The following is a 72,089-nucleotide window of genomic DNA, read 5'->3' on the forward strand; positions in this document are numbered from 1 at the left end:
CAATACTCTTAATTTTTTGTTTGTTTGTTTCGGGTTTGGGTTTGGGTTTTTTTTTTTTTTCTTCCTCTTTTCTTCCCCTGAGAATTTTTTGCCTAAAAGTCACTGTGAGTGGGCTGGAATATTCTTGGGTTTTCCCATCAGTTTTAAAAAGTACTTTTAAGGGTATTACATTTTACAGATTATTGTTTGAACCCTCTCATCACTTCTTTATATTTAGGGATTTTAATGAAATATTTCAAATGTGTTCAAAATTCCTCGTAGGAAAATCTGAAGCAATTGTTTGAAGTTATTTTGAATCTGAGTGTTAACTGTGCTTTTCTAGTCACTAACACCTATCTGAAGCTGATTTAATTTATCTGCAGCTAGTTCTGCACATTACATTTTGTGATGAATTAGAGTTGTTTCTTTGGCTTTGAGTTACAATTCCTGCCCATTTTTGCAGTTCTGCATCAGTTGACATACAAGCATAACAGAAGAACGTTTGCATTTAAAAAAGTAAACCCCAGTACCTGCATGCACAATTTTGGAAATGTGTATATTGTTGTATCTTGGCATTAATTTATTTAGGTTGACTAATTGTTATGCAGAATATTATTTGCTGCTTACATACGGCTTTTCATTTGCTCATTTCATAATTGAAAAAAAGAAGTGGATAACCGGTGGTCTCATTTTACACAGGTAAAAATTACACATATGGCTTGTACAAGGTCAGACAACAAATTACTATTTGAATTAAGTCTCAAAAATTACGGTGTCGGGTCCTGGGTTCTGTACTGCAGTTCCTCATCAAGCAAAATAACATGAAATGATCCAGATGTGTGGATCAGTGAAATTTGTTGAAGTTCCTGCTGCCAGGATGTAAATTTTTCTTTTTGCAGGAAATGCATTTTAGCCCTTTTTTCTGTCCTTACCTTGATCCCGCCTTCCTCATCTGCTTCTTTTTTGTTCTATTTTTATCAATTCTTTCTTGGATCCCCTTTGTAAAATTTCTCCATTAGTTCTTTTGTGTTCTTCCTGAATAACTTTGTAGATAAGCCTGATCAGGTAGTCTTGCACTAAGAAGCTTCTCTGAGCGGTATGCATGTCTTCAGTAGGAGCTTCTCCTGTATGAAAAGAATGAAAAGAAAATTCTTAGAATTTATTTTTCCTGTAAACTTGTACTATTTTCTTTGCTGTTAAAATATAGGCTTTGAAGCTATATTGAATGCTCTCAGATATTCAGAAATTTGTAGATAAGTAATGTGAGAGGCCTAAGTTCAGACTGGTGCAGTGCTGATAATTTGAACCTTTGCAGTTTAGCTGTTTATTGTACCTTGATCTAATTTGTGTAGGTTGGGGGGGGGGGGTGTGTGTTTTTTGTTTGTTTGTTTTTTTGTGAACAGCAACAATGATAATAGATGCCCATGGAATGCTAGATTCCAGCTGGAGAATGATGTTTTGTTTTGAATTTAGAAATAAAGTTTAGGCCTTGATTTAATATTGGGTAATACACTGGAGGTCTTCAGAGTATTGTTATTAATGGGAGAATTTTAGTAAACTTAGTAAGAACTAAGAGCTTTGAACTTGTTTTTAAACACAGTTTTGCATTGATTTGTAATGAGTTGGGCAGTCAGGTTTTTTTCTCTCTCTCTTTTTTTTTTTTTAATAAATTGATTACTCTGCTTTTGTATGCAAAGCATTATCTAGGCTACATAACTCCTTTAGGGGTGGTAGTTGGCCATCATACTAACCAAATCTGAACTGAACAGCAGTTGGGGTAATCCATTCTCATCCTTCATTTAGCTAGTGTGACTAATCATCATACCACTTAAACTGTACTCCGTTTCAGTCAGAGTATCAGTGTTGAAGACACTTCAAGGCATTGTCCTTTACTATCTTGTTACTGTTTGATTGAGCTTATTTCCTGATAGGCAGTCTGAATCTTGTTTTCCTAGTGTTGGCTGGTACTTGCAGAATTTTACCAGGGAGCATTGTATTTACCCTTACTTATAAATAAGATTTCAAGTATGGTTACTTAATTAAGATTACCAGCATTTGTGAAAGCAAGAATATTGGCATGTTAGTAAAGAGGACAGGACACATTAAGTGGCTAGGACCTCAACAGACTTTGGTGAATTGAAATTCTTGGTAAGATGACATTGGTATATTCCGTATCTGGTTTAGTTTCTAAAAAGGATTTTGATTTAAGAGAAGATGTCTTATGCTTGTTTGAGTGAAAAAGATACCTCTTGGTAAATACTGAATAAGAAGTAACAACATTACCTTAAGCTACATCAACATTAGATATTTTTTTACTGCTTCTTGAAGTGAGAATGGTTGAATTGTTATTCTGGTATGTTTTGGGTAGAGCTGTAATTACTGATGTGCTGATAGGTGTTGGAATTGAGATACCATACTAAATATTTTCCAATGCCAAGTTTTGGCTCTCAAAAACTGTGAAGTGAGGGATGATTTGGTATAAAAACTTACTGTCAGCAGTAACCTGAATCCAGAGGTGACACTTCCTTGGAATCATGGTCTTTGATATTTGAAAGTGCTGTGCACTCAAAAGTCATCCTACAAACAATTTCAGTGATATCTAATGTGTTTGAATTTACTTTGTGATCTGCTGTAGAGGTCACAGTAACTTTCTGTTGGTGTATTCATATACTTTGCAAAGCAGACTATACCATGATGACCCCTGTTTTCATGTGTGCTTTTCTTTGCTTGACCAGCTAATTTACAAACACTATCGCAAGACTATAGTAATTGAAACTAACCCTGAAAAATACTGGCCCATTAACTATTGCATCTAGACAACATTACAGAGTGAGTAAAGGACTGTGGGAAAACACTCTTACTTTCCCTGTTGGCATTGTTTGCAGCTGCTTAAATTGTTGTGGTCATGAGCAATTCTGTAGAGTCTTCTAGACAGCATTTCTGCTTCAACCACGTTAGGTCTGCAGATGGCAAACATTTTTAGGTTCAGAAATTTATCTGTAAGTGATTTTCTTGGCTATGGACCCATCTACAAGTTCCTGTGCAGCTTCAATTACTGAATAATGATAGATGATAACTATTTTAGTATTTATTAGTTGCTAGTAATATGGCATTGTATGCTAATGTTTAGAATTCAGCTCAAAAGACTTTGGGAGACATGTATTTGTAAATAGGGCTTTCTCTGGCCTGTTAATGCTTCTAGCTGATTTTGTGGGGGCCTGTCTTTGAGCTTTCTCTTGTGGCAGTATGCACTGCAAAATGGCTGGTGTCCACCTCCCCCAAGCATTCTTGCAGGCAGAGACACTGTTCTCTCAGCCTGTCTGCTCTTCCACATACTCTTCTTCAGAGTCGCATAGTGTGTTTCCTCATGTGCAACCATCTGCTCTGCTCACCTAGCTGTGGACACAGCGGAGTGCCACAGCTAGGAGGTAAGGGCAGGGAGTGTGACTTACCTCCTGTCTTCTCTTTCAAGTGATAGAGTTTAGCTTTGCAGCTAGGCCAGGCTTAGTGCAGGATTGATAGCCTGCTGCCTAATGATTTTGGTGGTGTTTGGTACCACAGGTTGTGTTATTGTGGTATTGGTGTATTGCTTATCCCTGTTGCTGAACCTTTTTTGTCCAAAAGAAAGTTTACTAATGCTTAGACTTTTTCAATTAGCTACACTATTCCCAAAGCAAAGTGGAATTACTAAGAATATACTCGTAAGTGACAAAACAAGAAAAAGTTCTGCCATACCTTCTTGATGTTATGTTTAGCACATACACAGCATGGTGCTGCATCTTGCTTAAAAATGACACCTTTCCTTAGTTAAAAGTGGCTTACATCATAGAATCATAGAGTCATTTAGGTTGGAAAAGACCTTTAAGATCATCAAGTCCAACCGTTAACCTAGCACTGCCAAGTCCACCACTAAACCATGTCCCTAAGCACCACATCTGCACGCCTTTTAAATACCTCCAGGGATGGTGACTGATCCAGTGCAAGTGCCTCAAGTTCCTTTCCTTTTCTGCATCTTAATATATGCATCACTGTCCTGACATTCAAGGTCTGGGTTTTGTGTGGATGCAAACTGAAGAAGTCCGGTGGAAGAGAGTTCCATTTTTGGTTACTTTGTAGCAGCATCCCTGCTATAAAATCAACACTTATTAAGGTTATACTAATAATTTGTATCCTAGTTGAGAATTCACAATCTTCGAATATAATTATGCTTTCAATTTCTGATTTGTCACAGTCTGTGAGACCTTTTAATTTAGAAATGCTGTACCACAGGTAAAAGGGTTTTACTGTAGCCTGTACTTTTTTCTAGTAATAAAATTTAAATGCATGTATTTGGACATACATTCATTTTATATATTTTGTAGTTACTGACTGTACTGACTTCATCTTACAAAACTATGTTCTAGATATTTTAGAATTCCAGATTCTTGTACAAGTGATTAGTGATTTTTATATCTCACATTTTGTGTGTTATCTGAGACACTCTTTTCAGAAGAGGTTTCTGCAGCCTAGGTATTGTTAAAATACCAAGTTGAACTTACGAAATTGCAGTCACTTAAGAATTGTGCCTTCTCTGTCCCTAGTATTAATAGCTGTGCTTACAGGATTTACCTGTAAGTTTAGAGGAAGACCAGCTTGAGCTCTGAGTTCTGTTTGTGGGTTTAAAATGAGGAAGACAATCCTCATGCATAGGTAAAGTGTTGTACCTTTTCTGATTGCTACTTCTGCTTTCATAATTTCGAAATTATTAAAGAATCTTACTTTCTGTTTTCAGATCCCTCAGGGAAGGACTTACTGAAGGACACTGTTTAAATGTGTGACATTACTGCAGGAAGATCACAGCAGGATAATAATCTGGCTTTGCACCTCGTTTTCCTAAGGCTAAGTTTGGGCTTTAGGTCTTCATAAGCTTGTGTTTAAGGTGGGAGGAGGGTGAATAAGTACAAGATGATACACCTTATTTTCTTTATAACTACATTTGGAAATCTAAAAGCCTGTAGAGACAAGGTCCTATGGTGTGACTGTAGAAGGTCAGAGATTCTTCCTGCAGTGATGTCATACACTTTGTGTCTTCTGTAGTTCTTCAGAATTTTTCTGTTTAAACAGAAATGCTCTGTTATTTTCAATTTGAAGACTGAAATTAGTTGGGCAAATCAAACAACCCCTCCTTTGAATCTGTAACAAAGACGAAGGTGGGGGGGCGATGAATTGAGCTGTTTTCAATTTGTTATAACAGAATTAGGCAGATTGAAGTAAGATAATTGAACTAACTTACTGTGAATTTCCAGTGTGTGCATTTTAAAACTACAAAACTATAAAGTACCTTTAAATTAGTGGTATACTGAAAAGAAAAATCTTCCATTTGGGGAGCAATTTAATAATGATTACAGATTAAATGTGAAGCCATTATGATGTCGGGTTTTTACCAGGTTTATTACTAAATTAACATAGATTTCATTCTGTGACTTTGCTTTCTATGATCAGTGCAAAGTAGAAACTGTATAAAAAATGAAAAGAAAACCACGCTGGTTTTAAATATCTTTAGTGATTCAACTCCCACTATGGTGAAAATCTTCCATGTCAGAAATGTTGTGACAGACCGTGTTTGTTTTCACTTTGTCAGTGCCCCATTTCACCTTACTCTTTGTACTTGCTCACTTAAAAATGTATTGATTTGACAAAACATTTATTGCTGGAGGAGGAAGAACCTGTGCTATGTGAGGATGTAGAGTATCTGAAAGTATTGATTGTTTCTTATAAAGTAGTTGCAAATTGACAGCATCTTCCTGATTAAATGAAATAATCACGTGGATGAAGATTTTTGTGTTCTAGTTTAGTCCATGTCAAAACTGTATTGTGCTGTGGTAAACAGAAAACATTTTATAGTGGCAGTGCTGACTGAACTCCTCATTCCAATAGTTTGAATGATGCTACTATGATAAGCTTTGCTTTAGAAAGAAAACACACTGGGTTTATTTGTAGTAATATAAACACTGCTTGTGAAGGCTTTACTTTTGCTAAATATTTTTATTCCCAGAGCCATTTTCTGTTAGCTCTAAATTCTGTGTTTTAAGAATATAAAAAACACTGTGGAAACGGTAAAAAGCAAAATTTAAAATACAGGTTCTTTTTCTGAATGTGTCTTTGAGTAAACTGATTTAAACAAAAAAAGAAAAATAATTCCTAAAATGCAGCATAAAAGTTTCAGTTCTTGCAATATAAAAACTCTCAAGTATAAAAATTACACTGAGTTTACTTTGTTCTTCATTTTGTAATGAAATTGATACTTTGTTATAGAAAAAGATACTTCCCTTGACTATGATTTCTGTAACTGAAAGCTGGTTTTATATATGCAATTTTTATTTTATATTTTGTCAATGAATTTAATTACAAATATTGTTACATAAATACTGTGTTTCTGATCAGAAAGTCAGTTTTCTATTTCTAGGTATTAATAAGTTGGAAAGCTCTGTTGGCCAGGTATTGCTTCTATACAAGACATTAAAGGTTTCAATATTTTTGTCTCCTATTGCAACTTTTAGTGATACAAGTACGTCTTCTACTGCTGCATGTCTTCAAACTCAGATATGTTTTACCAGTCGTGAAGTAGCTTTACAAGTATTAAAGCAGACTTTGAGAGCTTTTTGGGTGACAGATCCTACACTTTTTTTCTTTTTTTAAACTAAAGAAAGGTACTATGGTACCATTCTCAACAAATTGTTGCTAAGAGTGAGAAAATATGTAACAAGTAAAGCTGAAATATTGAGACTGAAATTTCAGTATTGATGCTTGTTATACTTTTTCCTTGTATAAGGGCTATTTACAGGTTTGTTTACATACGTTTATGTTGTTATTTTGTACTCCACAAATGTAAACCCAAATATGTTAAGTACAGTAGTCTGTACCTTTCATTTATAGTGCCATGTGATAGCTTTCTTTTTACCAAGAAAATGAGAAAAGTATTTTTATCAAAATATTTTCACAAAATTACAGAATGGTGTAGGAGGTACCTCTGAACGACCTCTAGAGGGTCATCTTGTCCAGCCTCCCTGCTCAAGCAGGGTCACCTACAGCAGGTTGTCCAGGCGACTTTAGAGTATCTCCAGTGAGGGAGCCTTCACAAGCTCTTGGGCAACCTGTGCCAGTGCTCAGTGGCACCCTCAAAATAAAAAAGTGTTTTCTGCTGTTGATATGGCACCTCCTGTGTTTCAGTCTGTGCCTGTTGCCTCTTGTCCTGTTGCTGAATGCCACTGGAAAGAGTCTGGCTCTGCCTTCTTTCCACCTTTCCTCTAAATATTTGAACACTTTGATGAGATCCCCCCCCGAGCCTTCTCTGCTCCACACTAAACAGTCCCAGCTCTCCCAGTCTGTCCTTATATGAGAGGTGCTTTAGTCCCTTAATCAGCTTAGTGGCCCTTTGCTGGACTCTCTCCAGTAGCTCCGTATCTCTCTTGTACTGTAGAACTGGACACAGTGCATCAGGTATGGCTCACCAGTGCTGCATAGAGGGAAAGGATCACCTACTTCGACCTGCTGGCACGTGCACGTTGCTGGCTCATGTTCAGCTTGCTGTCCATTGGGATCCCCAGGTCCTTTTCTGCAAAGCTGCTTTCCAGCCAGTTGGCTCCCAGCATATACTGGTACACGGGGTTACTCCTCCCTGGATGCAGGACTTTGCAGTGCACGAGGTTCCTGTCAACACACGTCTTCAGCTTGTCAAGGTCTCCCTGAATGGCAGCACAACCCTCGGTGTATCAGCCACTCCTCCCAGTTTTGTCATCAGCAAACTTGCTGAGGGTACATTCTGCCCCATCATCCAAGTCATTCATGAAGATGTTGAACAGTATTGGCCCCAGTATTGGACCCTGGAATACACTGCTAGTTACTGGCCCCCAGCTAGATTGCATGCTGCTGGTCACAACCTGCTGGGCCCAGTCATTCAGCCATTCAATTTTTTATGTTTTCCTCATAATGTAATTGTTTCTAAAACAGTAAATACCTTCCCATTTGCAGTATGTATGTAAGCAAAGTCTTCTGATTAATAACTGAGAGTTAGTGGCAATCATTATACTTGATGACAGTTTCAATAAGGCCACTGGAACCTTGTAATAATTCTGTGGAAGTTCGAGTGTAGATATAGTAGTTTTTATTTACAGTTATTAAAAGCTTTTGTTTTTTCCTAGAGGCAGAAGGAATGATACTTCATTGCAATCTTAAAATCTCAGACACAAGCAGTTTACTTTTAGTATACAAATAAAGGAGTTTACTGCTGCAAATAGGTAGCGGCTGAGCCACATTGCCAACTTCCTGGTTTTACAGCTTCTTATTTTGAAAGTTTCTTTACTGAAAACGAAAGCCAAACCTACAAATGCACACAAAAGTCGTGTTATTCATGTAGGTAATCATGCTGTCTAGTGGAATTATGAGCGTGAATAGAAGTATGTGTATGTGAATATTGGGTTGCATTTAGAGTCTTTGTGTTGTATTTATTGTAGTGGAAAATGCTTTCTAGTGCCTAGTGCCCATAAGCTGTGAAGGAAAAGAATAATTTGGGATTTTGGGTGTGGTTTTTTTTTTTTCCAAGTAGTATACTGATCACCTATCAATAGGTGATGAGGTACTATTAAACTGTGCCTAATACGTGTTTATTTTTAAATTTATAATACAAATAGTATTAACGTGAATGAATTATGAGTTTAAGATCTTATTGAAAGGAGTGGTAAAATTTTCATATACATAGAAAACAATTTTAGGGGGAGCAAGCAAAAGTGCTTTTTAAAATCTCTTCTCTCATGAATATTAGAAAGAAATATCTGCAGTCTTTAATTTTTTTTTTCCTTCTTTGTTTTCTTCAGGAAGATGATGCTCCTCATTCTAATTATCTGAGGTTCTCTCAATGACAAGCTAAAGCAAGAACAACTGAAAGCTATTTCTGGAACCCTGGATATACAACTTAAATTTGTAGGAACCTTTCCAGAATGAAAACCACATACAGTTACCTTGATAATTGCAAAAGGATGAGAGGAAAGTTATGATGGCAAAAAACAAAGAGCCACGTCCCCCATCTTATGCTGTTAGTGTTGTTGGACTGTCTGGAACTGAAAAGGATAAAGGTAACTGTGGAGTTGGAAAGTCGTGTTTGTGCAATAGATTTGTTCGTTCAAAAGCAGATGAATATTATCCTGAGCATACCTCTGTGCTTAGCACAATTGACTTTGGAGGAAGAGTTGTTAACAATGATCACTTTTTGTACTGGGGTGACGTAACACAAAGTGGTGAGGATGGAATTGAGTGCAGAATTCACGTAATTGAACAGACTGAGTTCATTGATGATCAGACTTTCTTGCCTCATCGGAGTACGAATTTACAACCATATATAAAACGTGCAGCTGCCTCCAAACTGCAGTCAGCAGAAAAACTAATGTACATTTGCACAGATCAGCTAGGCTTGGAGCAAGACTTTGAGCAAAAACAAATGCCTGAAGGGAAATTAAGCATAGATGGGTTTTTATTGTGCATTGATGTAAGCCAAGGATGCAATAGGAAGTTTGATGATCAACTTAAATTTGTGAATAATCTCTATATCCAGCTCTCAAAATCTAAAAAACCCATAATAATAGCAGCAACGAAATGTGATGAATGTGTGGATCATTATCTGCGAGAGGTTCAGGCCTTTGCTTCAAATAAGAAGAACCTTGTGGTAGTGGAAACATCAGCAAGATTCAACGTCAATGTTGAAACATGTTTTACTGCACTGGTACAAATGATGGATAAAACTCGTGGTAAACCTAAAATAATCCCCTATCTGGATGCCTATAAAACTCAAAGACAGTTAGTTGTTACAGCAACAGATAAGTTTGAAAAACTTGTCCAAACTGTGAGAGACTATCATGCAACTTGGAAAACAGTTAGTAATAAACTGAAAAACCACCCTGATTATGAAGAGTACATAAACTTGGAAGGAACAAAAAAGGCCAAAAATACGTTTTCAAAACACATAGAGCAGCTTAAACAGGAACATATTAGAAAAAGAAAAGAAGAATACATTAATGCATTGCCAAGAGCCCTTAATAGTCTTCTGTCAAATCTTGATGAGATTGAACACTTGAGCTGGTCAGAAGCCTTGAAGTTAATGGAGAAAAGGCCTGACTTCCAGTCCTGTTTTGTAGTGCTTGAAAAAACACCCTGGGATGAAACTGACCATATAGATAAAGTGAACGACAGAAGGATTCCATTTGACCTTCTCACTACGCTAGAGGCAGAAAAAGTTTATCAAAACCACGTGCAGCATCTTATGTCTGAAAAAAGGAGGGTTGAAATGAAGGAGAAATTCAAAAAAACTCTTGAGAAAATCCAGTTAATTTCACCTGGACAGCCATGGGAAGAAGTTATATGTTTTGTAGTGGAGGATGAAGCGTTCAAATACATCACTGATGCAGACAGTAAGGAAGTGTATGGTAGGCATCAGAGGGAGATTGTTGAAAAAGCCAAAGAGGAGTTTCAGGAAATGCTTTTTGAACATTCAGAGCTGTTTTATGACCTGGATCTTAATGCAACACCAAGTTCAGATAAAATGAGTGAAATTCATGCAGTTCTGAGTGAAGAACCTAGATACAAAGCTTTACAGAAACTTGCACCTGACAGAGAATCTCTTCTGCTTAAACACATAGGATTTGTTTATCACCCAACTAAAGAAACTTGTCTCAGTGGCCAAAATTGCACAGACATTAAAGTAGAGCAGTTACTTGCCAACAGTCTTCTGCAACTAGACCATGGCCGCTCAAATTTATACCATGATAGTGCCAACATTGATAAAGTCAATCTTTTCATTTTGGGCAAAGATGGCCTTGCACAAGAATTGGCAAATGAAATTCGGACACAATCCACTGATGATGAATATGCATTAGATGGAAAAATATATGAACTAGATCTTAGGCCAGTTGATGCAAAATCCCCGTACCTGTTGACTCAATTGTGGACCTCAGCCTTCAAACCACACGGTTGTTTCTGTGTCTTTAACTCTATTGAATCACTGAATTTTATTGGGGAGTGCATTGCAAAAATAAGGGCTGAAGCATCTCAGATAAGGAGAGACAAGTATATGGCTAACCTTCCATTTACGTTAATACTGGCGAACCAGAGGGACAGTGTTAGCAAGAATCTACCTATTCTGAGACATCAGGGACAGCAATTGGCCAACAAGTTACAGTGTCCTTTTGTAGATGTGCCTGCTGGTACATATCCACGCAAATTTAATGAGACCCAGATAAAACAAGCTCTGAGGGGAGTACTGGAAGCAGTTAAACACAATTTTGATGTTGTAAGTCCAGTTCCCACCATTAAAGATCTGCCAGAAGCTGACTTGAGAATCGTCATGTGTGCCATGTGTGGTGATCCGTTTAGTGTGGATCTTATTCTTTCACCCTTCCTTGACTCTCACTCCTGTAGTGCTGCTCAGGCTGGCCAGAATAATTCCTTGATGCTTGATAAAATAATAGGTGAAAAGAGGCGTCGGATACAGATAACTATATTATCATATCATTCTTCAATTGGTGTAAGGAAAGACGAACTTGTTCACGGATATATACTGGTCTATTCTGCGAAGCGGAAGGCATCCATGGGAATGCTTCGGGCATTTCTTTCAGAAGTTCAGGATACAATTCCTGTCCAGTTAGTGGCTGTTACTGATAGCCAGGCAGACTTCTTTGAGAATGAAGCAATCAAGGAACTCATGACAGAAGGAGAACACATAGCAACAGAGATTACTGCTAAGTTTACAGCTTTATATTCATTATCTCAATATCATCGTCAAACTGAGGTTTTCACATTGTTCTTTAGTGATGTATTAGAGAAGAAAAACATGATTGAAAGTTCTTATATGTCAGACAGCACAAGGGAAACAACGCATACAAGTGAAGATGTTTTTCCACGATCTCCTAGAGGAAGTTCCTTTGACTATAATTACCCAGATTCAGAGGATGATACTGAAGGACCACCACCTTACAGTCCAATTGGTGATGATGTAAGGTTGCTCCCAGCACCTAGTGACCGTTCAAAGTACCGATTGGATTTGGAAGGAAATGAGTATCCTATTCACAGTACACCACTCAATTGTCACGACCATGAACGCAACCATAAAGTGCCTCCTCCAATAAAACCGAAACCACTTGTTCCAAGAACAAATGTGAAAAAACTGGATCCTAACCTCCTGAAAACAATTGAGGCAGGTATTGGCAAAAACCCGAGGAAACAACCTTCTCGAGTGCCTGCGGCACCACCGGAAGATATAAACCAATCTGACAACTATGCTGAACCTATTGACACTATTTTCAAACCTAAAGGCTTTGCAGATGATATCTACGCTGTTCCAGATGATAGTCAGAATCGTATTATTAAAGTTCGAAATTCAATTGTTATAAATACCCAAGGTGAGGAAGAAAATGGGTTTTCTGATAGAATATCCAAAAGTCATGGGGAAAGAAGGCCTTCAAAATACAAATATAAGTCTAAGACTCTGTTCAGCAAAGCTAAGTCTTACTATAGGAGAACACATTCGGATGCAAGTGACGATGAGGCTTTCACCACCTCTAAACCTAAAAGAAAAGGAAGACATCGTGGAAGTGAAGAAGACCCACTTCTTTCACCTGTTGAAACATGGAAGGGTGGCATAGATAACCCAGCTATTACATCGGATCAAGAACTGGATGATAAAAAAGGGAAAAAGAAAACCCACAAAGCAAAAGAAGACAAGAAGGTAAGTCAATTGATGTAAATTTTATTTACAACTTCTGGTTCGCTGTAAGAAGGGAAGAGTCAAAATATGCAAGAGTTGCACCCTATTTTGAAACAGGTGCTTTAAGATTTTGATGTAGCATTGTTTGATTTTTGTCCAAGTTTCTACTTAACTTGCTCGAAACTAGTAATCCTGAGGGGATGAGATGGTTTGTCTACCTAATCAGCTGTTCAATAAGTTTCAGTTCTTTTCACCTCTGTATGCACATGTGCAGTCTCCCATATAAGTAAGTGAAGGCAGAATTTGGTCCACAGACCCTTCTTTGTTAATCATAACATCTTTTTTTTTTTTAAAAAAAAAAAGGGGGGGGGGGGGGGCAAAAAAAAAAAAAGCAAGCTGCTTTATGAGTTCTTGGGTAGAACTGGTTCTTTCAGTTCTTGCAGTTCTGGCTGTTGGAATGAAGTTTAGGGCTGGTGAATGAAAGGGGTGGTTTCTTTTTAATTCTCAGTTGTCTACCTGGAACTCTAAAACTAGAGCCTGAAAAGGAAACTTTGTATAGTGGTTTTACTGACTGCTGCATTTTCCTAGTGTAGGCAAGCAGATAATCAAGTTGCAAGCTCTGCTACCTGTACAATTCTCTATTCAAACAAAAAAAAGGGAACAAAATGCCTGCCCAGTGTGGGTTTCTAAATAATAACGTGACATTCTGCTTGAAAAATGTCTACATTTTATTTTGATCCTTATGCTTTGTAGTTACTTATTTTTTGACTTACTGTTTTAAAAATTATTATATCAAGGTAGTGTTGTGGTATAGGTACTGGATGTATGCTTTTTATACTTTAGATTTTAATTTTAGGCTAGCAATCATTGTCTTGCATATAGTTTTTGTTTAACATTAAACCAGAAGCGTTCCTGGTCAGTTGGGTGTTTTCTTTCTTGTCTCAAAATATGTCAGCCTTTTTAATATTGTCTTTTGTAGCATTTTAAAAACATCCCTTTTAGCTTAAATCTGATAGTACTTGAATAGCATTTAGAAATAAGTTTTGTTCAAGTAGACCATACTAAATTTTACTAATGGATTAAATTCTGAATTGCACTTCCTAGTATGCAGCTGTGATTTGAATTACACATGACTGATTTAAAGGGCACAATTTTCTTAAGGCTTACTCATAACCATAGATAATGATGTCTTGTGGGTATAAAATCATACGGTTAAAAATACTTTGAAGTTATTCTTTTTGGGAAGCTCAAATGTTTTTAAAAATAATTTATATACTTTTGACTGAAATAATCTTGGTACCTAGAAATTGAAATACACTATTCATAATCCTCCTACTGTCTCAGCTGTGTTGAGTTGACAGAAAGTTCCTCTGGGTTGGATATTTATGTTTAAACTGTATAGACCTAGTATAGTGGGATCTTCTCTTTCTGGCATTGTGTCAGGAAACCCCCTCATATCTTTACCAAAACCTCTACTTCTGGCTTTGGCCTGTTGAGAGGGAGCCTGGGTCAGAAGTTTCAGGCTGTTCAAAATTTCTGTAGTGGTTAAGACTCTTGAAGACTACAAGAGCTGTTTCAAGTTTTCTTTAATGTACCTCTTGGTTTTGTTGTTTTGGGTTTTTTTGGGGGGGGGGGGGGGGGGGTTCGTTTTTTGTTTCTTTTTTTTTTTTTTTTTTTAGTTTCAAATTGCGGCCCAGGGCTGATACTTTCAAATTAGTCAGAGAAGACTTTTAATAGTAGAAGTACAAACTATTGTAATGATGGAGAAAGCAAATTTAACTTGATAGCTAAAATGTTCGCAAGCATTCAAAATATCTAAGAATGTTGAGTGCTTAGTGCTTTTGATAAGTAGTGACTTCTATGTGTGTTGACTTGCATTATATTGAAGTGAGAGTAGTTCCAGTTCATGTGATGAGTCATTCTAGTTTGTAATATGCTCATGGGGTTTTTTTACCTGTTGATTTTTTTGCAAGAGAGATGCAGTTTTATTAGTTTTGGAACTTATTCACCATGTTTTCCTGAGTTGTTTTAGATGAGCAGCTAGCAGTCTTTAATTAAAAAAACCTCAGAAATTATTCAAATGATATTTTCCTTGTTGAGCGTTATTTAGTCTATGTGAGGGATGTTAGTGCACCACTATTTACAGTTGACTTGCTGGGGTTTTTTGAGAATTTTGGCCCCTTGAATATGAAAGGGAGAAAGAAAACTTTTGTATTCCTTTCTGAATATCTTAAAGCTCTTACTGATATGTTTTCTAAATTGTTCAGCTGTATGTAAAGGGAACATAAGATACATATGTAACTATTCTTGCTGTAATTGTAGTGACTCTGAAATACAGAAATCTTATGAACAAAATGAATTTGTTTGGAAAAACTCAACTTTGGAAGTCTGAGGTCCTCATTGCCTCTGTCAAAGATTACAACTTGTTCTTTTTTTTTTTTTAAAGTTAATTTTTTTTTTTTTAAATCAGCTTTGTAGTATGCTGTTACTTTTTAAAGCCCAAATAGGATGTAACATTCTTGATACTCCTTTCATCTTTGTTGGTTTGAGGAGTTTGACATGTGGGTTTCTTGTATGGTATTGCAAAAAGCTCCTATGCACAGTCATTTGTGGTTTTTGCACTTCAGTTTTCAGTATGCAAAGCCGGTTTCATCTAGAGACAGAATTTGCCTATGCAGATTTTTACATTTAGAATTTTTTTAAAAATTATGTTGGGGGGCATTGGTTTGTTTTGGGTTTATTTGGTTTGGTTTTCCACACACTCCTCACACACCCCCCTTTACGACAATTACTTTAAAGTTAAACACAGTGAAGGTTTCTTAAAGTGGTATTTACTTTCCTCTTGGAGGTTCTGGAAAATGTTTTAAAGGCAGGCCCAGAATAAGAAAACACTTAAAGATAATGTGTTTCAAGAAAGAGACATGACCTTGCTGAAGGATGCTCATTCTGTCTTGATGCTTTCAGACCCCAGTCTCCCAGCTTACAAGATGAAATCATATAAAGGTGTGGGCACTAGGACAGATAGAGGTAAAAAATTGAAGGGAAGAAGGCAAGAGCTGGATGGGTAGGAAGGAGAAAGGGAGTTTTGGCAAACAGAATAGGAAAAACAACCATTACTTTTTACAACCCTGAAAGCAACAGCTGACTGCTCTGCTGACACATACAAAGCAAACTTTTTAAAAAAATCTGTTGTGAACACATGTTATTAAAGGCAGAAGTAAATACTCAGAATTGTTCTACTTGTTGCTATTTGGAAGCATAAATTAAAATGTTTTACTGTGGAAAGTATAGCAGTGACAAATCTGTGGTGAGCAGGTAATGAATGTTACTTGCAAGGTCCTCTAACATTGCTTACTACCAAAGGAAATTAAACAGTTTAAAACAGAGACCAGTTAAGAGTGCTTTGGTCTGAGTTATTTGCCCATTGTTGTTGTCCATAACACCGTGTTTGTGTTCTCAGATCTTGTTTCTGTATACTGGTAGTCAGAACTGGAAGAACCGTTCTTGAGCTCTGTTTTCATTTATCATAGAAATAATTCCTCTGAACACTTTTATCCCCTCATTTCCCCTATTCTGTAAAACTCCTCCAGAACTTCCATTTCCTCTGTATTGGTGAGGAATCTTCTTTCAATTTTCAGTTTTCACCTTTCTGTGTGGTAACCTTTCTCCTGAAATGTTTTTTCCTTTCGTGATGTCTGTCACCTCCGAACAGGTGAACAGAATATGGCTGCTGCTTGACCTGAGTTTTAGAAGATCAAAAAAGGTTTTGTAGTTCCCTCTGAACTTATGTTTTTGAAAGAGGATGACTGAAACTGTGTATAGTGTTGCAAAGAATGTCACAGCAGTGCATCATACGATCTTAATGTTTGTTGATCTTTACTAGAAATTACTGCCTGACACAATTGTGTGATTGCACCCAACTTCTTAGCCGCAGTTATTGTCACTTTAGGAACCTTTGGCCTATTCTTGTCCTTGGTAATTTCCAGCTAATGACTTTCTACTGTATAGTACAGGTGGTTTATAGTACATGCACATTATAGTACATCCACAGACATGTATAGCACATACACATAGTACATGTATTTATAGTACATGCACATTCCAGTGCATGATTTTTTCATTAGTCTGTGACTTTGTCCTTTTTGTTGTTGAATATCATCCTGTTTCTGTTACTCCAATCGTCACAGTAGTTTTCTATATGCCACCATCAAATGCCTTACTAAAGTCCAGATTGGTAAAACTAGCTGATCATTGTAGTTTCTTTGCCTCTAGATAAGAATACATGTTTTCAGTGGAGAAGGTTGAATCAGTCTAGCATAGTCTGACTTGTGATACACCCATCTTTATCCTATTTTATTTTATTACCATGTTTCTAAATGTTCTGAAAAATTTATTGTATGGCCTTGCATATGCTGTTAACAAGTGGACTGTTAAACTTCTACTGGTAGGGAAGTATATGAAGAAAAGGGGAGAGAAGGAGAAAAAAGCAAGCAGGCTGGCTTCAGAGTCATAGGACTTTTTAGCCAAGTTGGTGTGGAGTTGTATGCGTACACTGTGCTTGAAAGCATGAAATGCCAATATTTGTTAAGCTGTGATGTGCTTTTTTTTCCGCCTATGGAACTTGTTCTGTAGAAGTTTCTCTTATGAGAAAGCACCTAGTCCTTTCTGCTGTTATTATGCAAAGTATCTCTCAGCTTAAATGCATTTTTCAGAGTGAATTCTCCTCTATATCAACATGCTTTCTATGTTTGATTATTTGTTTCCTTACCAGTCTTTACAAACTTGGAGGAACTAAATGCAGAGTACAGTGTTCGTAGGCAACTTTGCCTCAGCTGTTTCCACTTTGCCAAGTTAGACCTCTCCAGCTGTGTGCTCATTTGTCTCTGTCTCTTTGTCAGAAATTGCAAGTGGGAGCTACAAGTAGATGCTTCTCAATTAGAATCTTTAACACTGTAATACTAAGGTCTAGTATAGAACATTATTGTGTGTTGGTTCACAGCAGTCTCTTTAAAAGCAGCAGCCTTGCAGGCCATATAATAAATTAATTCTGTCTTTAGTTTAACTTGATGAGTTTGGAGATATGAAGGAACAGAGAGAAAATGCAGAAGATTTTAGGACATTGAAGGGCAGTGAACATTCCTACAGGATAAGGATCTTGCTGGAGGATGCCTTCTTACATCTCAGACAGGAGGAACTTCTTCATGTGTGTGCAGTAACCCTAAATCTGCAACTGTCATGCAGCTTACACATTGATATGAGGCCCAAACCACAATGCTCCTTGGCATTTCATTGCTTTCACCATGTTCTTCTCATGTGTAGACAAGCTTGATAGAAATATTTTAAAAATTATTTATCAATTATTATTGATATATCTATTATTATTGTTACTACCTGAAATAATTGCAAGTTATTTTTGACCCTTGTCTTAATTTAGTAATTCCCTGTACAGCAGGAAACCTGCCTGATCTGGAAACCTGTAGCTATCCCATACAGTTACAATTGTTATTTGGCTTGTTATTTGGCTTTACTATGGAATTGATGAGTGTTAAAAATTTGCCCATCCAATTTAGAGCTCTTATCTTTGTGAACACTTTGAGATATGTTGAGTGTCTAATTTAGGCTGTATTTTTTTCCTCTCCTGTAAAGTATAGTTGTTTTAGTTTTTATCCTCCCCAGCATATCGAGAACAGCAAATATCCTGAATAAATTTCTGGAAAGGGAAGGGCAGAGCCTCATCTTGAAATAAATTCTGCAGGCTTCTTGCCTTGCTACAGAAGAATTATTTTGTTAATACATTTGTAAAAGTAGGAATAAGGTTTGTATGAGTATCTTTCATTTTTTTGTATGGAAAAAATATTTGAAGTACTTCTAAAAACAAATCCTAGCTACAGAGATCTTGTAAACAATATAGTAAATTAATGGACCAGTGATAATTCTTTGACATGCTTTTGTTATGTTATTAAATATGAATAAGTTTCACTGTTTTTGTTCTTTGACCAATAGTCAATAGTTTTATTATTCAAGTTCTGATTTTTTTTTGGTGACTGGAGTTTCCAGCTGTGTTGTTAAACTAAATCTGAAAAACCACACTTTAAAACATTATGCCTTGTAACCTTGTTTGCAAACAACATTTGTTGCTTCCAAAGATAATTGTGAATTATGTTCTTCCCATTTGCCTTTACACCAAGATGATTGAAAGATGCCTTTCAATCTAAATTAATCTAAAAACTTGTTTCAGTATTTCAGCAAGAAAAATCCACTAGCATCTAGGTGAATTCTAACATATCTTACTCTGACTTGTTTTAGAACGCAATATAAGTAGTACAGGTTTGACATCTATTTTTCTGTGCTTAAACTTGTTTGCTCTCATTATAATTTAAAAACTATATGAAATTTTATGTTGAAACTATTACTGAAATAGTGTCAGGAACTGTATAGCCAATGTGTGTTGATCTCAGTTTTAATAAGACTATGGTAAACATGTGACAAGTGGGAGATCAGCTTACATTTTTGTTCAGCTGTTCTTGTGTAAATTCAGTGGTTGACTTAGCAAAGTACTGTCTACTTTAGAGTGGAATGTGCAGTGATTTTTTTTTCCTTTTCTCCTGAGGAGTATAGGAAATATCAAAATCTGTACTTTCAGTTTTCATCTGTTCAAGTTTAGCACTCTTAAAATATACATTTGGAGCCATATGCCTTCTTGAGCCTCTGTAGTTTAAAACTTACTGTAAAAAGCTGGAACTCTAAAAATGGCAGAAGGCATGAGGGGAAGAAAGAGAGAGCCTGTTGGGGACCATCATCTGCATTATTTATGTGTTGTATAGTTTCTGACGAGCCAGCCATGAATTAGAGGTTACAAATACTTTATTAAGCTGATAAAATGAATGCTGTTCATGGTATGTGGTTTTATAAAGTATTTTAATAGTCCTGAAAATAGTGACTTCGCCCTCCGTGACCCTAGGGCTGATTGCAAATGAAGCAGGCAGAAAATTTCCTTTGTATTAAAAGTAGTAGTGAAGTGTGTAGGGGGTGGGGAAGTGGCTGCATTTCCCCTTTGATGGAAGTGAGAGGGCAGAAAAGAAGGGGAGCCCCTCTTGAAGAGAGAGGACTTGCTCGACTAAGCAGCCCATCCATAAAGGGGTTTGATAGATAGGCTTGGGCAGTTTTTTAGTTTTCTAAGTTAATTTTAAAAGGGTGTATTTAGGTGCATTGTATTCTTGAGTCTCAGCCTAGTTTTTCTCTAGAAGGTGAGTGCTGCTTAGCTGGTTCCCTGGTACCTACAGTCAAGAGGGTTAATCTTGAGTATACTTTAAATCTACATTTTCATGGTTTTATGCTTTTTATAATAATATTTCTAGTTTTGAAATCAAGAATTGGGTGCTGTGCTGTGGTAGAATACATGTTTTCATGTTTACGTTGTCTTTTATTAAGAGGACTTCAGATAATCTTGTGCAACACACATTTCAGTGATTAAACTACTGTAATTAAAGCAATATTGCAGGTAAATCCTTTTGGTATCGGCAACGCAAGGCAAGTTTGGGATTCTCAGAATCAAAATGCTTTCCTGCCAAAATATCTAAGCATCAGCTGGAGGTTTGGCATTAACCTCTGTTAGGGTATGAAGAGAAGTTGTCTTTGGCAAGAAGCAAGTGGTGAAACCCATGCTAGGAAGCTCAACATTAGTACAGCAGCCAATTATAGAAAAAACCAGATTTATATGAAAACTAAGGATTTCAGCTTTATGGTGTTGGGCTTGTGTTTTAATTACTAACATGAAACAGTGGTATGTGAAACAATGAGCTTTTTGCTAGAATTTAACTAACAAAACTTTTGTGCTGGTTCTTGTCTTCTCTAACTTGGTGCCTATTAGTCCTTTTTTATTATGATGTAGAAGAAGCGTAGAAAATGGTCTTTGTGCTTAGATTAGTGCTCACTGTATGCAGTATTAGGTGACTGCTGTATCGTGGGGAGTAGATGTATTGGGCAGAACTACTGAACTAAAAATAACTGTGGCAAAATCATAATCTCTCTGCCAAAATCTAGGAATTTAGAAATGATTCACCTTTTTCAGGTACTGTTTAACTAAATTAATAATTTAATGTTTAACAGTGTCTTTGTTTAAATATTGTTTCATTAGAGAACTTTTAAAAGTTAATTTTACACAGAAAAATTTATTATATTCATTATCTTGACTAGCAGATTTAAAAGTTCCAGGCTATGACTGATGGATTGGAAAAGCTACTGTTTTCTCAGAGTGGGATTAAAAAAAAGCTTTCACTAAAGCTTATTTTTGTAAGAAATAAGACCTGTGGTTTTTTTCCTGAAGTCAGTTGATCTTTTGACAAAGATCAGATCTTTTGCACAGTAACATGCCTTTTCATTCAGAACAAGTTCTCCATTTAAGAAGTCTAGACATGCAACTTAAAGTATGGAAGTCTCAAATCAGGAAATGACACGGTGGTTTTTTAATACCTTAAAATGTTGTTGTTAATTTGCAGAAGTATTTTTTTTGTGAAGATCATGCAGATAGTGTTATTTCCAGGAAGATTTGATCTTAGCTGTCATTGGAGAGTTTACCCATTCACATGCCCCAAAAGAAAGGGAAATCATAAGAGATATTTTAATAAATATTGGACAAGAGAGAGACAAAAATATATAATAATATATAATGGGAAATAGCTGATAAAATTATTATTGTAACTTTGCCTTGTGAAATCCTAATTTCATGTTTATGGAATAGCCCTGCAACGATTATCTTTTCTCCTACTCCTAGATAAGTTTGAAAAGGACTTCAGGGTTTTTTTCCTTTATTCTTTTATTCTTTTTTATTCTTTAAATTCTTTACACAAATTCTCACTTTCAAATTTGGAGATTAAACTGATTGTTTCAGGTAGACATTTAATCTAAGAAACATTTCTGCTTTTTTGAGTGTACAATGTCATACTTGATATCTCAGTCCCTTACAATTATTCTAATAAACTCAAGACGATTATTAGAGAAAAACATTCTTCATTCCATCTTTGCAGACATATTTGATATTTCATGCTATTTCCAGGTATTCTACATAGATAATATTAATTACTATTATAATTGTCATAAAAAATCTGTAAAATCCTAGTTTATTATTCCATTAACCAGACTGCTTTCCAGTCACATCAACAAAATTTGTTTATATTTAATTATGTTATGCTAATATTATGTCTTAATCAGAGAGATACACGCAGTCTTTTTCTATCTGCTGGGTCTGAAATACACAGTCTGAGTGTTGTTCCATTTATTCTAAGATGGGATGTGCGCTGAACAGCTTGGAAAAAAAATTCAATTTGTTTTTGCTTTTTTCATTGCGTTAATGTATGTATCTCTTAAAATGATCTTTCATTCAATATTTGACAAAAACGTTTTCACTGAGTTCTATGTGTTCTTTAGCTTCAGCTTGGCCCTTTCAGCTGCTACTCATTAGAACTGGATACATTTGTTGCCTAAATAAATACAATTTTGCCACTAAAGAGAAAATGGCCAATGAACTAGGCTGAGTACTGGGGACTTGAAAGCAGGGGACTGTCACAGTGGGAAGGAAGGAAGAAAAAGCTGTTTCTAATCTGAAGTCACATGTTGGTTGAACCATTGATGCCTTATCCAAGATGAATAAAAGTTATGCAAAGAGTTGACAGTTGAAAAGAACGCTCTCAGATATTGTCTGCTTTAGTCATGAAAGTTTTTCTGAAAGTTTTATCCTAATCTTTTTTTTCCTAAACTTTTTATTAAATTTTCAATTAATATAAAACTTGGGGAGAAATGAATTGCTGGAGAGCAATTTCTTTCTAATGTTTTGAAGAACTCTCCAATAAATCTTCCTTCCTTCTGAATCATAAGTGCCAAACCTTTTCTAGAAATCTCAAATTTGAAAGATAAGCCTAATTTTTTGTTAGCCTTCTCTTACCATAGTCAATCATGGCTACTCTGCTTCTGATTTCAAGAAGCACAAGCTGTCTTACAAAGAGACATTCCACATAAAAAGCCTTACTTGTTTAATTAGGTTATTGAGAGGCTTTGATTAACAGATTTTTTTATCAAGTGTTGGAGAAGTTCCACAGGTGCTGTAGAGTGATGGCTGGAGAAATGTTCTTTAGGCTGTATTTTCCACTTTCCCTCATAGTGTTCAACTTGAGCTCATTGATTCTCAGTGGGCGAGTCAATCATGAGTATGTACCTTGCTGACTTGAAGTTCTAGGTGGTCTGTAAGGACCAATTAAGTAAATTTGATGGTACAAAAGTCTAGAAGTTAACCTGTGTTTTGGTTTTGTTGTTGTTGTTGGGTTTTGTTTTTTTTTTAACATAGAGATTGCAATTCAAGACTTTTCTAGATGTAAAAAATAGAAATGAGACATGTTTTGTCTTAATAGTTAATTGAAGTGTACTGTTGTTACAAAATTCTAGAAACCTTGTTATCAAATTTATATCTGGTTGTTGTACTTTTTGTTTTTCTTTTATTTTATCCTATTAGATGTTGACTGAAGAGCTTTTATATGAAAATGTGACTGCTTTTAACTAACTTCTTACTGTGTATAAACTTAAAATTCTAGATTTTAATGGTGTTCATTCAGTTTCCGCATTCAGTTGCCGTTGTACAGCCAATTGATTGACCACTTCATATGTCCATCTCTGAATATTTTCATCAACATTCAGAGATGAAACATGGTATCTGATACAATATAATTCTTGTAATCATCCAAAGGTGATTTATCAGTTGACCTGATAAAAGTCCCTATCAGGGAAAAAAAAAAATCAAAACATGCAAGAAAATTCCAAAAGAAACTCATCATTTTATTAGATTTGATTGGGTGCGAACCTCCTTTTGGCTAAAATCCTGTGCCTGTAACAAAGCAATCATGCTTAATAGGAGTGCCTACAACTCTAACTCTGAGATTGGTTGGTGTACATTCTGCATCATCATGTTTCTAGCATAGTTGCAATATAAAGACTATTTAGTATCTTTAATGAGACACATACAGAAGGCACTCAATTTTGGGGGGGATATGACACTTCACAATCTTATTCAAAAAATTCCTACAGAGGTGTGGTTCAAATGTGATTCATGTAGATTCTTTTGTGAGTGGTGCTGAAAGTTAGTATGTAAAGACTTGTCATAGCACTCTAAAAAAGTAGTATGTTTATTTTTGTTCCTATAGCATTTCAGTTACTGGTGCATTGGGTCATCCTGTTCCTAATGTGATACAAAAATGACCAAATCTATTAGAAGTTATTTAAGTGCTTTTTATCTAACATATGCTATTTTAAAAGTACACTTACTTTTATTCAGTTTGCTATAGAGGAATTTTAATGTCTGATAGATACATGATCTGTTTGTTTTTACTGGATGGTTGCAATGAGTTAGTTAAAATATTACTTGAATATTACTTAAATAACTCTGTTTTGTTGTAGCCGAAAAAGAAAACTAAGACATTCAATCCTCCAATCCGTAGAAACTGGGAAAGTAATTACTTTGGGATGCCCCTACAGGATCTGGTTACACCTGAGAAACCGATACCTCTGTTTGTTGAAAAATGTGTGCAATTCATTGAAGATACAGGTAAGATAGGAAAATTACTGGAGGAAAGACTTTCCCACTTTGCATAATGAGTAAAGCTTCTCATTTTCTGTTTTAAAGTACTTTTAGCATTTTATCCTAGAAATAAATAATTATGGGAAAGGCACATTTTAAAAGTAGAATATGTTCTCTAAATTGTATGCATAATGTGTGATGGTCTTTTGTCTTTATTTACACAAATATTTAATTTCTTTTTGACAAACATTTGAAGTTTTAACATTTGTTTCCTGTAATTTAAAAAACTGATACTGCTTTCTAATGCCAAATGACTTTTAATGCAATGGCATTCCAGTCTTACATGTCTCACTTGCCACTGTATTTTACTTCACATATTAAAAAGCTCTGAAATCCACTTTTTCCAATTGCAAAAAACCAGGTACTTGGTATGGCTTAATTAGTCAGCTTGCTTGCTTTATTTTGCTGGTAAACCTAGTTTTGCATTTTAACTTGTTACAGAGATGGAAACATTTCTTTTCTAAGTACTGTGTAATTCTATATGAAAAAACGTTAAGCAATTTGTTTAACTTGCAGGTTTCCAGTTTAAGGTCAAATATTAACATATATGTGTTTGCACTAGGGTGAAATTTCACAGTATGGTTTTCATCTCTCTCCTTTCTCCCTGGCTCCCTGGTTGTGTGTTTGTCCCCTCTCTTGCTGCTTTCAGCCTATTTACGGTGTGACCATGAGGCGAGTAGGATGATCTTGCTGGTCCAACATAAGACTACGTTTGGGACTGGGGAGTTGTTTTGAGGTTTTGGAGTGATGTGTGGTTGAGTTTTTTGGGTTTTGTTTTTTGTTTTTTTGTTGTTGTTGTTTTTAAAGATGGTGCGCACCAGTTTTTGGTTTGTGTGTAGATCTTGCTTGCTCTGAAGTTGCATATATATAGCAATATTGCTATATTTGAAGCAAATGAGAGTGTAGGACTGACTGACTGGAGCTGAAACATGAGCAGGACCATCTTTTGATGGGTGTCTGCAGTTTGATATGGTTTAGCATAAAGTAAACCAGCACCTTTTTTCAACACTTTCTTAGTTCTGTAATACAATTTTGGCTGTAAGATGACAGTAACAGTTTTAGCAAGAGGGTTTTCTTTCTTAAACTGAAATTCAGTTTTACTGCCATCTGTAAGAGTAGCGTTTCCAGAAGAACTACTACAGGTGGTGAGCCTAATAGCTGTGTTTGGAGACTTGCATAGTGCATTATTGTAATAAAAAAAAATTAGGTAAAACCTCAGGCACTGATCTTTTGGGAGTCAGAGATACAAGTATAGATCTGTCTTTAACCTTCACCTGCTGTTGATTCCTTGCCTAAAGGTAAGAGCTGTGTTTTCCTCCCTCTTGCTTTTGCTTTCCCCACTTCACCCAGGAAAAAATGGGGAAGGAGGAAGAAGGGCAAGGAGTAATAGAGTGGTATAGAAAGTTACATATATATATATACAAATTTTGTGTTTGCTGTTGTATGTAGCAAAAAAAAAAAAGAAACCCAAAACAAACCTCCATAATTTTATGGCAGAGTCACTCTCTGAATTTTTGTTCTTTAAAATGGCTACATACAGCTACTATGTATAGCTGTATAAAACAGACACTCACCAGTAATGAAAACCAAATGACTTGTTGAAGAGTTTGTAGAATTTAGAAATAATATCTTAAATTTGAGCACATTTAACTTTGTAAGAATACTTTCAAACAACAAAATTAGAAATCCAGATCTAAAAAAAATTGTGTTTGCTTAAAAGTAATGTTGTCCCATATCTTTTGACTTCGTGGTAGACTTTTGAAAGAAAGTCTAGTATTTCTCCCAAAGGATTTTCAGCAGCTTATGGGGTGAGAGAGAGAACTAAATAGTGTGGGAACATTATTCTTTGTCTTTTTTTCCTCATAGTCGTCAAATAACTCAAGCACCCAGAAGATTTAACACACTTATTCTCCTCTAATGACCTGTCTTTGAAGGATAAGATGTTTAGTTCTTATGCTGACATGTTCAAAATATGAGGGGCTCCTCAAGAGTGGCAACTCAGGAGGTACTGCTTTTCCTTTAGCTGTTTCAGTATATGTTTAGTTCATCCTGGGATGCTGCTGTGCAGCTACTAAAAGCTGGAGAATTTTAATTCTAACCATATGTGTAAGCTGGACAAACATTGTGCCTGCTGCATGCTCTGTTTGTGGCAGTGAAGACAGTAGTTGTCCTGCTGTTTCTGTTAAGCACTTGGTAAAGATGGAACAAAACCTCTACTTTTGATCTGTATTACAATTCTCTTTCTCCTACTCTGGATTCTGTGTAAGTAGCTTCGGTTGGTCTTTTCAACTTCTGTATTTGGCTGTGGGAGTTTTATTTTTGGTATGTATTATTTTTATATTGCATTAATAGTCTGTAGGTATTTGAGTTTCAAGCGGTGTTCTGATAGAACGTATTCGTTGCCTTTGAGAGAGGAGAATGTTCACTTGCATTGCCTTCAAATCCTGTACTGAGATAGACTCACATCACTGACTTTGGGACTGTCTGAGAGAAAATTCCACAAATGCAGTTTTGGAGGTGATCAGTCTGCAGAAGGCAAGTCTGGATCTACTGGCTTCAGGCTGGAGTCCAGAATGGTACCATTGCTGTTTGATAAAGCTATCTTATGTTTCAGCTGCTTGGCCCTGGGGAATCATCCAGTACTTCAGCTGTCTCTTAGCAAGTCAGCCTGCTATCAGTACTAACTGAACTGAATACCAGTGTTTACTATCATTGTCTTTTTAATCAAGAAGTGTAGTCTTCTCCAACTGTTCTTGAGTGAGGCTAATCAGTATATTTCTCTTACAGAGGACATATTTGTTTAGCTTTTCCTTTTAAGATACTTTCACGGAGTTCAGCTCCTTCCCTTTGTATTACCACATGTAATTTGCATTGTGGCTGAATTGCAGGTTTTTTGCGAAGATATGATTAGTTTCAAATTGGAGCACTAATCTTAATTTTTAATGTTCCCTGTCTCTGCCTCATGAAATCATACAAGACGGTGCTTTGTACCCACTCATCTAAATTGTGACTGAGGTTGGAAACTACGCAGTGTGAAAGACAGTTTTCTCTGCTTTGTTTTGGATGCTTATATGAGAAGATAATATCAGAAAGTGTCTTTGAAGATTCTTGCTCCACCATAAACCTTAAAGAATTGAGCACACGCAGAAAATATCGTCAGATTTTTGTTTTACCATACTGTTCTGGAATATCATCACCAAAAAAACCCCAAGTGTGCATCAGTAGAAGAGGGACAATTTGGAAAAATTAAAGTAAATCCAGGAGCTGACAAGTTCTGGCCTTTTATAAATCAACAGATTTTTCTTTTGAGGGAGCCATATGGATCCTGTCAGGGTAAAGGGAGATATGGTAGAGATAAGGGATCCTAAGTCAGGGCCTACAGATATAGGTATTTTCTGTGTGTTCCTGTTTAGTTTGATATTTGCCAACAAGACATTTTATTCTGAACTGGTTTAGCTTTATGGCGTCAACTAATTTCTGTTTTTGAAAGATAATCTATGGCTTGAATCCCTTTGGAATCTTTTTGATAGTATTGGAAGTAGAAACTGAGGGAGTGAAGTGGTTAATACTTGAGCAGATCTAAACCTAATAAGCAGTAAGCGTGTATCAGAACCTCCATTTCAGCAGCAGTGTGTACTGTTGCTGATACGAATAGTACAAATCAGTAATAGCATATGATACTTTGTCTTGTTGGGACCTATTGATTAAAAAAAATTTGTTCAATACCATGTAAGATTGTCTTAAATTTAATAACACTGTCACTTCTGGGTAAGGAATGAGGAAAGCTTGGCTAAATATTGTAAACAAACTTTGTGTGTTCATGCATTGTCTATGATATAGGAAAACCTTTTCTCTATCCAAGCCTTTCTTTTTTCAATTCATTGTAATTATAGCAGGATGAGTAATCTTTTGGTTGGTTGTCAGAGCTTTCTTGTTGGTTTGTTGAACAAGATGATCAAAAGAATTTTTCTCTCTCAGGTAAGTAGCTTCATAATGGTGAATTATCAAGTTTTCCACTAAACGTCTTGGTATAAATGTGTAATGTTTTCAGGAAAACTTATTTTGTGGTAAAGATACTCTGATCTCATCTGTAGCCTTTTACATACTATATAAACACTTTTCTATCATTAGTGACATAGCATAATATATAAGCTGCTGATGTTTGTATGCTTTTACCTCTGTCACATTATTTGCAAATCAGTATGTGACTTGCTTTTGAGGGCAGCTACTTAAATTGACTTTTTGACATTGGGAGTTCTTTTCAGTTACAGGCTTCCAAAAGAAGATTTTGATGGTACAGTTGTTCTGATGTATTTTGTTGCTTTCTCCTGATGGACTGAATAGAAGGTCATTTTGTTATATCACTTGAAAATAACTTTTTAACCCTATTGGTTTTCTGCAAACTAGATTTATGGAAATGCATTTAGCAGGGAAACTAGAGTTCAGTTTTGATTTTTAAGAACATTGTAGTGGCTGTTTTTGTATGGAAGTAATGGTGCTATGATAAGACTGGCTAGAAAAAAAAAAGAACTGCTAATTTTTTTAAATAAATGCTATCCAGTGGAGACCATTACTTTTTTTAGTACAACTTATTTTTTCTAAATGTAGGCAGCAGAACTGAGATAATTTTTGAAGCTAAACTGTTTAACTGTATTGATAGCATTAATTCTGTGTTTCTTTAAGAATTATCATGTAGAGAGTAAGAAGGATATTCTGATACTCATAGTTCTGTTTGAGAGAAGGATATTGTGATGCTGTGATAGTTCTGAGAGAGGAACACAGATTTCTGAAGGCTAATTTAGTGTTTAACTTCAACAAAATGTTATGATTTCAATTTTACATTGCAATACCATGTAAAAATATCTACTAAATGTCTAATTTTTTTAAAGTGCAAAAAGTTTGCATGTTTATGGCAAGTTTGTAGCTTGAGTGTTTTGTTAGTAACATTTTAATGCCACCAATTTAATTTCAAGTGCTGTTTGTGTGCTATTCAATACATACTGTTGTTGGTTATTTTTAACTTTCCCACATTTATAGTAATTTGGGCAAAAATTACTCATGCTAACTGATAGTATTAGCATATGAAGATCCTTTTTTTAATATTTCAGTGTTCTTTTAATTGGTGTTTTGGTTTTACTTTTTGTATGCGTCGTTATGCATTGGTGAAAAGTTTGGTATAAATTACATTTCATTCTGTTTACCAAGGAAGGAGACATCAAATTAATATTACGAATACTAGCACAGTTTTGCTGTTTAATAAATTCAGCTCTTGACTATATTCAACTCTAATAATAGCAGTATTTTAATATGTTTTTTCTTTGGGTTTTCAAATGTTTTTTAAAAAATCTTTGTAGAATATTGATATCCATGTGCTTCATTGACAAGATTCGAAATTTTAGATTCCATATTTCATAGAAAATTGAACCTTAATATAGTGTTAATTCTGTATGAAACAGCTGAGGAAAGAGAAGCTCATTAGAATAATATGTATTTTAATAATTGAGTTACTCAATTTATATGAGAGAAGGAGTGGAATAAAGAAGGAAGAATGAATTTGACAGAGCCACATCTTATTTAATGTCTCACACGGTCTCCGTGGAGAGCTATAGGTGAAGTAAAAAATTGCGTACTTGGTGTATGTACAATAATTACTGCTTTTGATGTTTATACCTTTTTGTAATGCTGTTAAATTTACAATTTCAGAGGTAATTCAAGTAAAAGAATATTACCTTCTGTGAATTTCCCTCTCACCTAAGTTATATCCTTTTTTTTTACACTGAATCTGCCATGAGGCCAGATTTTGACATTGAAAGTATAGATAATGCAAAAAGAATGAGGATTGGGTAGAAATAGGCAAAGAAAATGAGTCAGCAGCGCCGCTTGAGGTAAAAAGGCTGGTAAATCATTGAAATATATTCATAGTGGCTGCAAAATCCAGAAGTTCAAGATGGATTATCTCCCCTTTTACTCAGAGGGCTTGGGAAAGCTAGAGGCTTTTAGGAGTGTGTTCTGTTGGATAGAGAGAACAGAATGGGGCAAGAGTGGCCATCCCCCTCGGCCTGGTGTGTGAGACCCGGCGTTCTTAGGATCGTTTCATAAGAACTAGTGTAACAGCCAGTGAGATCCTCTCCTGCTGTATGTTTCTGCCACTTTTCATTTTGGGCGCTTGTCAGACATCTCTGAATCGGTGGAGTTCACTGTCTTGCAAAGCTACATCAGCAAAAATGGACAATGTTTAGTATTACAGCTGGTAAGTTAAGGGTCAAATATGTGTCAAAACAAGTGCAAGGCAGAGAGCAGGACTCTGCAGCTAGGAGCAAGGGAAGGACAGAAACAGCGATTGATGAGGCAGGGAGTTAGACCATCTTTTTCAGTCATAATGATCAGTTATGTTGGCTCAACTGCCCATGAAACTGTATGTTTAGCAAAAAAATGCATAGGCCATGATTCTGTCCTTGGAGCTATTCAAGATCAGATTTAGATAAGCAACCCAATCTGAATTCAGCTTTGACCCATGTTTGAGCAGGAGGTTGGACTAGATGACCTCTTGAGGATCCGTTCTGTGATTGCTTCAAAATTGGCAAAGGTTTCAGTATTTAGGAAACTGTACACCAGTTTCTGTGTTACATCTTTGGAATTAATCAACAGGGAGGAAACCCTGTCCACACTTGAGAGCAGGGGAAAACAGGCATCAGTTGTTTCTCCTAATGGAAGACTGACTACCAGACAGATGGAGGAGGAGCACATGTGTTAATTTATTAGTGTGTGAGAATCACTGAAAACTGTAAACAAATATGTTTTGAAATATTCATAAACACATGTTGTGCACTTGAGCTGTATTGCTAATTAAGGTATCTCTTCAAAGGAAACGTCATGGGGATTATGTAAAGAATTTCTAAACAATGCAGATAGGACCGAGATGTCAATATCTTTTGCAGAGTGCTTATGGGACTTATGCTGCTCCTCCCTCTAGTTTTCTCCAGGCCCAAAGTGATCGAACAGCTAATATGCCTGGAAAATTAGGGTATCTTCAGATGGCACCCATTTTTTAATGAAGTAAAGAATGCACCTACCTTTTCCTAGGCATGTTTGTCATGTCATATTGATTGAAGTCTTCTGTTCTTTTCTTGAAATGAACAGGCTGTGTAATATGTGATTGAGTGACACTTCATAAAATGATTGAGAGCTTGTTTAATAATCGGTTAATGTAAATTATAGACATGTTAATTCAGCATTGGATGAGAGCTTCCTATTTTTTGAGTCTTTCTAAAAGTACTGCTTAGTTTCTTACACTGCTTATTTTTTGTTGAACATTTCAATATTCTAAAAATTATTTTATTACAAGAAGCAGTAAGACACTTTTGGTTCTGGTTTTCAGTGTGTGAATTGACTGTCATGGATATTTAAATGCTAGTGTTGGTATGCACAGATAGGAACACATTAATGTAGACTTTTAAATGTATTTTGTGTAAGTAAATGTAGTGCTAGACTCTTCTTGAAAAGATTTTGGATTCTTTGCTCTGTAATTATATGTGTTCTAGGTGTACATAAAAATTACCATTCTGGATCAGTAAGGTGGTGGTGGTTCCTTTAGTTTTGTGTAGTCTGGGTAGCACAGGGGTTGAGAAGAGGTACACCAGGTTAATCTGTGGAATAAAATTATAGAATGATATCACAAAATTTACAAAGCTAAGCGTGGGAATGATAGTCTCAGCTGTTGTAGTGGAGAATGATTCCTGAAAAGTTTGACTGGTCACTGTAGGGGAAGGAATTAAACTGGGGAGAGGCGGGCTTGCTGTGATTAGATGGCATGTATTCAGCAATGTAGATAGAACAGTGATAGTGGAACTTGGCTACAGATGTCAAGTTGGCAGATACTGTGTGACTCTTCAGCAGGCTAAATATTAGTATAGGTGTTGTCACTTGGGAGGAGGCTGTAAAGTCATCATAGACAGCTGTCTGAAAACTTCAACTCTCAGTACGTGCTATCAAGCAAGCAAAAAGAAAAGAATTATGAGAGTGAGTGATATGGGGAAAAATCATGCTATTATGTAATTCCATGGTATGCACACAGTTTGAATACTGGTTGCAATTCAGGTCAGTCTGCCTTAGAGTAGAAAAGAATTGGAAAAGGTACTGCATATGACAAGAACAGTAACTTTTGAATAAGGGACTGCATTGATTAGCTTAGAAAATTTCTGAGGAAGGGAAATGATATAAATTTCAAAAAATGGTGCCGGGAAAGAGTAGAGAAGTTACTGCTTCTTGTTAATCAAGAAAAAAAGATGTCATGAAAACTTCAGGTACTGAGCATAAACCCCATGTGCTTTCATGATGTACTTTCCTGAATTACAAAACTGCATTTGCCATGGGTTGTTGTAAAGACCACAAGTAAATGACTTAAAGAGGTTTGGACGAATTAGTGGAGGTTAAATCCCCAAGTGGCTATTACAACACCTTATGCAAAAGCCTATGTAAGCCACCATCTGCAGGAAGCTGAGAGGATTTACCACAGAAAAATTGCTGGATATTTGGTGTTGGGTTTTTTTGGTGTTCCCCACCCCCCCCCCACCCCCCCCCCCCCACACCCCCCCCCCCCCCCTCTTTCTACCTCTTTCCTGAAGCATATACTGCTTACTGGTGTGGAAACTAGATATCGTACAGGTAGACTTTGGTCTGCCCTTGTGCTGAAGTTAGTATGTTCTGTGGAGGAAACGAGTTGTGAAATATGTTGGTACCTAAGAGTGGAAGTGTCCTACAAACTAAATACACATACAGGTACAGATCCACCTTGCTCATTTTCTTTGAAATGCTTTGAACCCCATGTGAAGTTCCAGTTAGATGAGATGGAACCCTGATTACAACCGGCAGCACAAAAGAAGGTGCAAGAAGAGAATTTATTAGGCACTAGGAGGTACTTTGAGAAAGGAATAGTCTAGATAAAGGAGATGAGCTCTGTCTTGAAGTAAATATAGGCTATTGTGACTTGAAATAAGGAGGATCTAATTCTTTAAACCTAAAGGTGTAGTGAGGCTAGCAGGACAGAGAAGCAAATAAATCAGATGATTCTGATACATAATATTACAACAGCTATTGTGTCCAGTATGGGTATCTTGAAAACTACAGCTGGACCAGAAGGGAAGCAGGATAAGAACATAGATAAGAATTCTGAAAAAATCAACGGTCTTGCAGATGAAGGAACTGAATTTTTAAAAAGCTGTCAAGAAAAAATAAATGTTGCATGCTCTCTCTCTCTCTCTCTCTCTCTCAATATAGATATACTTTATAGATATGCAAGAAGTTTAAAAGCTAAAACTAGTGAACTCTAGAGTGTCTTACAGTTGATGAAGGTCTTGATGTAACAAGCATTGCAGAGACCTGGTTGGATAATAAAAAACAACAGAGAGAATTGAAGCATTACTTAAAAATTATACTTTCAGACTTCTAGGTGTGTGTATGCACACAAACAGATTAAACTGTCTCCGTGTGTGCCTTAGAGAAACAGTATGACACTGTTTCACAAAGTGTTACTTTCTAGAATATACAAGCAAGAAAAAGTATTTTTGCTTGAGGAATTTGAATGACAAATTTAGTTCACTTAATCCAGAATTGCAGCTCTTAGCTGGTTTTGGAAGATGCCTAAATTCAGTAGGCACTTCCTTGTTTAACCTGAAAATTTTCTGAAGTACTGTAAGTTGTCTTTCTATGTTTCTCAGAGCTGTACTGGTATGAGCAAAGAGATGTCTACTACATGATGAAATAAGGGGGGAAAAAAAAACCCCAAACCCCACAGGTACTGCAATAGAGCATCTCTGTCTCCAGAGCAGCCCCGTTCAAGTATTCAAGGTTTAAACACTCCTACAAAACAGTGACTGGATCAGACTTCTCAGAAAATGCTGTTGCAGCATGTTCACTTCCTTTTGTGCAGAAAGAAATTGAGTAGTAGTTGGATAAAACACAGAATACCCTGGGGCTGTAGGGTCTCCAACTGAGAATTCTCCCATACTAAACAAAGAGAATCAGATCCTAGCTTGTTCTTATCTACCAGTAATTTTATTTATTTATTTACTTACAACTTCTGGAAGAGGAATGCAAAGTGTTTCTGTCTGCGATAGTGTGTAGCACATTCAGGGCATTCTTTTGAAGACAGGTTTGAAACCCCTTCCAGCTGTGGAAGCCATTGAATCATTGAAACCACTTTTTGCTCTGTGCCACCAAATTATACCTCCTGGTGCTTTTTTGAGGACGTCAGTGAATGAGGCTCAGGTTTTTTTGAAAGGACTGTTCAGGTATATATTTACAAGAGAAAACTCTGGCTATGGATTTGGAAAGCTAAATGGCAGGTATAAAAGTTTGTTGAAGAAAAGCAGCCAGTAAAGAGACATGTGAATTATCGAGGCATTAAGAAGGAAAAATTGAGTTAAAAGAGTTGATACCAAATTAATTGGTATAAATTTCCCAGCAGTATGAATCAGTTATGTGCTTTCTGTACTTTGAGCATTGTAACAGTGTTTCTTGGTAACTTAAAAGGCACACTCGGTGACTGTGGGACAGAGGAGTTATGTATTGATCTGATAATCTAAAAATGCATTCAGTTACTGGGCTGTGATGGTAAAAAGCCAAGATTTTTCATAAAGCTCTAAAACTTGTGAATTTTTAGATAGAACCATGTACTATTACGGAGATCTAGCATATAGATAATTTTGCACCCATAAAGGTAACTTGGAGAATTATGGAACTATAAACTGCTTGTATTCCTTAATGGGTTCTAAATTAACAAAGGAAAAGATACTGTGTAATGGTGTGATTAGCAGGATGGACGCTTTCATTCAGTGAGTAGCTGTGGGCAAAAACAGATAGCAATGTGATAGGAAGCATAATCACTGTAGAGGAGTGAGCAAGTGTGTGTGTGTGTGTGCATAATAAAGGTGTATTTTTTTAATGTTGTTTACCTAGAATGGCTGCTGTAATTATGACAACTCCATAACACAGAGTAAAACAAAGTAATCATGAAAGCCTGGAGAACCTCTGCTTCCTAACACCCTTCTCTCTCTCCCCTCTTCCCCCGCCCCTTAAAGACAGACTTGTAAATGACATGATGCTTTACCTTAGAAAAGAGGTGAGGAGAAATGAATGCAAAGTTTACAAAATATAAATGGTAAAAGGAAAAGTATTTTAGAAGATTAAGTCCTTGTCTCGTACAGGAGTGTGTTACACCATGAAATTAAAAAATCAGGAATCAATTACAAATGCTTGATTTTTCTGCAGAGTATTTTATTAGTGTGTTATTGCTTGCCATAGTAAGTTGTTAAGCCCAAATTGTGAAGATGGTTTTTAAAAACAGAAATTCTGTGGGTACCGAACCCCAGAATTGGTATTTTTGATGATTTAAAAAAAGATGCAAATAACAGTCTTGTAGAGATCAGGAAGAGAATAATTTTGGGTAGATTACTCCACAAATGCCTGCAGTCAGGTTCGTGTTATCCTACAATGTGCTTTCCTCTGACTCATATTAAATGGAATAGTGGACTCAGTAGACAACTGGTATTTTGTGTTTCGGTAGTCTTATATCACGGTAATGGTTAACATGTTACTTTTTAGGCACTTAAGATTTCTGTTCCTACTTTTGGTTTCTGAATTTGTAATTATGACTGGCTCTGTTTTGCTCTATAGTATATACACTTGGTTTTGAATATTTTTTTTTCCTCCCCTTCTAAGGATTATGTACTGAAGGCCTGTACCGTGTTAGTGGGAATAAAACAGATCAAGACAACATTCAGAAACAGTTTGATCAAGGTAATGACAGATTTTATTATTTAAAGCCAAAAGAGAAGTTGAATTCTCCATGGATTTATCACAGTGCAACATAAAGGGTTGCACTTCCAAACTGACTTCCATAGCACTGAGTACTTAATGCTCTGGTATGTTGTATTGGTACAGTCCAGGTTATTACCAATGAAGCTATGTATAAACCAAAGATGGGATAGAATCTTGTTACAGCTGGTTTTAAGTGCTGTTAAAATAATTTCTAGGTGGTATTCTATTGTTTGAAAGAGTTTAAATGCAGTCTTAGCTGCTCCTTGTGTTAATAGTTTATCAATCCTAGTCATTAAGGCATTCACTTCCCCTCCTTATCCCCCCAAAATGTAGTATTTCTTGATGCTTATTTTATTGAAAGCTCTCTTGAATAATATGGAATAACAACTAAGTCTTGATAACAAATTTCTAACACAACCTTTCTCATGCTGGAATATACTGGAATATGATGGTTAGATTATGCTGTTCATTTTGATGTGTTAAAAGAGAGGGTCAGCATTTTTTTTTCCTTTTAATTTATGATCTCAGTTCATATTTCAAAATAAAAACACTTCTTAAAAGTTCTTGGTTATTAACCATGAAGCTGAGCCTGTGAAATATAGTAAAATCCCTCCTAGATGATAAGGAAAGTAAATATACTAGGTTTTTTTATGCTTTGCTATGCTGTTTCAGATAATCAGAGTATAACACTAGATTTGTCCATGTGTGGTCACTGGTATGTTTTGTTGTCCTTCTTTAAAAGGTTTCATGTGGTCACATGAACACAATCACATGAATTCTGCAAATTTTGAAAAAAAATTTGGGAAATAGAATTTAAAACTTATTATTGGCCAAAACTGATTAATCAGAAGCCAGTCAGTGGAGTCTGCATGGAGAATTAGACACCTTTATTTTTCTGATCTCCTATTGTTTTCTTATACTGTCAGATTTTCTTATATTTGATTTCTTGTGCATCAGAGCTTATCCATAGGTTCACCTTTTAGTGCATTTTTTAACGAATGTTTGGCAACACTTTCATTTTCAGTGTTTTGAAAAAATTCTTGTTTTCATAAAAAATTATGAGGAATGATAGCTGTAGGTTTTACTTACACTGCTGTTTAATTTTGTTTTACAGATCATAATATCAGTCTAGAGTCTATGGGAGTAACAGTAAATGCAGTGGCTGGGGCTCTTAAAGCTTTTTTTGCAGATCTGCCAGATCCATTAATTCCTTACTCTCTGCATCAAGAGTTGTTAGAAACATCAAGTAAGTAATAAACAATCTTGTCTTGATCTAATTGCGTTATATTGATTGCCCTTATTGCAATTTTTACTTCACTGTAAGTTGAAAGAAGTAGCTGCACTGAAATATTTTTTAAATTGCTTAGACGTGTACATTTTTTATATTCTTTAAAATTAACAGAACTATACGATGAAATAAACATAATATGTTATTTTTTCTAAATAAATTGTGGCTTATTATTTCCCCTTTTCCCAGAAAATTTAATTGGAGAAATCTACTTTTTTTCCATTCTGTATTAGTGCTGTATACGATGAAAGCTCTTGGAACTGTATTGCAGTTGTTAACAGGGGGAAAAAAACCCTTGAATTCATCAAGTCTCACGTTCAGAGTAGGCTTTAGAAATTAGACACAACTATGCAATATTATGGTAATTCTCTTTTAGATATTTTTCAAATTCTTTTTTAAATCCTTGTAAGATGAAGTACTTTTTTTTTTTTTCCTTACAAACATTTTCCAGACACTTCCAAGTGAAATAACTAAATTGTTCCATTTTTTAAAAGAGTATCGCTCTTGTATTGGCAGCAAACTGTTTCAGAAAAAGACTGCTATGCGTTTTTGCAGGATACAACTATGACATACAGTATTCTTAATGCTTTTTTGTTCAAAACATGAAAATACTAGCGTAAACCTAAGGCTTGGGCCCAGACTTGATTAATATGTATGTAGTCCGTTAGAAATTTTGTATTTTTGGACATTATCTGTAGATATGTATTTACGGTATTTCTGCTCTACTTTTCAGGCTTGTTTAATGTAATTAGTTAGGTTTTATTTTTCCTTAAAAGTGTATCAGTTAAATTTCAGTCAAAACATGCAATAGCTTAGAATATAAGTGGACTTACTGTTTTAAAATGCCATTAATACTGCTTTAAATTTCTATTTGGGATATATTGGAGCATATTTAACATTATTTCTACGGTACTAGGGTACACCAAATTTCTTTTTAGCAATGCAGTCAAGTAATAGAGGTGAGCTTCTGTTCCTTCTGAAGGTATGAATCATCATGGAATAGAAGTATATTCTGCAGAATGTATGGTTCTACAGTACTTCAGCGGTATTTTCTGCAAGTGTTTTAGCAGCAGCATTAGTTGGTTTCATTTTGGTTTTTTTTAAAATTGTTATTTTATTCTGTAGTCCTTTCTTACATGTTGCTTATTGCCTCTTTGAAGCATAAATAATGTCCCTCCAGCCTGTGAAAATACTTGTTCTCCTTTAAAAAGTATACTTAAAATAGCTGCACGAGACTCATTCATAATTTTTTAAATTATTTGAATAACTGATAAGCTTAAGGTATTCTAAGTTCATGTGAATGTCTCCCTTCCCCCCAAATCTTTATAAAACCAGTCTGAATAAATCTTATAGATATATCTAAGTCATAACATTTTACAAAGGAAAATCTAACAAGAAATGACCCTGTAACATTGTTAGTTATCATTCTGTGAGGCAACAACGAGCTAATCATGTGATTCTTTCCTGTTAAACAGATAAATAATTCTGCTTAGATACAGAAAAGCATTTTTGTGTTTAGATAGTTGTCTCGGTAATATAAGTTATTCTATGCAATAGTATATGCAGATAGGAATTTTATCAAATATTTTATCCCTTGATATTTCTCTGGGTATATTATCTGTACCATTATACTGGGAAAAAGACTTAGCAACACTTTATTCAGTATGTCTTTATAGATGTATCACAAAATGTCACTTATTGCTATAGAAATCCTGGATAAGACAGAGCGGCTACACGAGTTAAAAGAAATTGTGAAGAAATTCCACCCAGTGAACTATGATGTCTTCAGATATGTAATAACACATCTAAACAGGTTTAGTATTTTTCTACTAAAATTTTGTTTGTTGTAACAATTGCAAAACAGATTGTGTTAGTAACAATGAATTGACTACTAGAATTGAAAATTTCATGCTGTATTGCTCATCTGTTAGTATAAATGTGGAAAATGAAACTAGAAGTTAGAGGTTGATTAGAAAAGGTTTGTATGTTCTGTTGAGGTATAAATGTCTGGCATCATCGCTACTATAAAGTTATAAGAACGATTGGTGTACATAACAAAAAAGCTTGAAAGAGTTAACTATGCACCAGTTACCAGCTACAGATATCTTTTTTTTTTCTTTTTTTTTTTTTTTTCCCCCCTCTCTCCTCAGGAAGTAGTTATTAAAATTATAGACGAATATAGGTTTTAATGGACCTGAAAGTCATTTGGCCTAAACCCACCTCTTAAAGCAGGGCTAACTTCAATCAGAATCTAAAATGTAACACCCAAAAACCCTGCTGAATAAGTAAAATGTAGAACAAAGCTATAAGTAACAGTAAATCGGTTACGCTTGCTTCTTAAATCTTGCCTCTTGCATGGAATGTAATGGTTTTCTCTTTAAAAATTATTTCTCTATTTACTAAAATACTCTGATATTAGTAGATGTATACTACCTCATAATCTGACCCTTTATGTGCACAGGTGTACAATATTCAGTCATAAAAAACAGGAAGAAAAAGACCAGCTTACTCACGTTTCTTTTTCAGCTAAAGTGGGATTATTCTCTGAAATCCACTGAATCAGATTAACTACATTATTAAAAAATAGAATAAATGTTGCCAAAGCTAAAATAACTTTTTTTTTTAAACAAAAAACACTGTTATCCAGTAATCTGTCACTTAACAATTAGCTTATGATTTTTTTTCTGCATTTTCAGACAGAATCACAGAATTGTTGAGGTTGTAAAGAGCCTTTGGAGATTTAGTCCAACCCCATTGCTTCAGCGGAGTCAACTAGAACAGATTGCCCAGGACTGGGTTTTCAGTATCTCAAAGGAGGGAGACTCCACAGTCACTCTGGGCAACCTGTGCTAGTGCTCAGTCACCCTCACAGTAAAAAAAAAAGGTTTTCTTATGCTCAGAAAGAATTTCCTGTGTGTGTTTGTGCCTGTTGCTTTTTGTCCTGTGACTGGTAACCACTCGGAAGAGTCTCAATCCATCTTCTTCACACCCTCCTATTGGATATTTACAGCTAATGATAAGACTTCCCCTAAGCTTTTTCCAGGCAGCAGTCCCAACTTTCTCAGCCATTCCTCATGTGTGAGAGATCCTCAGACTCTTAATGATCTTTGCGTCCCTTCACTGGGCTTGCTCCAGTATGTCCATGTGTCTGTTGTGCTGGGCCCCGTACTCCAGATGTGGCCTTTGCAGTGCTGAGTAGAGGGGAAAGATCACCTCCCTAGACCTGCTGCCAGGACTCCTAATGCAACCTAGGATGCCGCTGGCCGCCTTTGCCACAGGGGCGCATTGCTGGCTCATGTTCAATTGGTTGTCCACGAGGACTTTCAGGTCCTTCTCTGCAATGGTGCTTTCCAGCCAGACAATTTTGTATATATACAGCAATAAACTTTTCTTGACATTTAAGTTGTTAAATTGGTCCGGACTAGTGCGTGAGTTTGTGGTTTTGCAGGTATTTGTAACGATCTAACTGGGCATCTAATATGGGAGCAGAGATGAGACCTTTTAACTTCCCTATTTAATCAACAGAGAGGATGTAGGTGCTCTCTATTGCAGTCTGGAAGGAGTCTTCTCTTTTCACTGAACGTATGAGAAACTTTAGAATTTAGGCCCCTACTTTTACACTTCTCTCCATCACAAATATAACTTGCTAAAGGTTTATAGAGTTATTCATATTCCTTTGCAGGGAAATGGATTAATTTTTCCATCGCAGTGTTGCCAAATAAAAATTCAGCCCTAAAATAGATAAAATCATATCAATGGATATAATTATTCCATGCATTTACATATTACAAATTGCAAGATGTACGTGCATGTATCTGAAGTAGAACAAAACTTTTCAAAACAATTATTAGTTACCTGAAATGTGTCAATAGTTCTTAATGGACCTGATAGAAATTTTCGTGTCATTGAATTTAGTGGAAGAGTGGCAATCTCTGAATTGTCAGAAGTCTTCGGCTGGTCATCTATTTGCATAACACAGCTGAATGTACAGTGTCAAGTACCTGGACTGCTGCAAGTAAAAGAACTAAATATAATTTTAAAAAATCCTGAATAGGTTTTAATGCTTGCATATCTACAGACAAATGAAATATATTAATCACAGAACTTATTGGAGAACGTTAAGTGCTGTACACTAGCCTTTGCTCTCCAGTCCACTCTCTTTTAATGATGACTGATTTACATTGTGGGTCACTGGTAACAAAGTTTTCTGAAGTAAGAAAGGCTGTCATTTTTTTTCTCTCATTTGCAGTGTCAGGTAGTTGCATTCCATTGAATAAGAAAACTTCTTGAGCATAAGCAATTGCATATATGTAGGGGTAAATACAGGTGGATACAGGATCTTAAAAGGAACTTATAACTTAATTCTTTACAGTTTCTATATATTTTTTTTAAGATACTAATTTGTGGCAAATTACTGCTAGCATATAATTAAAATGGAAATGTTTGTCAAATGAATTGTTCATTAAATGAGGTAAAACATTTTTCTACACACTGGAAGAGTTCTCTCCTCATCACAAACTGATGTTTTAAAGCTTAGTTTTTACATGATATGTCATTAGAGTAAGAAATGTGGTATTGTATTGTTAATAGTGGCTGGTGACTGATACTATTTTGGTGTGTCCACAAGCATAAGACTTGGTTATTGAAACAAAAAATACAAGTATTATTCAGATGAGTTTGCTATTGAAATATGAGACACCAATAACCATGGGAATGTAATAAATGGCAACAGTGAGGGTTTTTTTTTCTTTAGTGTGATAAGCACCTTTCAGTGCATATTAGCTGTCTAATTGTGGTTGATTAACTGTGAGCAGAAGTGAGTTTTAAAGATGGAGTTGAATCAGGACAGTGTTGGATTGACTTTGGATTGGCTTTTTTGATACTGGTTGTGTTTTATGTTTGTTCTTGATAATGACTCCCTTTATACATAAGGGCTAATAAGGCATAATATGCTTCTGAAGTCTGGCGAAAACATAGGTGTATAGCTTTTAAAGTCTGATCATAGAGCAGGTTTACAGCCTGAAGTTCCTGAAGAGTTTGCATTGGAGGAAGGTGGCAGGATCAAGAGAAACAGATTCTTCATTTTTCATTTTGAATGAACGTAAAAGAAGGTGAATAGACATTTGCTAAGCACTTAGAAGAAGTTTCTGAAGTAGTTTGTGAAAGTTTGGTAGGAGATGGCATACAGGTTGGTGGGTTTTTGTTTATGCTTAGAAAGGACAGAGGTAAAGTTTAAACACAGGAGAGAATAAAGTTGATTGTTCATTATGTTTAATCTTGTGAGCTGCAACCGGGAAAAGAGGTGCAACACTCTTCCCCTTTTCTCACTTCTAGCCATGGGTTCCCACTGCTTCATTTGTTGGATTTAATGATTATGCAGCTGCAGCGTGTTTTAAAGGAAAGCAGAAATAGGGGAAGTCTAATTTTCTGCAGAATGTACTAGCTTATCTCAGAGACCCTGTGGCCACCCTGTAGTCTGATGCCAGAAAGTTGGTGGAGAGGGAGAAGCGGGGAAGAATGAAATTTCACCTCTTGTCCACAGCAGCAGCAGTCTACAACTAGATCAGATTAAAGAAACAATATGAGAGAGACAGCAAGCAGTGGACTCATGACAAGGGGGAAAAAAAGGTGCATGAGAAGACCAAACACATAATCAAATCCTAGAGGTGCTTAAGGATGTTGGAGGGTATGTGTTTTAGCCTATGCAACTGAAGAAGCCCCTTGAAAGATGTTAAATTTGGAGCAAAAATGACAGGAAAAAAGCAGTCTGCAAAATAGATGATCTGGCTTTTATTTCAGTTTTATTACATAGCAGGTGCTATTTTTTCTCCAGCTTTATAACTTAACTTGTAGTTTGTTCTCTAATGAAACACCATTATAGAGTTTGAAATCCCTTTTGGTGTTTTTCATTGTACTCATTTTAAGGAAAAGGTACAGGCAGTTCTGATTGAAAACTCTGACAGATTCATTGTCCCATCACAGTGTCTTACACTTAAATTTTATTTAATTCTTGGTGACAGTCTCACTTGTCGTTCTATCTCTAGAGTGTAGTTTAGGAGGAATTTATACGCAGAAGAATTTGATATAGGAAAAAAAAGTCTAATAAAAATGCTAAGCAAAATATAAGCTTACATTTATATTTTCGGGGTTTTTTAATCCTTAAATTAAGTTAATAGGAAAGAGACTATGAATATTACTGTCACTCAGTAATAGTGTCCAAATATCCTTTGGACCAAACTTACTCAAAACAGATTGAGAGGCAGTATTTGTGTACCCTCACACTACTTGGAATAAGTAATGTGCATGCTGGAATGGGAGTCTGCCCTTTATAGTTACCACTATACATGCATTGTAAATGAGTGAAAATATTTTCTTATAGCATTAATTCTAGTGTTTACTATGGTTTTCACAGCTTTTGAATCGATGGACTACAGCCAGCTGTCAGAAATTCTTGCAGTCTGCTCTTGTTAATCATCAAAACTGTAACTGACAAGTTGTTGAAGTTTTATTTTCCATCTATTTCTGCAGGACAACTGTAGCTCAGTTACCTTTATGCTGTCTACTGTAATACAGGAATTGCATGTTCCCAGCTGAGTATCTTAGGTGGTTGTCAGATTCATTAACACACAATTTTTCATGTATCTCTTACTAATTACTTCTAGATAAAATTGTGATGTTACTTTAGAATGCAGAATATTTTTGGAAAACAAAATATCCTGGCTCTTTCTAGCCTATTACCATGAAAAACAGTGCGCTTTTCTGAGGAGACATTTAATGTAGATGATAAGTTTGGTAACAAGATTGGTTTTTTTTTTTTTTTTTTTTTGTTTTGGTTTGGTTTTGGTTTTGGGTTTTTTTTTTTTTTTTTGCTTGTAATAGTATTGTAATAATGAATTTAGATCATAAGTGAAGAGCGTGTTTCAGGCCCTGCTTAAAAGCAGGAAACTTCTAGGAAGGGAAACCCAGCTGGAAACCTGTGCGTTATACATTGGAAAATAAAACAAAATTAATGTGTGTTGATATTAGTGAAATTTCCACTGATTATGTTCTTTATGGCTTGGCCAAGTTCTGTTGCTGGCCAATATGAAAAAAACCTGCAGAGATGTGCTTTAATCAACACTTGATTTTTTTGGTTTTGTGTTTATTTTTAAAGTGTGATGCCTTTTTCTTTGAGTGCCTTAGATGTTAGTTAATATCTGACTGTCCTGCGGTAGGAAGCCATTTCTGTCATTTTTCTTCTAGACATTTTAATGGAAGAAATTCTAATTTTACGAAGTCCTGTAGCTGGTTGAGAAATCTAAAGTTTGTTTATTATTGTCACTTCAAAATGTTGGTGGAATGTTGAATTTTTTTTCGATTAAAAGCTTAATCAGATTTATATTTGTTAGCTCTCCAAATCTGGAAAAGTCATGGTTTCTAAATTTTCTTCTGCATAATTGCTTAAAGAAAGGAAGAACGATTGTTTTAATGGATAGCTGGAGGAAAGTAACAAAAATCTTGGGATTGTTTAATAATAATGCGTACAGTTAGAGAGCTATGAAAATATTTTTAGTTGATTGCATACCGGATTGAATTCATTCTGTGCATGTCGTTCTCATTTCAGGGTTAGTCAGCAATATAAAACCAACTTTATGACTGCGGATAACTTATCGATTTGTTTCTGGCCTACTTTGATGAGACCTGATTTTGAAAACAGAGAGTTTCTTTCTACCACCAAAATCCACCAGTCGGTTATAGAGACCTTCATTCAACAGTGTCAGTTTTTCTTTTACAATGGAGAGATCGTAGAAGCACCTAACCCAGTGGCATGTCAGCCACCGCCTTCCAACGCAGTGCAGATGGTGGAACCAATGGTACCTCTTCAGTTACCACCACCGCTGCAGCCTCAGCTGATACAGTCACAATTACCAGCAGACCCTCTTGGTATTATATAAATAGAAGATGATTGCAGGCAGCCTGGCACTGGACAGTAGAGTCAAGCTATAGACATGCATGTTTCAGGATACAGTAATGTACTTCATATTTATGAAAAATAATTCCCATCCAGCTGATTGGACATCTTTTTGTTATATCCCGTACTGTGTTCCTCATTTGTACACACTGCAGATAAAAACTATGTGGTAAGCATGACTGGAGAGGTTTAATTTTTAAAAGCAAAAATAGCTATAAAGTACAAAGCTGCTGCTGCATGATACCTTATTGCAATCACTATATCATTCCTGTGGCGGTTTGTCACAATATATTGTGAATAAAATTTTTCTATAGAAATTTAATGATTTAAAAAATTACATTTATGAAACATTCAATGCTTACAGCCTGCTTTATGGCTGTTTTTGTTATTTAACATGCTATTTTTGGCAATTTTATTCACATTCAAGCATTCTGTGTAAACAACTAAAGCCCAGCTATAGTTTATTTTGTAATCTCCTGGCTACTTATGTGACGGTATGCTTAGGATGGTTTATGGAAGAATGCAAAATGCACTGTTGAGAATTTTACAATGCCTCACCATCCATCTTTACTTGTAAGTAAACCTGTGGACAGTTTGTTAAGGGTGGGTGAACTTGCTTATTATTTCTTACAGCACAATACCAAGGACATGCTTATTGTAAAAGTGAGTTTCAAATATTGTACAAAAATTTTGATGTTGCCTACTTATTTCTTTATGTTCCATTACTGAACTAAACATTTTGTAAAACTGTTAATTCTGTAAACAGCTGCATGTTTAAAAGATCATTGATGGTCTTGTAAACTTAATCTAATATATTTTAGATATTTTAATTTTTTCCCACTTGGGAATACATGTAGTGTTTAGAAAATAGTTCATGACATTTTCATATAAGGTTATATAACTTTTCATACATAAACATTACTTTTGTTGTAGTAAAATTCTCTAAACCAAACAATGTTTTAATCTAGGACTTCAATTAATCTATTCTTTAAATCTATTTTTATGTGACCCTTTAAAGATATACAAAAATGCATTGCTAATACATAGCAATAAATACTTTGGGTACTGACAATTAACCTCTTTGGAGTGTGTATATATAAAATCACATAAACTTGTATTCATATTTTTTTCCTGTGGTATGTTGTACTAAAAATTCAAATGACTGATTTTTTTTTCCTTCTTGTTTTTTTTTGCACCATATTTTTAAATTATCTCTTTTTTTCCATTTATTTTCCTTTTACATTGGTACCAATTTTGCTGTAAAAGAATGCTGCTTAATTTAAACAAATCTTTTGGTTAAATATTTTGTTAGTGGTAAAAAATTTAGAAGGTTACAAATTGTAGCAAAGGGGAGACCATAGATAAACACTACCTGTGAGACTTTTCATAGCAGCTTTTTTCTTTCATGCTCAAAATATACTTTTTTAGGTCTGCAAAGAAAACAACAGTTTTGGCTCATTCAGCTGCTAGAATGTTTTGTGTAGTTTAAAAAAAAAAAAAAAGCTTTATGATGGTCACTGTTGTAATCTTCACTTATAACAAGATTTAAGATCGTCTTGTATGTATTATAGTAAATAGATGATTTTGAGAATTAAGGCTTTTAAGAGTTTGATTTGCTCCATTTTCCCAAAATAAAAATTGCCTTTCCCACTTATGTCCTAGGTATTGTACTTCTAATTATGACTTGGATTATCATTCTAGATTACTATGATACCATAAACCTGGCTGCTGTTTGAAGTACATGTATATTATAAATTATCTTGATATTGTGTTATATTCTTGCAAGTAATTATCTTTTCTAAGAAAACATAAACAAAAAAGAAAAGTCAACCCTATTCCTATTGCAAAGCACACAGGAATTAATAGTACAATAAAGTCTGTCCTGTAAATTGTAGTATTCTTAACTTGTTCTACTTTACCTGTTGTCTATATAGCTTTTATTTATAGTTGTCAGTCTAATCTTGGCATGTTTAGCAAAGAAAATGAAACTTCAAGAGTTTTATAAATATTTCTAGGTTGCTAAAGAATTTATTTTTCTACTGTATATGGTATAGACAAAGCATCACCTGTACAGGAAACAAGTCTATTTCTAATAGAAGTAAGCTTAAAAATAAATGCCAGTCATATCCATATTTAAAAGTTCTATCTATAAAGTATCTCCAGTCTTTGTAATGTGAATTACATTTTAAACTTTCTACAAATTCCAAGTTGTTTGCCATAATATTTAACTAATCTTTGAATACCAATTTTTAGAATAATTTACATTCCATTTCATGACGAACTCTCATGTTGAACTTGTGATCAGAAGCATTTGCAGTATCATTTATTTCTCGTGTATGATGTTATGGCTAAGTCACTTCACGATTTTTAAAAATCTTCACACTTACATTTGGCCAAATATGAAAGTGTTACTACATTTACTGGATAAAACATAAAAAGAGAAATAATAAGAAAGCATGGCATGTGGTGCTTGATTGTCACATGGAAGAGTCCCTGCATACTGTTTGCATTATAGAAGTGTTACATGCAGGAATGTGGAGATGTGTGTATGTGTAAGATACAGACTTTGATCTTTTTTACGTGCTTGTGTGTTTATGTACACAAGCACATGTGCACAGACTTGCATGCACATACCCCCACATAGTAACGTTTTTAAAAGATACTAGGAAATTATACCACCGTTATTAAAGATTTATAATAAAGCTTTCTCTATTATTATTTTTATTAGTGCTATAAAATGAGGAAGCATGTCATTATATACGAATTCCTCATATGTTGGCTCATGTAGTCCCTTCTAGTTTTAATGAAAATCCAAACAATAATAACTCTATTTTTTAATGTGAGCATTTTTACAGTAATATCTATCTTGATAAAGATACAAATGTATATTATTTTTGGTTGAGCATCTCAGTGACACTTTATGGAGTAGTTTGTCTTTTTTATGTAATATTGGTATAGACATACTGCAGTGCATTGTCTTTCAATGTTTTAGCAATTTTAAAATCCCAGACCTGAGATACAAAAGTGCCATTTTAAGTAATGCTTAACAGGTTATTTCAAAATTCCTTACTCTCCATGATATTGTGGAATTTTTAACATATATAGTGTAAATAGATCACAGATGTCAGCTTAAGTGAAAAGAAACTTTTTTGTTGTTGTATGTTTTCTCCATTATTTGAATCCTGGTTGCTAGGAAATTATAGATATGTTTATTTTTAGTTGCTGGAGTTTAGCTTCCAATATTTATGAAAAATATAGAAAAACTATCAATTGGAGATTAAAAAAATTGGCCTTAGCTTACGTGCTTATTTCAGGTTTTTTCAGTAATTGTGATGCTGTTTGTCAACTGAAAAAATTACACATATATAAAAAAAATTTTAAAGTAAAAATTTTGTTCTTTGTTTATAATGTAATCTTTTGTTGCTACATCAGCAGAATACTGCAGTGAATTAAATATCAGTGAAGCTTATTCTGTATAAAAGATGCAACAAATAAAATACTAAGATGCTTACTGTGTATAATGTTCAGTTTAGTTGCCTACTAAATTTTTAGAGGCAAAAGCACCCTATCTTTCACATATACAGAGATGAAATTTGGCGGTAAATCTTGCTAAACTGAGTGCACCAAGTGTTTAAGGCATTCTCGGGGGGGGAGGGTGTCTCTCTCCTTGCATTTGATTCGTCTTTTAAGCTGCTGAATTTTGGAAGCGATTCTCACACTGGTGGAGACTCTTCTGTAGGTAATGCACCCCCCCAAGATGGATACGTGCATACACGAGGGAACAAACCTCAAAAGTGACAGAATGTAAGATGTTCTATTTAACTGTGCAGTGCATGTGAAATTCTGTGGCTCATGTGACCTCTTCCATTTTTCACCTCATTGAGCTGCTCAGCAAGAAAGGCTGTGATTATGGAAATCAGTTTTTCAGATTCCTACCGTGCTAAAGGAATGGGTCTCTTAAAATTATTTTTCCTACAGAATTTTTAAACCTGAAATAAAAACTGTGGGTTTTGAGGTCAGCTTTAAATTTTCAAAATTGTGCATTATTGGTCATAATTCTGCTAACTATATGGGATAAATCCAGCTTCGATACTAGTACTGCTTTTAGGTCTTGTGCGTGCAACATCTATACTTAGTTTGTTTCTTCAGAGTTTCTTCTTTCATCTTGAGTTATATGGCCGGTGCAGAAATAACTGCAAAAACAGGTTCAGGTTTTATTCTGTATCTTAACACTGTCAGATACTGGAGTGTTTTAATCTCAGATAGGATGCGTCTTACCTCTAATTTACTCAGTGTGCAAATCTCAGGTTTTTAGATTGCTGTATCATAAACCCATCTCTACTGAATCTGAAGCGTAATGCAGCGTTCAGGCTGTACAGCAGACCACAAGTTTCTGAGGAATAGCTGTCCTAGAGAACCAAGGTGTAACATTCGTGCTCACTTGTGTCAGATTCGATCCTTCAACTAATTCATAGTTTCCATGGAATCAGAAGGGATGAATGCAATCTGTCATCATGGCTAGTGAAAGCGAACACTTCCTTCCTTCCTTATTGACAAATTCATTCCCAAGTGTGTAGATGGTGCGTGCCACGGCTGTTGCCCATATGTTTCTCATCTTCCTTCTAAAATACGATGCACGTGTGTTTAGACCTGGTATTTTTGTTGCTGAATTGAGTGTCATTGATGCCTAGCCAACATTCTGGTGCTTTTATATTACAGAATAGGGTTTAACATACCTGATTACATTAATAATAATTTGTCTGTCACTGGTTTTTATTTGGTGTGATTTAGAAAATACAGAGCATTAAGTAATTTCACTGAATGCCTACAGTGCAGTAACTGTGGTTTTCAGTCTTAGAGTGTGATAAAAATGAAAGGCCGTTGTTGCTTCTACTCACAAGCTGTTTGAGTTAAGAAAAGACGGGAAGGCAGTCTCGTGGTGGTATTTCCAGCCATGACTGCCTGTCAGTGCTTCAGGGGTGGATATGCCGACTTGGAAGAGTACCTCTGGCTGCTTAGATGGCTGACCGATTTATATAGTGTAGCTGTAGCTTGTATTTTCCCCAGAATGATGGTATCATAATCTATCTGTTCTTAAAGATTTTTCTGCTTCACGACTGAAGAAGTGAAGGGAAGGCAGAGTAGCCATTCTCACCTCTTCTTGCAGTTCTCTCAGCTTTGCCCCTGATGAGAATTGTCAGGGGCTCCTAAATTGCTCTTGCAGGGCTCTACTGAATTAGAAGTAGAAAATGTACAGAGTGGTAAGCAATGAGTTGGAGTTCTTTGGTTAACTGACACTGAGTGTGATGAATTGGTGAAGCATCTGGAAAAAAGGAAGTTGCACTGTTAAATTACAGGTGGTGTGGTCTCCCCTTGAAGGCTCCACCCTCGGTACTTGACAGCGCGACCTGAGTTTCTGCAGTGGCTGCCCTTACTTGGTCATATTGACCCCGTGCAAGCTGGGAATGAAGAAGAGATCAAGAAACCTACCTCAAAAAAAATCATGTACTTTGAACAGCTGCCTCTTAAAACACTTAGATAAAATTATTAAACATAGAATGTAGGAAAAAAAAAAAAAAAGAAACGTCCGTGGTTCATTATTGAAATATGTATGTATATACACATATGCTTTTTCTAGCTTAGTAAAGAAGTAGATGTTGATATAGTGGTTCTAACATAGTGGCCAGCCTGCTACAAATAAATATTGCTTACAATTCAGGTGTTAAGTTTTGAAAACTGAATGTAAACAGATGTATCTAATTTTGATATCCTATCTGTGAGTTGTCTAGCTCGAACATTGGTTTAATTTTGTTATCCTGTGTGGTCACACATATAAGCCTGATTCTATGTCCTTTATTTAACTGTAATAGAGTTGAAAAGTTTATTCATCTTCACAGGTGACTGCTTTCTTTAGTCTGTCCTCTCTTAGTATTTCTTTTTGACTTAATTAGTCTTAAAGTCAAAACTTACAATTTATAACATGGTCATAAAGATACTGTAAAACATACTGGGTCCCACATAAAGTTTATAAAAGTCTGTCAGTACTCTTGTCCCCTTTTGTCTGCACTTGTCTGCGTGCACTCATTTGCTATTTTGGGTATGCAGGGCCTGGGGCAATGTGGCACTTGGCCGTGTTTGGAGATTCTGATCGCCAGGAGGTGATATTGGGGCGATCCTTTTCCGTATCCTAACCTGCTTTTAACGAAAGAGTGCTGGAAAAAGCAGCTAGGAGACCGTTTGAAAATGGTGAAGGATAAATATTACGAGTTCTCAGTGTATCGGTGAGGTGAAGATGCTCGCCTCAACCGGGCTTCATTTCTGTGTGAGAGGTTTGTGTGTAGGGAGCTTTCGAGCCTTCCGCTGACAGTGTAAAGGGAGGAGGAGATGGGAAAGCTCTTCCCTATACCCTTCTCTCTAACCTCAAGGGCCAGTGGTGGTGTTGCAGAGTTTGGGCCACCAAGTCCTCTATGTCTGATGCGGAGTTTCGGCCCCACAGAAAGAGGGTCATGGATTGACATGTGGCCTTCAACCAAAATTGGTGCAGCTAAACAGTGGGGACACACATACCAATCTTAAATTGTTCCTCAGCGTCCCGGTTCCCGAGGCATGCTGCCCTGAGGGTCTTTTGTTGTTAGTTTTTTTAGTATACAATAGTTTTGACTGGTATTACCACCACGATCTGCAGTTCTGAGTCGTCTTTGCATCTCCTCATAGCTGGCCAGATTTATTTACCAGGATACAAAGCTTCTCTGACCTGAAATATTTCTGGGGAAGTAGAAACCAAGCTGTGTTCTCCTTGGGCTTGTACATGGTGCTGTCAGGTATTGTTTTGTTTACTGCTTCTTTTCAAAGAAGGTCGTTTCTAAGAAAAATGAGAGGGCTGAACTGTTATCTGTCAGAGGTGTGTCTTTGTAGCGTGATACTGACACCATGAAGTAAATGCCCAGCTCATTCAATGAAGACATGGAAGTAGTGTATGAAGACGTGAATCCTGCTGGAATCATTTAGAAGACTGTCCGTGGCAGAGTAAGTGAATTGTGGAACAAATTATCCTCTCAATCATGGCTATAGTTCTTCTTTTGAAGGAAACTTGATACTTTTTTTTTTTTTTCCTCCCCTCCAGAAGAGAGGTGGACTGGTGTGCATGTAATGTGATTGTCAAAGCTGGGCTCTGACCCAGTGGGGAAATGGGCAAACAATTTGACACCAGAAACACCCTAAAACACTCCGCAGACATCTATGTCCAATCCTAGTATTCAAAGTATCAGGAGGAACTGGATGCTTCTGTTTTTCTCCAAGACCGTGTGCTTCTCATAAGCTGAGGGACAGGGTCTCATAGCTCCCTTTGGATTTTGACCACTACCCCACATGCAGTATTCTGCTTAAAACATTGGCCCTGAGAAATGTGGTTTTAAGCTACTGGTCTGTAAATAGGTTGAGTCTGATTTCCTGAGATGTTACCCCTTCCTCCCTCCCCCTTTTTTTTTTTCCTTTATTTTTTCATTATTTTTTTCTCTTCCCCTTTACCCCACCCAAAACCAGCACAGCTGCTCGCCTATAGAGTTCCCTCAATATGAAGAAGGCATTCTGCTGCAGGGCCTTCTCATTTGGGAGCACTTGGCTTTAGATCTCACCTCTCCTCCTTTGCACTACAAGAGTGCTTATTTGTTAACTTCTGGGCTTGCTACAAAACCTCTATTTTTCCCCCTCCCTAAAGTTGCAAAGGAAGAGTGGGCTGAAGCGAATGTCTACTGGCAGTTACTTATCTTTGTGCATTAATCTATGGGACAGGTGCCCAGAGCCCTAGGATGGCAGCATTTCTTCAGAAATGTAAAGAAAAAAATAGCTTACAACTTTTATGAGTCTCCTTCCTTCTGATGTACTAGTTAAGGAAGCCTACAGCTCTTCTTGCGCTGAACAGTAGCAAAAAGTGGGTTCTGAACTCATTTAGATGATAAATGTCTCTATATTCTGGATTGTCTTGCAAAAAAAAAATGTAAGCAATTGCCTTCTTGCAGGTAAGTGTTGCATGCACAGCTGAAGTGAAGAACTACTAGAAAGCGTGCTAAATATGAACAAATAGGATGTTGTGACTAGTTCAGCTCATCAGTAGGAAGCTAAGAAAGTGGGAATTTCAAGAGCTTAGAAATTTTAAATTGAATCAAAGGAAGTATTTATGGTGGGTATCTTTTCCCTTCTAGTGTTTTCAGTGGCTTCTGTCTGCATTTTTATAATATGAGGACATGTTCCAACACACTCCATTCCCAGTGCTGCAGTGCCCTTAACAGCCATCCAGTTGCACGCTCGATGAGGAGACTGTTGAGGAGGTGCCGAAGACAGTTTGCACCAGCTTTACCTTTCAATGTAAGAACAAAAAGCTTTAAAAGAAATGTCTGCTTACAGGAAGTCTTTTCTGGCTTCATGTAGGATAAGAGTTTCCCACCCTGACAAAATTTGCAGGTATATACATGATTGGCCAAAACCACAGTCTTGGCAGCTTCTGTGGGGTTTTTTGTGAGGGTTTTTTTTGGTGTGTGTGTTTTGTTTTTTGGGTTTTTTTAAATAAAAAGGAGGGGGAAAAAAAGCTAATACGCATTTTTATTGTTGAATTGGAAACAACATTTTTTTGGGGGGGGAAGTGGAATTTACTATTCAAAGAAAACATTAGAATTACCTAAGTAACCCTCTGGAAATACCAGTGAAATATTCACATTGAAGAGAATAACCTTTTATTGTTAGTTTTCCTAGTGGCATCACAATTTTCTGACTAGCAACCAGATTCTTTCTTTATGGTTTGTGTGTAAGTGTATTTTATTTGCAGGTATATTAATGCCATTTTTAAACTACTACAATTGCATTCAGTAGTTTCAAAAAAATCTTGTGTGGAGGTATCTGCTTATAGGAGGCCCTGGATTAGTCTTTATTCCCATGGTGAATAAAAGGGATGCAGATTTCTTCCTGAGAATATAAAAAGGAGAGAGCTGACAGTTGTCCTTATTAAAGAACAACTAGGGTGACTTTTTTTGCCTGAACTGGTGGAAGTTTGTTTTCAGCTGCAACTGGCACTACTGCAACTGCAACATCTGGAGCACCCATGTGCAAAGGAAAGAGAGCCTGTTCTGTGCATGTAACTTTCCAAAGAGAGAAGCAAGATGTAAAGCAGATAAAAACATGTCTTTGTTTTTCCTTACTGGAATTTTGACTACAAGAATGACTGTCATGGCCTGGTTTATAGTCTTTCCCCATAATTATACTCTGGCCGAGTATAAATGCCAGATTTGTATTTTCTACTGTGGCTTAAAAGTACTTAGCAGACCTGTGTTCCTACATCATGGTATTCTCATTTCTGACCTGAACACAGTTTCTTTGAAAAGAGAAGTTGCCTACACATGTACAAAATCATATTAACTCAATGACAGTATTAGCTCAATTTAGAAGCTTTAGTGAATGTTGTCAGAAAACAGTCTTTGGTTAGATTTTATCTGATAAAGTTAGACCGAATCCTGTGTTATCGTTAAAATGCTTCTCTCCTTCACCTTAAAAGTGAAGTAGAAGCTAACTTGAGATGGAAATGTTACACTGCCTGCTTTGGTGAAGGTTCAGTTAGCAAGGAAGGAATGACAGGTTGCATTTAGTTGTGAAGTCCCCAGCAGGCAGCTTCTACTTGATCAGTTGAAGTCTCACATGCGTGCATGTACGCATGGAGAATTATGAAAATGACTCTCTGACACTGTTGTTTTCTCTACTCGTTAATCTCTTATTTCTGTGTCCCCAAATGTCTGATTCAGCTATGTATAGCACAACATGTTGCGTTTTCCACCTTGTGTTGAAAACGAAAACTCAAATTTGCTGGATTTTTAGTCTATGTCTGCTTCCTGAAGAGCATCGATGCTTTATCCATATATCTGGCATTCAAGAAGCAGAGGAGAAATTAAAGGTGAGTGATTTTACCTCTGCGAATTTCAGAAAAATCTGGGAGTTTCTGTATTGGGAATTGACCCCTGTTCCGTGTCTGTGGAAGAGATCCAGCCGCGCCATTCCTACAGGTGTGCTGTGGGTAGCTGGTCCCTTGTGTCCTGTTTCTAGGCAGGGCAGAGGCTCAAAGGTTGACCTTTCATGTGCAGTTGTATCCTTGAAAACCTGTGGTACATGGCTGTGTACTGCCCTCTTTAAATACTGCAGAGGGAAAGATCTCTCCCTCTGATTTCGAAAATAAGTTTAGAAAACAATCCTCTTGTGTCACATCAGCAATATGAGTATTTGCCCTTTTCCTCAAGAGGCTTAAAGGAACACACTTCTGTTCCTGAACTGCAAACTCTCCCTAATACTTCTGATTTTAATTGATGTAGGCGATAAAGAATTGTGTAAACAATTTTACAGAATAACTGAATGGCAGAAAGGAAGAAAGAAGTTCAAATGCATGCATGAGATCTTCATGTGCACATATTCACTGAGCAGAAAATAATTAAGTCTTTTTCCCTTTTGACTGAAATATGGTTGTTTTAAAGATGCGTATAAAAATGCCTGGGCACGAGTATAGTGGTCTTCTCAAATCCAGGGATCTGATCTCACCCTTTGGTTTGTTACAAGAGCTGCAAATGATATTCTTAGAACATTTACTGCTAAAAATGCTTTGGCCCTCCCTACTTCCCCAGATGAAACAAGTAGCAAAGAGCAAGGAATGACCTTGCCTGACTCGCATCACGCGCTGTTGCGCTGTACATTGCCTTGCCCATTTGTTATAGCCAGCTGTTGTCTCTTGCCTTATATTTAAGTCACAAGTTTTTGGAACAAGAAACCTTTCATGCTGTGGGGTATTTGGCACCATCTTGGTGGTGCATCTAGGGGCCACACCTGTACAATAAAAAAAAGTAAACTGGCCCATACGCGTACAATAGCTGGGATTATGCTGATTTTTATAAATCATATTGGTGAAATTTCATTGGGTACAATACCAATAGCACTGTAATAACTTCGTTATTTTCTAGAAAGAATAAGTGTACAGTAGGAACTGCTTTTAGAATTGAGAGGTCTTATAATGATTCTACCTTCACTCATTCCCCCCCCCTTTTGTTTTTTTTTTTTTTTTCTTGGTTTTTTTTTTCTGATCCTCTGGAAGTGCTTTTTTCTTTATGGACAACCTACTTTCTTTCTGTTTTCCCTTGCTAAGTGGTAGACATCTATGGCCATATAGTGTTTTCTGCTAACAAGATTCTGGAAGTTGTGAAGACTTTATAGATTGTTTAAGAAATGTATGGTCTGTGGGGGAAGAAAAAAAAAAAAAAGAAAAAGTTATATATACATTGAGAATAATTTTTAAAAGGCCATAAAATAGGGAACAAAATACGGAAATGGATAAGAACTAGAGTTAAGGCAAAGGTCTTCAAAGGGGGAAGAACTTAGCTTTTTAAGGTGAAGATCCACTTCAAGGTGCAAAAGTAAGCTACTTTGAACAGAGGGGAATGGCTGCGTGTGTTAACGTAAGGGTTCTAGCTCGAGGTGTGCAACTGGGTTTGTTTGACTACTTCCCTGTATTTAAATTGTGCTGGTTTAATCTATACAAATGCTCATTAGGTTTTAAAATGTACACAGGTATTGAGATACAACAACTCTTGACCCACAAGAGATATTATAAAGCCAAAGTTTATCTTTGAATATACAAATGTAGGTCTTAATCATTCTTGTATCTCTGATGGAATTTCATCTATACTTTTCTTCTAAACCTGTGAAATAGATTCCACAGCTTTCTCTATGTCTTATTTCAGTGATTCAGTATCCTTATGGGAAGAAAGCTTCTCCTGGTAGCCAAGCTAAATCTTCTTTACTGCAAGAGAAACTGACTTCTTTTAGTTCTGTTGCAAGTGGACGTGCTGAATATTTACCACTGTCACCTTTATGGTGATCTTTAGATGCTGGAAGACTGCTATGTCCCATTTGTCTCTCACTGCTTTCCATGGCTGTCTTTTCTTTGCCCAAGTAACACGTTCCTTTAAAGTTTGTGTTTATAAACCTTGTAGTATTTTTGTTGCCTTTCTTTTAAGTATATTAGTGGTCCAAACTGGGCACAGTCCTGACCACTCTACTAATACAAATTACAGCAGTGTAATACCTCTTGTGTCTTGTAAATAACGTGTAATGGTGATTAGCCCCTAAGCCAATATACTGTAAGCCCTGAATTTTATTACCAGTGTGTACTTTTAAAATGGTACCATTCAAAGAGGGGGACTGGTTTTAGCTGAAGCTCACGAGACCTGAGTTGTTCTGTTACACTCTTCAGTGTGTGTTTCTGTACACTTGAGGAACTGAAATGGGGTGAACTGTTGGGTTACAGGCGCCTCCTCGGTAGATGCGTGAGTGACGGGGAAAAGTTGCAGGATGAGCTGTTCTGCAATTCTGCCTTTCAAAGAAGTCAAGAGGCAGGCGGTTTTATTATTAGTTGCTCCTGAGACACTAGCTATTAAATCATGCTACAACTCTGTGATCCAACGCTGTCATTGAGAAGGATGATAGAGAAAACACAAAAGACACAGTGAGCCTTGGATAAAAACAAAGGTGGCCTTTCAAAATGGTTACTGAATTGAGTGGTGAGGAATAGAAGATGTGTCTCTTCTTAAAGCATATATACTTAATGCAGATGTGCTGTTTTCCTCAATTTTCATGGCTGGCTTGCTTTAAAAAAATGTTAAAATTGCTTTGTTCAGTGAGGATTCTAGAGTTAACGTTTGTTCTTTAGTGGATGCTTCTAACATTCAGGAGACAAATATAGTTAGGTGATGTAAATTAGATGTCTTCCCTTCTGAATTACTTCAAGGTATCCAAAATGTTAAAATACTTCCCATTTCTCAGACTACCTAATTAACATTTTATAGCTCCTTATTCTAAAATTGAAAGAAATGGGAATTTTCTTGCAGCGTTTTTAGCTTTGTCTGCAAAGATATAAGTGATGTTGTATAAAAAATGCAAATATCTTTGGCACTGAATCCCATAATAAAGATCCCATTTAGTACATACTAATTTAAGATTTAATGTCATGTTTCCATAAGGTTTGTTGACTATTAAATTTATGGCTCCCTTCCTTAGTTCCAGGGCTAGATAAAAGCAACAAAAAAACCAACCAAACCGCCCCCTTTAATTTGTGAAATAAATACCACTGTCTGAAAGTCTGTGATTTGGCCTTTTAAACACACAGCTGTCCTCATTCTTCTCACTTTCTTTACATTCATAGGTAGGTAAATCCATAGCACTGCAGTGTGACTCCTCATTGCAATAGAAGCCATTAATCAAGTTATGCTGGTTTTGGAGTGTGATATCAATATCACTCCCTTCAGCCTTTGGTGTTGACAGTGCATTCCAAAGTATCGAAGTAACAGTTTCTTAAATGACAAAGCAAACAACTTACAGTACACCTGTAAAAGGTAATAACATGAAAGGGTTGCTTTAAGAACAATATCCTATTAGGAAGCATATTTCTCTAATGTTCTTGTTGATGTATTTATAGATACAGCTATGCAGAGATGATATGATATAGAATGCACTGCATATTGTTCTACCACTGCAATCCCTTGTGGGGTAAATGTGAAGGTTTTATTGACATAAGTGTGGGATAACCATAGGACCAATTAATTGCAAAGCCCCTGCAGAAAGCAGTAGTACATATACAATAAAGAATATGTAAATAGGTTTATTTTTCGCAATCTAGCATGTTTGTGTATTGTTAAGATACTAACACAAGATTAATTTGTCTTCTTTCTACGCCAATTATGTCATCAGTATTCAACTGGAACTTTATTAATGTGTGTCTGGGAACCAAGATGGGGTTTACTGGGGTACTGATCATGTTATCAAAGATCGTGTGTCTTTGAGTTTGGAGTGGAAGGGGAAGATCACCAACGCACTCAGGCTATTTACTTACATTGCGCTGCTTTGAATAGGCACCAAAATAATATATGCAACAGTGACAGGTGTATTCTTTTGGCTAGAAAAGGTCTTGCTGTGAATGTGGTTTAGATAAGCCTCCTTCATCATCATTTCAATGGTTTGGGGGATCTGATGACTAGCTAGCTGGATGTAGTATTATTCATTTGGCCTGCAAGTGGTTATTTTGTTCTGAGCAGCAGCCCGCTGCCAGGCCTCAGCAGCGAGGTTGTTCTGGGTTGGCGTGCGTTGATGTGAAGACAGGATAAGGTGCCACATGGGCTGGGGTTTCCAGCCAATAGACCCAGTACTGTCTATGGACCACAAGTAAGCTGCCATCAGCTGGGCTTCAGACCTCAGTGAATGAGTTTCGTTTTAATAATGAAGCAGGCAAAAAGAAAGTACATAACCAGACAAGTGAAAAACAAACCCCAAAACACTCCTGTTAAAAGATAGGAAATGATTTCTCTTTTCTGCTGGCTTTCTCTTCTCTATGAAATGCCGTAATACTTTCAGGGAAGCAATAAGATTTGTGAAATACTTCACTATGCACACTTTCAGTAATAACGTTTTAAAAGTAAAATGTTAATTTATTTAAAAATGCATACTTAATTGCTTGATCTATGAGATTTTTCTCCTTTTAAAATTAATTTATTACTTTAAAAGGATCATACCTGCTTGAACCATTCCAAAAAATCACTTACTTTCCTGTTTGCTTAAAATACTTTGGCCAGTTTTCACGTTCCTTCTCTTAACCAGATTTGCACGTCAGTGATGTTCATCATTGAAAGCATTTACTGCCAACAGCTTCAGGTCTCCTCAGGCTGAATTTGACATAGTAGTGATCCTCATTTTACCTTTTCAGTCTGAATGCCTTCCTCCTTCTTCTCCTTCCTTTTTTTGAGAAAGGATCAAGTGCTGAGTGGTTCTTCTGCTCAGCAACTCGCACAGCGAATCAAGCAGAACTCTTGCAGACCTTTTGCACAAAGAAGTTGTTGAGTAACAGCATCTGAGTTCCTTCTTTCCCTGACACTCAACTCTCACTCCTTTGAGGTGATGGTTTGTATTGGCTGCAGGCCTCCAGCCCCACAATATTTGCTGGGGGACAGGATACATCTGAGTCAATGCTCCAGCAGAGAGAGATGCAGTAAGAGCAGAGAAGTTCATTATAGACAGCTAAAGGCCAGGAGGTCACGTAGCCCCAAGTGCATATGTTGTGTAGGAAGGAGGACAGGATGCCTTCCCTCGGAGGTTCAATATCATCACTCGGGTCTCCAGGTGAACATCTGGGAGCTGGCGTGCTGCCAGCCCCTGTGAGCCAACTGGCCGAGTGCTGCGAGCGTGCCCCTGGACAACCGACCCCTGCAGAATTCTTACGCCTCTGTGCCTTTCTTCACTTTTTCCCAGATCGCCCATGGCCACAACGCTCCACTGAATAATGTTTGCTCGTATTTCATCAGTGTGTTTTGGTTTCTTTTCTCAGAGATGGATTAGCTTGTATTTTTCCTGGCTAAAATTCTCTATTCTGCCAATACTGAAACCTTCCTGAATCTCTTCTCTTGGTTATGGCGGTGTTCATGAGATGTATTATTGACTAAGCATTTGACCAACATGCTGCTCTCTTCTTGGCATACTCCTTTCAATTAGTCAATATAGCTGTTAAACCGAATGGGGCTAATACAAGTCTCTGGGATGTGTTGTTGTGATAAAAGCTTCAGCTTGATGTTATGTCATTTACTGTCATCTTTTGTGTATGACTGTACAGCCAGTTTTCATTTGTGACTTGCACAGCTGGACTAGCCCTCAATTAAAGACTCCAGAATAACTGTATTGAATGTTTTATTAATATTTCATCTGAGGTATTCTCATTATCTGTGATGTTCAATTGTACAAAAAAAAAAGTTGCACATGGCATCATCTCAAATTTGCTATTGATCAACTCTGTCTCCCAGTGTGGCTACTTTCTGTGCAGCCTAGTGTGCAGTCATGTAATTTCCCCTTCCATCAGCAGCAAACCCAATAAAACAGCGGATAACATGTCATTATTACATGGAAATTTATGAATAATATTGGTGGCAGTTTCACTTCTTTGATTCTCCTATTTAATTGGTTTTCAGTATAGTTTCATGTTTTTAATGAGGTTTTTCTGTTCTTGTGAGGTCCCGTCTAGCTATTCTAGACTATCTAGAATTTAGAGTTAACTCATTTGTTTTGATGGAAGGTAAATAGTCTTGCTTACTCTAAAATAACTTTTTCTTTCCATTAACATAACTAGGCGAAGGGTAATCCCTCAGTCAAAGTGGGTAGTGCTGTTCATTCAGTTCTCAGGGTGGTATGCTTTCTACCCCCTTCCTGAAACTGTGCACGGGACTTCATCCAGATTTATCATCTCCCAAGTTTTGCCTTGCTGTTTGCCTTAAAAGCATACATATGACTCAACCTGAGATTTCTTCTAAGCATTATTTTTGAATATGAGGAAAACCAGGGAATTAAGTATTTTCATATTTCTAAATTAATTTGTCCTCCTTGTCATCTAAATTAAGTCTTTGCTTGAGCCTGTTCATGGTCAGAAAATGAGTATATGTAGTGGTTAGGACATAAAACAGAACTCACAGCATTCATAGGTATTTTTGTGTTGGCTGCTATCTTGCAGTGTCCTTACTGTGCCTATCGTTCTTCAAGTCTGCACTGTAAAGAAAGCAGCTTTTCTCTTTCTCTACCACTGTGAGAGACTCACTACTGCCAATTTAAATAATTAACTTTATGAAAACAAATGTCAACTTGCCATTGCTACTGTTACTTTATTTTGTCAGCAATGTGACTGAGGCAAATACTTCACTAAAATATCTGTGTTGAGTAATGACCCTACCGTAAACACTGACTATCCCTGTCTAATAGAATACATAAGCAATAATAATCTTCACCATTGGTTAGTTTTAGAAAAGATTTTTTTTTCCCTATGTTTCATACAGTAGGTTTGACCTCCAAGCTAAAAATAAAAAAGGGCTGCAAGACTTCCATTCACATTCACCGTTGAACCTTAGAGAACAGCAAATATATAGGAACAGGAAAAATAAAGACTTAATGCATCAGGCCTGCATGATGGACAGACCCTCTCTGCACATTACATCTCTTTTAACCAGATCTGAATTGTATTATAGCTAGAATAATGGTTATGTGTGCTAGAGGCTAATCTCTTGAATCAGAAAGCCATTTGTTTTATTATTCTTAAGGCTCTTATACTGCAAGAACCTGCTGTGATTCAAAAGTGTGAGTAGACAGGCTGATGCTGATGAAAGTAAATATTGCAAAAACCTGTTTATAGAGAAGCATAAACTGATGTGTCTGAGCACATTATTTCCATTTAGAAGATTTCCAGTGTTGCATCAGTGCAATTCACCGCAGATAATTGAAATTAATATTATTGGGTTTTGTTTTGTTGGTGCAGACATCGTTACTGTGGCTTTGTGTCTACACATACACATTTACTACATGTTGAAATGATTTGAATATTTTGACTTGCAACAGGTTAAAATAATTAACATTTAAAAAAAAATACCAAGTCACTGCTGGTTTTCCTTTCTGTCCATGCTCTACTGAATGTTATGTATGTAAATGTTAATTGAAGCAAAAATTCAAAGCCTAGTTTAAAAAAAAAAAGTGATTAAAGCAGCCCGCATCATCACTGGAGGTAGGACAAAAAATTTCAAACTGTCTTGAGAGTGGATCTGGAGACAACTCTTCTGCATCTCAGATGAACGTTGCAGCCATTTAACTATAAGATGAAACTGAAAAAGCACTGCTTGGTCTCCTGGTTGCAATGGCTGTTGAAGACACCAAATTCCAGGAGCAGGCTCAAGACCATGATTTCCACGCAGACACAACCCCACAGTTTGGTCCATATTTCTTCTGCCAAGACTGTTTTTTGTAAATCCACTTTTAGTTATCAAATCTTTCCACACATCATAATGGAAGTTGAAGTTCCAGTTAAAGGCTATGAGTTGTACTAGACTGTGAAGTGCCAAAAAATAGGTGCTCTGAAAGCCAACTGTGGATCTAGCCTGATTAATAAAGGCTATTCTCAGGCCTCTGAAAATAAGCAGGAAAGGCTTACACTGGGACAACTTTCGCAGTAACTTTTCCAAGTTTCCTGCCCTACTCTGTCCATGTCCAAGTTGTTTATGATTCAGGGGCTTATCTTTTAGGCTAAAATGTAACATTTTACAGAGAACTATCACTCATTTCCATGTGCTTTAAAACTGTACTGTAATACACCCCTCTGGGAGCTGTTTCACAAACAGTTTGAAAATCCATGCAGTGGAGGTCGAGAGATGTAAGCTTGTCATGTGTCCCAGGGTAATATGTTCTGGACGGTTAATCAAATCCTTCAGTTAAAGCAGGGATTGGAGTCACTGACTTCTTTTGTGTCCTTGGAGCATATTTGGAAAATTGGCGCTTAAAAGACTTAAGAGGTTGTTAAAAGATACTCCTCTGAGGGAGGACTGCTCGCTTTGATGCAAACTAGTTGTCTAACAAGCAGCCAACTCGCGTCCATTTACAGCATCAGGAGAGGTGGACTGCAGGGAAACTTCTTTAGACTGTCTATTAAGTTGTCATCCGGAAAAAGTGGCTTATATATGCTGACGTTTCAGTACGACGTAGTGGTATGTATCTGATCTTTTTTCAGAAGTTACTTTTATTCCTTTTGTCTTGGTTTTGTGACATGAAACAGGCACAAAGCAGGAGATAAAGGTAGTGGCTGAGAGACAGCAATGCTTGTTTAGCTGCCTTCCTCACTACGTGCTGATACCGTCATCTTCAATTCTCATTTATATTTGGTACGCTGGATTTACATTTATTCATACTTTTTTTTTGCTTTGTTTGCCTTTATTTGGTTCTCTTTTTGAGGCAGTTACTCTGGTTTATTGTTCTTGTGTGCACAATTCCACTGCAGTTATATTTATGATGGAGAGTTTAGCCAAACAAACCAGCTTAGCCTATGCTCCACAGGGACCCATTAAAGTTCTTGTTATTCTTACTATTCATGTTAATGCTTTGAATTTTAATTACTTTCACATGCAGATAAATAGTACATGTTCTTTATACTTGTAAAGCAGGTTCTATGAATTCTATAACATCACTTCTGTTTCATCTAGTATTTGTTTTATAAGATTTTCAAAAGAAGCAAATTCTGTAGGGTTGCTGGGTTAAAATTCACACTGAAGTGATTTTTATCTGTGCTAGATTTAACTTTTTACAGTGTTTTGTACATTATTGCAAGCTTTTACCGCATGCGCATATCAGGTCCGTCTTTAGCTGTGTCACCGTGCTTTTAGAAAATGAATATCACTTGTGATCCTTTTTTGAATTTTATACACACAGGCACACGTGAAGAGCTTGAGCAATGATAGAGCAGACTGAACACATACTGAGGCAGTAGACATGACACAAATAATAATGCAGCAGTTGAGACCTAGGTAAGATCTTACTGAGCTGCAGAATCAGCGAAGATGATTTCTAATGGAGTTCACAGAGTGGTGTGGGTGTATCAGAGTGAGAAGAACGCTGCTCTCCCCAAATAGCCTTAGGAAACATCAGCATTAGCAGTGGCCGGTTCAGAGGCAGATGCGTTCTTTGGAACTTTCTGAAAGCCAGCTCCTTCCATAGATAACGTGGCTAAGGACTGCCATGTTAATTTGTATATGTGCAGCTAATTCTAGTTCAGGAATGACACTTAAATCTGGCTAACATTGTAAGAACTAGAGGAGTGGTATATATTATGGGTGGCAGTATTTTTCCATGGGAAAAGAATGTTTCTTGACACCTAGGATAGTGCTAAGAAACCCTACAATAATTTCTTAATATCACAAGCAATTTGGTGGTAAATGATTCCATATGTAGAATAAACCACAAAACATGTAGTCCTTGAGTTCTGTTGTTCAAAATGCCTCTATAGCTGTGGATTAGGAAGGAGCCTAAAAAACTTAAAAAGGTAAAATCCAATAGAAGGAATTTAAACAGGAGTAATTTTTCATTTTTTGTTTCAGTTTTCCCCTCAGAGAGAACATTTCTACTTCTGACAAACGTTTTGAAAAATTTATTTATGTTTGTGCTTTGCACTTTGACTTTGATAGACAAAACTGTATATATTCTTCTCTCCCCCAGCACAGGTTTATTTCAGATTGTAGGTGGTATGATGTTCAAAGGAAAAAATAAATAACATAGGTTTTCCTTGGGCTGCCGTAGCGAACCATGTTTTCCTTAAAGAAAGGAAATTATTTCAGCTTCCAAATTAATTTGTGCAGCTATTTAGTTGTCTAGAATATTTACAAGAAAAAGAACCCCTTAATTCTCTAATGATATAAAAAACAAACAAAAAAAAGCCATTTTGATGTAGTTTCTAAATCAGCAGGTGAACCAAGATCTTTTAACGTCTTTGTAGTGTTGAAATGAAAACTTTAACTCAAATATTTTTTGCAAGAAAGAAACAGAACATAAAGCAGAAAAAACAATGCTTAGTTTTCACTGGAGGGTGAAAACTTTACTTAGGTTTATGATGGACTGGTTGTGCTCAGATGAACAGTTACTACATCATAACTCTTGTAACAAGGCTAACAGGAGTTCAAGCATTCGTCATATTAAAACCTCTAGAGACAAGAAGGCAGCTTATACACTTTAATATTCTCTGGCTTGGTGCCCTGATTTAAAATACTCCTATAACATCTTTTACACATACTTTGGATTGGCTGTGTTCAAAGTAATGGCATGCAAGTTGTGCGAGTTAACAATGACTTAGAATATATGTAGTGTTTTCCATCCAAAGATCCCAGAGCAGTTCAGCACATAATTTCCTTATAACCTTTCTGAAAATACAGCTTAGTTTTTAAATCTATATCAAGACATATTATAACTGTTACTAGAGAGGGTTGCTGGTATTCTTTATTCTTTATTTATTCTTTGTTACGCATTTGGTTTATCTGCTTTGGAGATGGAATGCTACAGAGCCCAGCAGAATAACAGCCGGGGTGAATTTGGCTGGGTACTGGCAACCACTGCCTATGTTATTTAAATTATTTATATGCTCCTTTGGGAGACTTTCTTCACTTCTGTCAATCACAGAAGAAAAAAACAGACAATGAATACCTTGTGATTCTCTTTTTGTCAGGATGGGAGAAAAGGTACACAGAAATCTTCGGGTATTTCTTTCTTTCTCTTGGTACCTCTGACTTCCTAAAAATGTTAGTGATTGGTAACTGAGCAATTTTGCATACGGATTAATTTTTCAGCTACTAGGTGGTGAGATTCAATATCCTCAGGTTTATTTATGAGGGGGTCCACATAAATGTTGTGTACAGAAGAAAGCAGAGAGACCGGTATTAGAACTGAAACAAGTAAGTACCAGGGCAAAGCTGATTTCATTATTGCAAAGTTTGGCTAGTTAGGCCAGATTTTTCAGCTTAACAACCGGGAGCTGTGGATCTTTTGAAGTATTTGTATCCCTATCTTTAGAGTTTGTAGGGGAACGAAGTTCACTGGAATGATCCCTAGTTTGTACCTGCAGGAAGAGTGGCCTGCGCCTCCCGGAGTCAGGGCTTACACTGCGAGCTGTCTCCTTGATCCCGACCACCCCTGTCCAGCCGCGCTGGCAGGCAGCCGAGCAGCCGGCCGGCACAGGTGGCTGCCTATTCCCAGCTCTTTTGTCCTTCGAGCCCAGACGGAGGGCAGCGCTGATGCACTGCTTGCCCCTTCTCAGGCCGCAGCAGCCATCTCGCAAGCACCCCGCGGGACCGTCCCCTGCCCCGGCGCCTGCGGCTCTGCCTTTTGGGTCCCTGCAGCCACCCTTTTGCAGGGCGCGTCCCGGAGAGCAGGCTCCTGCGGATGTCCAGGTAAGCCACAACCGTCCTTCTCAACCCATCCCAGCCTTTTTTATGCTGTGGAAAGGGGGATGGGATGGGGGGAGGATGCTAAGTCCTGATACTCAAAACTTGAGACCGCGTCTTGGCTCTGCTTAGCGTGAAGGAGACCGAGAGCCCCCGGCGCTGCAGTAGCCCGCGAGGGCTGACCTAACCCTCATGGCCCTTTGCACCTGGACTGCTTTTAGTTGTTACTTGTGTGCGTGTTTGTGGGGCTTGTTTTCTTTACAGTGGCATTATTCATAACTAAAACTCTCTTTTCTTCTGACTTTTGACCCTAAGCAGTGCTGGCTGTGATTTAATGCTTTCTGCCTCACTGGCAGTCCCTGCAGTTGGCTCCTGGTACAAGGCTGTGGCAGGACTTGGACTCCAGCAGCCTTAGTACGGGTTCCAGCTCTTTCTCATTTGGACCAAGAGGTATCCTAATTCCAGCTTGCTTTTCCTGTAATGTGTTTCATTATTGCTTCCACATTATGAGGAAGAAATAATATTCAGACTATTTTTTTGCACAGACAGATGGTGAACAACTGAGCCTAATGAGGGGAATAAGTTGGATCATAGTGGTAGTGTCAAAGAGGGGATTACTGGAAGTCTGTCTTGTACAAGCTGAGAATGCAACAAACATAAATTGTAGCCAAAGTATATTGCTGTGCGGTTTTCTTCTTTAATTTGTTGCCTCCTCTCCAACATTTTTACAACTGTCCTTGTTACTGAAAGGTAAATCAGTGCCATTCACATGTAGGTATGTGTCCTTGTCAAAAAACAGCTTTGAAATCTTGCTTTTGTGCTATAAGCTTTTTCCTAGCTCTGTCCATACGTGTGTTTCAATATTTCCCTTCCCAGGTCTCAGTTTTTCTCTTCCTTTTTCTCCAAAGTGATATGAATTGAATCAAATCTTTTATTTTTTTGTTATTTGTCTTGTATGTGGAAAACATTTGGCAAGTGTTGATGTGCCTGAGGATTGCTCTGACTGACCGGTGAACTGAGAACACTTAATTGCACTTTGCTGTCTCTGTCTGTTCTTGGGAGATTATGGCTGTGCATGCGTCCCCAGGCCTGGCAGTTGGCCTAATTTAGGTTTGGGACCCATTGTATCTAGAGGTATTCAGGGCTGGCATTTGGCCAGGCCTATTTTAATTGCAGCTTCTCTCAGGCTCCTTCCTGGAGTTTTGCTTTTCTCTCTCCCCTACTCTTCAGTTGTGTGGCTGGAGGGGGCGTAGAAGAGCAAACTGTTCACAAAGACTTGAATCTTGGAAGGCATGCACAGGCAAACTCCTTTGCTGCAGACTAGCCACCCATGAAGTCTCGTCATCCAACTGAGTAAAGCCTTTGGCACTCAGTGGATCCGGGTTTTTTTGGACTATAGATGGTGACAGGAGTGAGTTAAAAAAATGAGAAGGAAGATACAGTTTTTACCTCATCTATCTTATGAACAAGTGATCCTTGCCTGTGAAAAAGATTTTTATTTGCAAAATTATGGCCTGTGGTCAGGCTTAGGTTCCTGAGTGGGTTGCTTAAATCAGGCTGTGCCTTTTACTTACACATTTATTTTTGTCAGAGGATGAATCTTGAGACAGAGGCCACTCACTGCTGTTTTTTGATTTGTAGTATGCAAATGCTTCAGCAGACAATTGAAATTTAGGGAAAGAAATATGATTATGTGTTTCTAATGTCTTAAGTGTTTGGAAGAAAAAAAAGAGTCTTGGTTGTGAGTTATTTCTTCACTTTCATGTTATCCTTCGTAACTCACTTGCCACCTAACTATAATTTTTCTTCCATTTGCCTTTTATAGCAAGAGGGAAAAGAAACCTTCATGTAATTGAGCTGTAGCCTTGCAGATAGGTTATCTGCTTCAGTGCTTGTGTATGGGGTGAAGTGGGAGCATTTAGTTCAGTAGGAAACTTGACTGACTTTGTCCCCTATATTTTACTTCAGCTATAAAACTTACTTTCATTCTGTCCAAATCTGGTGGTACCACTCCTGCTCTTTTGCTAACACATCTTTTCATCCATTTACAATTGAAATGCAAAGTCATGAAGCTTAAAATGTCACATAAAAGAATTATTCAATACAGAGAGATGAATTAAGTGAGTTTCAGAGGAAGGTGGTGAAGCCTTCATTACTTAATATATTAAAAAAAAAAAAAAAGGCAGAAAACTTGGCACCATATTTTAGAAAGAAAATGCAGTAGGCTAACTGTCCCAACATTGCTCTCTTTCCTGGAAAAGATTTAGAAAATGACCTCAAAACAATCAATTCCGTACCATATTGCCACTTTATTTGCAAGATTGGTTGCACATCTGGAGCAAGGCTGGGATGAGGTTTGTTTCCAAAAGGAAAAAACTATGAGAGGAACTGCTCATTTTTCACCATTTTTCCTTCCTATCTGACGTGTTCTGCAGCATAACACAGGTTCTCCCAAACACCTCTTCCTAATGTAAGGATTTCCAAGGATTTCCAGCAATAGAAAGTGCTCTCAGGATCTTTGGTTGATGGGTAATGATAGGGGATAGAAGCTGGGGAACAATTTGTGCCTATAATAAAAGTTGCAATCAGGTCTCCTGCCAGTGAGAGCAAAATTCACTTATCCATTGAAGTCAACAAGATTTTTTGCAGAAAAACTGCTCAGGGAGTATAATTTTGGGAGAATGTGGCTCACAGCATCCACTGTGATGATACTGAAAAACTTGGTAGAATGACTAGCTAATATAGATGACCGACTTCCCTGATCACAAATCTGATTCGTGGTGATTGAATTCAACTGCATCTGATATTGCCACTGAAAGATCTGAAAAAGTTAAACCCTGGAAAATACAAGAACAAAGCACATGAACCTTAATGATTGCATCTGATTCAGCCAGAAGAAACTGCTGTGATCAAACCATAAGAGAACCTTTCTTCTCGAAAGCTGGCATGCCTTGCATAGTCTGCCAGCCTTTTGTAACCAGTCCCTGTTCTCCATAAAACACAAGCTTTAAGGCCTTCTCTGAATTTTTATTCTAAACACCATCCGTACCATGTCTGTTCATTACATCAGAATACAGATAAGATTTTTGCATTTCTGAACAGGATGTTGCAGCTGGGCTTCCTAAGTCAGTCAGAAATGCTAATGAACGAAGCCTCCTAGGCTCACCTTGCTTCACAGTTACTGTTATGCCCAGGTTTTCACAAACAATGTTTAAACAGTGTTTAAATGAAGGACACACATACAATACTTCAAGGAAATGGAAGAAGAACCCAAACATCCTGTCCTTCTCTCTTGAATATGCAGGTGCTCACTTACTACTTCTTTCTGTTCTTCTATCTCACAAAAATAACAGTAATATGGAGCTTTATGCCTTTCTGACTCCATGGTTTGCTTGGCTCTTTTTTCCCAGTGTGGGAATTTAATTTCACCTTTCCCTTGCCGAAATAGGCAATATTTTGTAAATTCTTATTCTTTCAGCACTATCCCCAATGCTCTCATTTCCTTCACTTTTTTCCTTTTCTGGCATAAATGTATGTCACACATGAAATTTCTGTCAACTTAATTCTGCTTCAGCTACAATTTTGTCCTGCCTTTTTAACCTATTTATTTTTAAAATGCTTTAAATCTTTGGATTATTTTTTTCTGAACCAGATAGGGCTGTTTCAGAGTCTTACCAAAATCAATTGATAACATTTTTTAAAAAAAAAAAAAAAGTGTTTTCCTTTTGACTTAATCTGAAAAAGGAAACTAAACTGAATTTCTGAGAAGTTTGATGCTTCTAATTTTCAAAAAGAGAAACTAAAGTTGCCATACTGCAAGAGAGTATTTTGTCACTCCTTTGTCTACTTTCTAGCTTTACAAGGGTTTTTTAAGGTGAAAATCTTTGTGCTAATCAGGGGAGCAATCATGTACTATGCAGGAAATGTCGTCTTGACCTTCTCGAGCCCTGGAAGTGGTTATCCCGAAACATGAGGATTAATATTTCCTGCATTCTTGTAGTGTGTTTTACAACTCGTTATATCACAAGATCTCAACAGACATCTGAAATATTAGTGTTACTTATCTAGCAGCTGTGAGTGCAGATAATACTTGAGAGCAGTAACAACTGAAAAAAAGAGCAGAAGCTAAGGGGATGCTACTACTCTATCTCTGGTAGAAAAGAGTATTTTCTTAACTTCTCTTCAGTATGTGTATGATTGCATTACATCCTTTGCATGGTTTTCAGAAGTACAACACTCTTTCTCTAAACTTCTCTTCATACCAAAGCACTATCCTCTCTGTTCTTTTTTTTCTTCTCTTTTTTTTTTTTTTTTTGTACTAATCTTTTTCAAAGAGATGTCATAACTGAATCCTTTATCTTTTCAATATGGAATATAACATCAGTTTATATTTCAAACCTTGTCATAGTTTTATATTACTTATTAAAGTGCTCATTAATTCCAGCTGGTCAAATTTAGCATTTATTTAGAGAGAGGGCAATTTGGATAGAGAAAAGTTAGAGAGGAAATGGTGTGTCATAAGGGAAAGGATAACAGGTTTTTTTTTTTTTTTAGAAGTCATTTAACATTTAGTATCACACAGATTATTCACTCTGTTTACCTGTTCATCAGTGGCCTTGGAGCATGTCTGTGAAATCCTCAGAAATCTGTAAAGAAAGGCATTTTCCCTTGCATGAGAAGAGATTGTCCTTCTCCCCTATAGCTGCAGCTGGGGAAGATGGGAAAGTCATCATTGGCTGTGTACTGGAAGTCATCTGAGAATCAACTCCAATCATTGCAAATTCATATTGGGTGCCAGGTGGACATCCTTCATTCTTACTGTCAAATACCCAGAGAGATCATTTCAGTAAATAGGATTTAACCAGTCCTTGTTTATTTGTCTGCTTTCCTAGACTCAGTGTGTAATG

General features: G+C 36.6%; 1 protein-coding gene across 1 annotated transcript; it reads left to right on the top strand.

Annotated features, from left to right (window-relative positions):
- The first annotated feature begins 8,934 nt into the window (after positions 1 to 8,934).
- On the top strand, positions 8,935 to 45,411 carry ARHGAP5 (Rho GTPase activating protein 5). The gene is made up of 6 exons (XM_075712469.1): positions 8,935 to 12,730; positions 24,152 to 24,299; positions 36,051 to 36,128; positions 37,264 to 37,395; positions 39,145 to 39,250; positions 45,041 to 45,411. The coding sequence occupies exons 1-6, from the start codon at positions 9,008 to 9,010 to the stop codon at positions 45,369 to 45,371; spliced, it is 4,518 nt and encodes a 1,505-aa protein (XP_075568584.1). The 5' UTR covers positions 8,935 to 9,007; the 3' UTR covers positions 45,372 to 45,411.
- Positions 45,412 to 72,089: the final 26,678 nt, after the last annotated feature.

The sequence above is a fragment of the Pelecanus crispus genome, chromosome 6 (assembly GCF_030463565.1).
Source record: "Pelecanus crispus isolate bPelCri1 chromosome 6, bPelCri1.pri, whole genome shotgun sequence".
Classification (NCBI taxonomy): domain Eukaryota; kingdom Metazoa; phylum Chordata; class Aves; order Pelecaniformes; family Pelecanidae; genus Pelecanus; species Pelecanus crispus.

Bases quoted from the DNA above. Each gene is read 5' to 3' on its own strand.
- ARHGAP5 (XM_075712469.1), top strand. From the start codon at position 9,008: ATGATGGCAAAAAACAAAGAGCCACGTCCCCCATCTTATGCTGTTAGT. The intron at 36,129-37,263 runs GTAATGACAGAT...TTTGTTTTACAG, and splicing joins TCAGAAACAGTTTGATCAAG to ATCATAATATCAGTCTAGAG. The intron at 37,396-39,144 runs GTAAGTAATAAA...TTATTGCTATAG, and splicing joins AGAGTTGTTAGAAACATCAA to AAATCCTGGATAAGACAGAG.